At 38.3% G+C, this 72,089-nt stretch overlaps 1 protein-coding gene across 35 annotated transcripts; it reads left to right on the top strand.

Moving 5' to 3' along the window:
• The first annotated feature begins 22,212 nt into the window (after positions 1–22,212).
• CAPRIN2 (caprin family member 2) lies at positions 22,213–71,171 on the top strand. Of its 35 annotated transcripts, none has more exons than XM_021673812.2 (19): positions 22,213–22,414; positions 23,587–23,800; positions 26,028–26,090; positions 37,277–37,363; positions 42,674–42,912; positions 44,174–44,256; positions 46,330–46,497; positions 47,549–47,592; positions 48,469–49,146; positions 51,443–51,565; positions 53,105–53,186; positions 54,235–54,290; positions 57,088–57,192; positions 58,736–58,882; positions 63,228–63,396; positions 64,803–64,925; positions 66,627–66,727; positions 69,091–69,154; positions 70,251–71,171. In XM_021673812.2, exons 2-19 carry the CDS (start codon positions 23,624–23,626, stop codon positions 70,817–70,819), a joined length of 3,078 nt encoding a protein of 1,025 aa, XP_021529487.1. In that variant the 5' UTR covers positions 22,213–22,414; positions 23,587–23,623; the 3' UTR covers positions 70,820–71,171. The 35 variants fall into 35 exon arrangements, with proteins under 35 accessions (XP_021529487.1, XP_021529494.1, XP_064233473.1 ...); XM_021673819.2 differs by having other exon boundaries at positions 70,207–71,171; XM_064377403.1 differs by having other exon boundaries at positions 64,743–64,925.
• The last annotated feature ends 918 nt before the right edge of the window (positions 71,172–72,089 follow it).

Raw genomic sequence — 72,089 nt, 5'->3', positions numbered from 1 at the left:
ATCCGTACCATTACATACTCATTCTCCATTGTCCCCTCCCCTCATTCCCAATTAACCATTAATCTGCTTTTTATTTTTATTTCAGGATTTGCCTATTTTGGATATGTCATACAAAAGGAATCATTCAATATGTGACCCTGTGTCTGGCTTCGTTCACTTAGTGTAATGTTTTTGAGGTTCATCCAAGTCGTAGGATGTATCAGTACTTCATTCTTTTTTGTGGCAAAATTATAGTCCACTGTATATATATATATATACCCAGTTTGTTTATCCATGCATTTGTTGATGGACATTTTGTTGTTTCCAACTTTAGGCTATTATGAGTATGCTGTTATAAACATTTGTGTACAAGTTTCTGTGTGGATGCGTGTTTTCCTTTCTCTTGGGATACATACCTAGGAGTAGAAATGCTGGGTCATAAGATAATTCTATTTTTAACTTTTTGAGGAATCTCTAGCATTGGTTAAGTTAATTAGAAAATAAAGGGAAAAACAAATACTCTCACTGGTTCTTTCTCTTGGTGCCCCAAAGTTTTGGTGCCTTAAAATTTTTTTCCTCATAGTTCATTATAATAAAAAATAGGCCTATAAAGGAAAATATTAAGCTATTTTCAAATGATGTACAAAGGTGAGATTAAAGATATATATTAAAAAACAAATATCAGGCAAATAATAACAGAATAGTACTACTGATGAAAAAGACTAAAAGGGATAAAGAAAAACATTTCATAATGGTAAAAGAAACATTTATCCAAAAAGACCTAACAGTTAAGATCTTATGTGGAACCAACCACAGATTTTCAATATATACAAATCAAAAACAGGTGGAACTATAAGGAGAAATAGACAAATTTATAATTATAGTATAAGATTTAAAATACACTCTCTCTTAGAGACTGACAATATTTACCAAAAGTAAGATTTACTTATTTATTTATTTAGAATTCATGTAATACATTTAATAGGTATCCTTGTAGCTTGCTTCTGGTGGTGCCCTGGCAGAAGGGGCATCCCTCTGCTAGGGCAGCATCTGAGACCCTCAGGGGGCGGAGAGGCAAGACTGGGAGCCTGTAGTAGTTTTCTTTTGTTTTTTGAGACGGAGTTTCGCTCTTGTTACCCAGGCTGGAGTGCAATGGCGCGATCTCGGCTCACCGCAACCTCTGCCTCCTGGGTTCAGGCAATTCTCCTGCCTCAGCCTCCTGAGTAGCTGGGATTACAGGCACGTGCCACCATGCCCAGCTAATTTTTTGTATTTTTAGTAGAGACGGGGTTTCACCATGTTGACCAGGATGGTCTTGATCTCTTGACCTCGTGATCCACCCGCCTTGGCCTCCCAAAGTGCTGGGATTACAGGCGTGAGCCACCGTGCCCGGCCTGTAGTAGTTTTCATGATGGGAAGGTGCAGAGGCGTAGGGCCCAGCTCCATCAGAGCCCTTGGCCACCACCCTGGAGAGAGGACCTGCAGCTGTAGTGACAGTGGAGCAGGAAGTGATGTTGAGAAAGTCCGGGGAAAGAAAGTCAGACGGGCTGCAGAGGCCCCATTCTCCCTGCAGTCTGACTTTCCCAACATCCTCGCCTTACTCTAGGCTTCAGTGGAGCCTGGTGCAGGACACTGTGCTCTTCAGATTTCTTTTGCCAAATGGAACCTTTTGTGCTTGTAATTATTTCCTCCTCTGTTGTACTCTAAGTCTCACAGTCCTGTTTTTCTTGAATATAACTTCCTCCATATAATCCCTTTAGATTCCTAGAAGAAACTTCTGCTGCATCACGTTAGGTGTCCTAGAGGCAAATGAATTCAGAGTCTCAGAAAAGAGTTAAGTCCTAAAGTACACATCTTCTCCTGGTGGTTTAGTGTTGCCTAGAGAACATTTAACTCAATAATACATTACATTCCATATAGAATATTTTTTGCTATATCTGTTAGAACTGCTTTTGCTATTGTACATGTGATATCTGTTGATGGGAGATTCTCCTTCCCTTCTTTGAACTGGGATGCAGAAAACAGTTAACCATATAGAGTTGTAAACCAAAAATTTTCAACAGCCATGGGGGTCCTGATGACATGTGCTCAAGATGGTCAGAGCACAGCTTGGTTTTATACATTTTAGGGAGATACGAGACATCAATCAACATATGTAAAATGAACACTGGTTCGGTCCAGAAAAGCAGGACAACTCGAAGTAAAAGCTGGGCAACTGGAAGCAAGGAGGAGGCTTCAGAGCACAGGTAGGTGAGAGACAAACATTTGCATTCTTTTGAGTTTCTGATTAGCCTTTGCAAAGGAGGCAATCAGATACACATTTATCTCAGTGAGCAAGGGGATGACTCCGAATAGAATGGGAGGCAGGTTTGCCATAACCAGTTCCCAGCTTGAATTTTCCCTTTAGCTTAGTGATTTTGAGGTTCCAAGATATTTTCCTTTTAAATTACCCAACTTTTCTGTTTTAAAATCTTTTGCAGGAAGGATTTTAAAAGAAAACGAGTTTCTTAAGGACATATGAGACATCAATCAACGTATGTAAGATGAACATTAGTTCAGTCTGGAAAGGTGGGAAACTCAAAGTAAAAGGGCAAGTTGAAGCAGAGAGGGGGTTTCCAGGTCACAGGTAGGTGAGAGACAAATGGCTGCATTATTCTGAGTTTCTGATTAGTCTTTCCAAAGGACTTAATCAGATATGCATTTATCTTAGTGAGCAGAGGCATGACTTTGAATAGAATGGGAGGCAGGTTTGCCCTAAGTAGTTCCCAGCTTGAATTTTTTCCCTTTAGCTTAGTGATTTTGGGGTTCCAATATCTTTTTCTTTCACAATTATATGCAGTTAACAATATTGAATGAAAAGTGGCAGGCAAACATAATTGCTTCCGGATGCAGATGTTTATATTTCTTATACCTGGGGTGCTTAGGAATTGGAATTGAAGAGTTAATGTTGAGCAAAATTTATACGTGGTTTAGCCTTGCCACAGGGCTGCATAGGACAAACAGCCCAGGCCCCTTCACTTAAGACACATTTACAGTTTCCCTCTACACTTTCTCCTGTCTTCCCACTGAGTACCCGCCAAGCAACAGATACCACAGTTGTTGTACTGGCCCGAGCATAGAAAGTCAACACCAAGACAAAAGTATGCCAAATTGCAGGGTCTTTATTGCCAGCAGCCACGGAGGACTCGCGTCTCTCCAACCCGTGGCCCCGAAAGGAGAGTGTCAAGACCTTTTATACCATTAAAATCACCTTGGGAGTGAGGGCGAGGGGCAGGGGTGTGGGTGAGTGGCTTCAGACGTTCTGAGGGCTACTGGATTCTGTAAATCACCTCCTGGGCAGAGATGAGGGTGAGGGGCTCTGGACATTCCAGTGGATTCCTGGGCGAAGATGAGGGTGAGGGGCTCTGGACATTCCAAGGGCCAGGGGACTTTTGACATTCTGATTGTTACTTAAGTGGTTCACAAAAGTCAAGATAAGCATTTGTTTACACATTGTCTGAGTAGGGTGGAAATTACTGTCCTTAATTACTTATTCACATTTGGGTTATAGAGAGCAGTTTCAACAGAAAGCCGAGGCATGGTTGAGGTATGCAGTTTTATGGGGCTTTTACCATGTCACACAGTGATTGCTGAGATCTGACAAAGAAAAAGATTACCACTCAATATCTGAAACAAAAAGCTGAATCTAATGCTGCACGGTCTCCTTCAGTAAAGCAAGGAGCTGATTGTCTATAGAAGTTTGTGGAGCATGAAGTTGGGGGATTGGTAGACTTTCAGAGGTGGGAGTGGGTTGGTTGTTTCCAGCTAGGGAAACCTGGTTGTTTAGATGAAATTGCTGTGGATTGGCTGGCTTTCAAAAGCACAGGGCTGTTTCTGGCTAGATTTCAGAAGTGTGTTTACTTAGGTAAGCTGCCATCAATCCACTAGACCAGACTATTTTATTTTATTTTATTTTATTCCTTTTTGTTTTTTTGAGACAGGGTCTCACTCTGTTGCCCAAGCTAGAGTACAGTGTGCAATTATAGCTCACTGCATCCTCAAACCCCTGGGCTCAAGTGAACCTCCTACTTCAGTCTTTCAAAATGCTGCGATTACAGGTGTAATCCACCATACTCAGCCCATTAAACCAGTTTAGAACTGGTTCTGGTTGTTACTTGTTGCCGTAACTACAGCACATTTCATCTTTTTCTAGGAGTGTCAGAATGTTTTTATTTTCAGGTCTCTGCCTTCAAGAAAATCATAGTCTATGTGGGGGATAGCCATGCAAGCTATACATAGAGACAGCGTAACAGAGAAGTTAAAAGCACAGGTTTCTTGCTAAACATGGAAGATTGGATACTTGCATTTCTTTCTGCTTCTTCCTGAATTTTCACCTAGATGACACTAAAGGGATTTTAAAAGGCATAAATCTAAGAGAAAAAACATGAAGAGTGACAACAGGAGGAGGTAGAAGAACAGTTGACAGATGCTAATTAAATTTTGGAAGCCCCCAAATCAGTTTGCAATTGCTAACTAATCTAGCAGACCAGAGAAAGCTGAACTGATACTGCCTGCGGGGAGGGAAGCCAAAAAGAAAAACCCTGCCTTAAAACCCTGGAAAATCTCAGGAATAGGTGATATTAGTCATCTCTGAAGGTAGGGATGGATTGAATATCTGTGAATGAAGCAGTTAGGCCCTTACATCCCTTTCCATACCATAGGCAGACAAGTAACCCAGCCCAGCAGAAAATGAAAAGGTATTGAATTGAGGAACTCAAACTCAGGCATAGGTGAAAGGCAGGAAGCTATGCAGAAGGTAGGGGAAATAAGTGGAAATTAATATATCTCAAAGTAAGACTCTAAAGCCTGCTTCCTTAACATGGCTCTTAGAATGCTGGCATCTACAATGCCTATCCAAGTATGGAACTGGAAGGAGAATTTCTCCTGGGAAAATGGCTGCCCCTAGAAAAAAGACCTAGAGATGCTGACACATTTCTGGGAGTTTCCCCTAGGGAATAGCTGCGGCCCTACCCAATCATTCTGCAGTAAGTCTATAATTTAATACATTGCACTTCTCCACAAAGGTTTTGTTATTAGGTTTTAGTGCCTTATTCTTAGGTATAAATAAATAGGTAAGAATCACCAGACATTTGAGGAAAGTTTCCAGCATGAAGAAACAGAGATAAAACAAATATAAAAGAATTTGGAGGCAACTGAGGCAACAGATGAATCAGAAAAGTTAAGACCTACAAGTTATAGTCTCAGAGAGAAAAAGGAGCTATTGCATTAATGAAGAAAAAATGAGATGGTTTTTTTTTTTTTTTTTTTTAGCATCTCACAGGTCCATTTATTCATGCCAGGAAGTAAACGGCACTCATACAAGTGTACAGTGATGTTCCACGTGCCCCATCTAACACGGCTTGCTCAAATTTACAGGCAGACTGACGTTTTCTTTCACAGGTACTCCAAGTAAGCTGGTTAATGAGGATCATGAGCAGACGCTGCAGCTTTTGCAGCTTTATTTCTTTTATTGGCGGCATGGAGTTTATAAACGATGAAGCCCATCAGCCCCATTCCTACCCAAATCTCCTGGTAAACTTGGGTATAGTAGGGCTTCAAGGGAAGCCACGTATTTTTAATAAAATTTTGAAGCATCTTGGTGCAGGAAAGACAGCTCAAGGAGCACCACAAACCCACACCCAACTGAGAACAATGAGATGTTTTTTAAAAGCCATATGTCAGCAAGCCAGGTTCAGTGTTATGTACTTGTAGTCCCAGCTACTTGGGAGGCTTGCTTGGGCCAGGAGTGTGAGTCCAGCCTGGCAACCTAGTGAGAACCTGTTTCTCTCTCTCTCTCTTTTTTTTTTTTTTTTTTTTAAGGCATATGTAGAGGATAAAAAAATCTCTTGAAAATAAAAGTCATGATAAAAAATTGATAGAAGGAAAAAAATGGAAAAATATTAAATACAGCTTCTCTGTGTTTGAATTTCCTTCCCCCGCTCCCCCAAGACTAGGTCTTGCTATGTTACTCTGGCTGGTCTCAAACTCTTGGGGTTGAGTAAACCTCCTGCCTTAGTCTCCTGAGTAGCTGAGATCACAGGTGCATGCCATTGCCTCCAGTTAATTTCCTTTTCTATAAAATGGGGATGACAGCAGCCACTAGTTTATAGTGTGTCATAAGTATTAAATGATTTAATACATGCAATGGGCACATAGTTCTTGCTACATTATTTTTCACTTGCTATTTTGCCATTTAGAGCAGAATAGGTGTCATTTTCTCTTTAATTTTTGCATATAGTAAGGCTATGTGAGTAAATGCTACTTATTTATTTATTGGTTTAGGAAAAATGAGTCTATGTAAACAACATAAAAAAGCATGTTATATTACTTAAAAGAACTTTTAAAACTGAGTTAGTAGTAATTGTTTCTAAGCACAAGAAGGCAATGGAAAATTTATGAAGCCTGTTGCCAGCTGTTTTGATCTCTACACTTAGAGTGGCAGACTGGGGATTGAAGTTCTTTTTTTTTTTTAAATTCATGCACTCAGCACCTATTTTCATATGTCAGGCATTGTACTAGGTGCTGGCATTTGGTATTTTCATAATTGCACTTTAAGAAATATAAAAATTGCTATCTGAAAAACTTTTTTAAAAATGTAAGATTGTAAATTAATGATAAGGAAATATCTGTCAGAAAGTAGAACAAAAGATAAAAAGATGGTAAACAGGAGGGCAAATATAAGAAAATTAGAAAATCAGCAATCAGCTCAGGAGATACAAAATCTGAATAACAGAATATATATATATATAGAGAGAGAGAGAGAAACAGAGAGAGAGACAGAGAGAGAGAGACAGAGAGAGGAGAAGAGCAAGAGAGAGTGAAAGAAATAGAGGATAGGAAGTTATCCGATAAATAATATTTTTAAAATTCTCAGAATTAAGTTTCTGATTGATAGGACCCACTGAGGTATACCAAGATACCTCATCTTGAAATTTCAGAATCCTGGGGACAAAAAGAGGATCATAAAAGCTTCCCAAGGATTTAGAGTCATAATGGCATTGGCTACTCAAAGGTGACACTGGAAGCTGTGAGACGATAGAACAATGTCTTTAAAATTCTCAGAGAAAAATGATTTCCAACTTGGAATTATAAACAAATCAGATACGAGGATAGGACAAGTTTTAATCTCTAATAGTTCACCCCAATCTTCCTTTTTTCAGAAAGCTACAAAAAAGAAACTAAAGGGATTAACTTAAGATCCAGAAAGTGGGAAATTTATTACAAGAAAAGAGACAAAGGGAACCCCCAGGATGAGGGCGAAGGTAGATCTCAGCCAACAGCTAGGCAACAGCACTAGAGAGCCAGCGGTCCAGATTGGTGCAAGTTAGAATGCTCTGGGAGAGGTAGCTCCAGGAAAATGAAATTCCTACCATACCCAAAGAACTTAAATGTATTGAGATATAGACAACTGGGCTAGAGTTTAGGGATGATAGAGTGATTGAAAATTAAATTTGTCTCCAGAGAAAAAAGTGACACTAATATATTTATTTTGCTTGCTTAGAAAACAAGAAGATTAGATGAGGTTTTGTTTGCCTAGAAAACCAGGCAAACAGAAACATCAGCCATTTTTCAATTCCAGAGCAAAAACAAAGATGTATAAGAAATGTAACATAATTATAGTACACTACATATAATTGGTCCATTGCATGGTTCAGCTGTGCTTGGCACATGGTAAGTCCTTAACAAATTGTAGCTATATAAGATGTATTAAGTGACATAATAGAGAAAATGTAAAGCTGCATAAGAAGACTTTTCAAAGTAGAACTTGACTCTATCAGGAGGAGATGGGAAAGGTTTCATAGAGTGGAAAGCCACAACGGGGTATAGGTGGATGAACAGAGTTTGACAGGTGATGAGTGGGAAGAACATTCTAGTGTAGAGAGGTATATGATGTAACGTAAAAATCTGAAAGATATGTGTTAGCAACGAGAATGTGAACCAAGAATTTATATATTGTGCTTAGTTGGCTTTCAACATAAGGCCTACAGATAAATTGTTATGGACGTTTAGGATCTCAGGGAATATTGCTCCCCTGAACTCTTCCTGAGGAATGTACTAGAAAATTAGCCCCAGCTAAGCAAAATGACCAGAGAGGCATTAACATAAAAAGTGGTAGCACTGGTCATTAATAGGTCTAACATTACAAACAGAGAGAGAAACGTACATTGTGTACATCCTACTGCAAGAGCATGGCACTAGCTGTGAAGCAACAGTGCCAAGAAAATTAAACTTAAGTCTAATCATGATGGAAACCTAAGATGGGTGGGGACTAAACTGAGAGAAAATTTGGAAGCACCCAGACCCTGTGTTCCATAAGAGAGCTAGGGAAGGGTAGGAGTGAAGAATGATGTGAGACTCCCAGTGTAGGTCAACTTCATTTAATCCAACATTTTTTACATTTAAGCTGGTGACACCTTTGGCTATCACCTATGATCTCTGAGTCACACAATGTTGCTTTGCCTTAATTTTGGCTCTCTGATGAAGAAGATTGAATTAATCACACAGCTCAATTCCTAGCACATTATCATCATTAGTCAGAGCAAGTTCCTTCTCTTGTTTTATTTATTCCCTATTAACCCCATTTCCTACTTCCATTTCCTTCCTCTCCTATAGGCAAATATAGGAGAGGAAGGAAATTGCTTATTTGTGTATATAGTTCTTACAAAACAGGTATCTTCATATGCATGTGTATTTTTGTTTACAAAAAAATGTGCATCATATACATCTTAGTCTTGGGCATTATGCTTTAAGTTCAGCCATGTTGTAATGTGCAAATCTGATCTATTTCTAATCTACTCTTCCACTGATGGACACTCAGATTATCTTCTGTTCACTGTAACACAAATATTGCTAAAATGCAAATCTTTGCATATGTACCCTTGGGACATATTTGACCTGAGACTATGGACCTGAGACTATTTGAGCTCGGGAAGGAGCTTAAATACTGCCCAGTATTCCCAAGCACTATTTTAGTTTCTAGGCATATAGTGGGAAACAAGATAGACAAGGTTCTTGCTCTCAAATAGCTCACTTTCTGGCATGAAGAAACAGAATAAAGACAGTTTTTATAGGTAGTAGAAAGTCCTACGCAGAGAATGAAAACACTGTGATGTGCTAGTGTCAGAATGCCTATTTAGATGAGTTAGATAAGAATAAACATTAGAGCTAAGATCTTGAATAACAAAAAAAGTTCAGCTAGGTAAAGAGCTGGGTGAAAAGCCTCCTAGGGAGAGGACATGGTAGTACAATGGCCCTGAGGAGGGAATAGTCTTGACATGGGGAGAGCAGCAAGCAGGTCCAGTGTAGGGATGAGAAGGAGTGCAGTGGAAGAGAAGTGTATTGGTTATCTATTGTTATGTAACAATATTACCAAAAATGTAGCAACCTGGCACAGTTTAGCTGGGTCCTCCGCAAAGCTGCAATCAGGGTATTGGCCAAGGTAGGGTTCCCATGGGAGGCTCATCTGTGAATCTGCTTCCAAGCTCAAGCAGTTGTTGGCAGAATTCAAATTTTTGCAGGCTCTTGACTGGAGGGCCTCAACCTCTTGCTGGCTGTTGTCTGAAAGCTGCCCTCAGTTCCTTGCTGTGGGGGCCTTCCCATCATGGCTACTTGCTTCCTCAACACCAGCATGGGAGAGTTTCCTAGCAAGAGAGGTTACAGTCTCGTGTAGGGTTATCACAGAGGTAATGGCCCATCATCCTAGCTGTATTCTATTCATTAAAAACATGTCCAGGTCCTGCCCACTCAAGGAAAGGGAATTACACAGGCATGGATACCTGGAGGTGGGGATCATGGGAACCATGTTAGAGGCTGTCAGCCACAATGAGGAAAGAGAGGTGGAGGTTGGGGGAGGGTTTATGTAATGAACACCACACCATCTTAAGTACTGTAGTATGAATTTGTTTTTTCCAAGTGAGGTAGAGAATCATTAGGAGACCTGAGCAGGAGATTATATTATATTTTAAATTCTTAACTATCCCTCTGCCTCAGTGTCTAAGAGAAATTTTAGTGGGGCCAGCAGGGAAGCAGTAGTTTGCCCAACTTCACAAACTATCATTGGAAGAGCTAGAATTGGAACTCTGCCTGCCTGGTTCTTAGTCCAGTTCTCTTTCTACAATGCCATTATAGATGCCATGATAGATCCAGTACCTTCTCTCTATATCAACTAACTCTCATTGCCTGCCCTCTACCTCTTACCCTCAAATTTTGCTTTAAACAAATAACCATTGCACAGGCTGCTCTGAAGAAGAGGCATTGTTGCTGCAACTCTAAATAATGTTTTTAGAACTGGTAACATTACCAGTGATAGTGTCAGGTAGTGGTAGCAAAAACAATTATCTTAGAGAAAAGATGCCTACTCCAGCATTGGCAATAAGCCAGTCTGCCCCTCTATGTAGTAACTCCTGTGATGCCCCCTGTACAGATTTATAGAAGTCTGGGTAGCCCAAGCAATGCAAAGCATGGCAAAAGAGGCTATGCTGTCTTCTTGATTTGCAGTGTCCTGAGATGTGGAGTTTTTGTCTTATGAATCCTTTATGCAGTGCGCTACTTCCTTTCCCTAGGCCGTCCTAGTCCTTTCGTGGGATGTATTCTTCCCTGGCTACTTTTAGAGTAGATAATGGCACATGAGTGGAAACTGTTTCTGTAAGAATAATGACCAATTACATATGACAGGCAATGTGCTAAGTACTTTACATCTATTAGCTCATTTAATCATCGAAACACTCCTATGAATTATAATCTCATTTCAGAGGAAATAAAACTAAAGCTCTAAGGAGCTGATTTATTAGCTAGTGGTTTTCTCTCTTTCCTATTGAAAAAAAAATTTGCCTCAATAGTTAAACATTTAACATTTAAGTGAAGTTCCATTTATTCCCCCATCATGTTATTTTACTTATTAGTTGTTAGGTATTTTGAAAACAAATTATGACGCCTTTAAAAGTATACATCTTTTAAAATTTCCTCTGAAAATCAACATGTTGCTTTCCTTTCTTCTCCATGGCCCCAAGATAATTTCAGTGCCAACCTACATGAAGAATATGCATGGTCTGAGGATTCCTGCTGAGATTAAGGGAAGTATTCTTATTTTAAAACTAAGCGATTTGCTGATTTTTTTTCTGGCACAGACATCTGCTTTAAGGCTTTAATTAATGTTGCATGGTTTTAAAGAGATTAGTTTTCACTAGCCCCCAAAATTTCAACATTATGATGAAGATGAAACAGATGTAGGAATATTCAGATCAAATATCAAGAAGGGGCTCAATTATCTTTGGAAGGTAAATGTTGCTTACCCCTACTTTTGCCTGATACTAATTACAAACAAAAGTAATCCTAGGATGGCAATTCAAATTAGTCAGCTGGGAGGGGATACTGGAAAGAGAAGTAGGGAAGTGCCATAGGAAAGATAAGGGAGCCAGTGAAGGTACAGTATTTACCAGCTACCCTGTGGAAAAACCCTACGAGGTAATATAACATACAAACCTGAGAATTAGCCCACTAGAGAGATGATGGAGCTGAAGTCAGGGATAAATGCTGCTCTTTGTGCCTTGTGTGTGTGGCGGAGGGTTGAGGGTACTGGTGTTCATTTTCTGTGCTTCTGACCTTCCTATAATCCCATAAGATGCCTTGTTCAGTTGGGGATGGGACTCTCAGGCACAGAGATGGGATTCTCAGGCACAGAGACTGCACAGATATTGACAGTCTGAAGTCTCAGAAACACACTGAGACTTGTGAATCTGAGAATGTGAGCTGGGCACCGGCAGCAAATGCTGCACATGCTGTGTTAATGATGGGGAGGATAAACAGGTTGCATATGTTGCTGATGGGAGTTTAAATGTGGCTACTTCTATAAAAATCAATTTTGAGGCCGGGTGCGGTGGCTCACGCCTGTAATCCCAGCACTTTGGGAGGCTGAGGCGGGTGGATCACGAGGTCAAGAGATTGAGACCATCCTGGTCAACATGGTGAATCCCTGTCTCTACTAAAAATACAAAAAGTTAGCTGGGCATGGTGGCACGTGTCTGTAATCCCAGCTACTCAGGAGGCTGAGGCAGGAGAATTGCCTGAACCCAGGAGGTGGAGGTTGTGGTGAGCCAAGATCGTGCCATTGCACTCCAGCCTGGGTAACAAGAGCGAAACTCCGTCTCAAAAAAAAATAATAATAATAATCAATTTTGAAACACCTATCAAAAGCATTAATTGACCAGTAATACTGCTTTGAAGGTTTTCTTCTACAGATATATTCATAAATGTGCAAAATGATATGTGAATAAGCTTATTAATTGCATCACTGTTTGTAAGGCAAAAAGTTGGAAATCTCCTTAACATTTGTCACTAGAGGACTGGTTAAATTATGGTAACTTTATTTTTTTGTATAATTTTATGAGCTCCAAGTACAATTTTGTTACATGCATAGATTAACTAGAGATCAAGTCAGGGCTTTCAGGGTATTCATTCCCCTGAATAACTTACATTGTGCCCATTAAGTAATTTATGATACATTTAAATGCAATACTATGCTTGTTTGAAAGAATGAGGAAGCTCCTTGTATAATAATATAGGTTGATTGCAAAGACATATTGTTAGAAGAAAAAAGCAAGGTGCAGCAGTGTTTGTATATGAACATTTGGATAAGAAAATGGTAATGGTGGTGGGAGATTGTATGTATTTGTTATATGTGCATAAAATCTATGGAAGACCCACCAAAGATAGTTAACACTTGTTAACTTGGAGGAAGGGAACTGAGGATAAGAGTGAGGGGATACTTTTCCTTCCACATAGCAACTGTATTCCATCACTTACTCAAAAATAAATGTAAATAATTTACAAAGAACATTTCATCTTGGGGGCAGTTGGGAGTTGCTAAATTTTGTTTTAATTTTTCACTGAATATATGATCAGACCTGCAGGAAGGACAGGCAGTTGCGTGGCATGCAGTTTCAGGGAGCCTAACGGGAGAGAGAATGACTGGATAGAGAAGGAATCAAAGTTTAGTTTCCAGGGCCAAAGCACCAATCAGGGAATAGTATTCAGCTGTTAACTTGTCAGCCAATGTACTTGAGTAGGTAAGGGACTCAGTCTGAAGGTAAATGGTATCGGGCTCTGCTTTAACTGCATTTTCTTAGATTCTATATGTCTGTTTGGTATCCACTAATCACAGGGCCAAACCATAAGTAAATAGGGTAAACCATATTTACCTCTGTCCTGTAAGTCGGCTTGCTGGGAACTTATGTGCAGACCACTTGATCCAAGGCTGTGGCTCTATACACCTTCTTATCTAACTCTCACATACCAAGCCACTGTTTGCCCTGCCCTAAATCATCACAGGGCCAGGTACCAGGCAACTAGATACCACCCCTATAGCCCAATGCCTATTGGAATTATTCAAACTAGCCAATCCTAAACTGTTTTCCCTGCTCTGCCTTGCATTTGCTGCAGAATCTCAATAAGGGCTCTGGCCTGTGCCTTCCCCTCACTCCTGCTTCTGCCTCCTGACCAAAGCCTGGTGCTTCCCATGTGGTCCTGTGTGGTGAGGTGCAGTGTGCCCTTCCTCTTGGGAGATGTAAGTAATAAAAATATTCCTTGAATGGTATCATGAATATTATTTGGGGGCAAATTTTGTGTGTGGAAAAATGCAAAGTGTTTAATACTGTCTTCTAGTCCAGTCTCTTCCCTGGAAATCTGTGTCAGAATCTGTGGCAGGAATCTGAGAATCTGGAATAAACCAAGAAAATAAATGAAGAATAAAAAAGATGGTCTCATCTTGATCACATCTGCAAGACTGTGCTGTGACTCAGTGACAGAATTAAATACAGGTGAGAGAAGGGTTCCTGAGATGAGAAAGAATAAAAGACCTTTTCAGAGGGGAAATGGGAACAACTGATTTATACTTCCAGGCAGCAAAGACAGTTGAATATGTATAAAACATAATGGTGTGCCCCCCAGAAGTCTGCATGAATAGAGTCTCCTTTTTGCCTTCTGCCTTCTAGATTTCCAATGCTCCCCTACCAAGAGAGTATACACATTTCCACTTAAGACAAAAACCCAGAGCTCTTAAAAAACAGCTTTATTAGGATATAATTCACATACCATATTATAGCATATATACTAGTTTTTTTTTTTTTTTTTTTTTTGAGATGGAGTTTCTCTCTTGTTACCCAGGCTGGAGTGCAATGGCGCGATCTCAGCTCACCGCAACCTCCGCCTCCTGGATTCAGGCAATTCTCCTGCCTCAGCCTCCTGAGTAGCTCGGATTACAGGCACGCGCCACCATGCCCAGCTAATTTTTTTTGTATTTTTAGTAGAGATGGGGTTTCACCATGTTGACCGGGATGGTCTCGATCTCTTGACCTCATGATCCACCCAACTCGGCCTCCCAAAGTGCTGGGATTACAGGCGTGAGCCACCGTGCCCGGCTTATATTAGTTTTATAGGGCTACAAATTACCACAAACTGGGTAGATTAAAACCACAGAATTGGGCTGGGCGCGGTGGCTCACACCTATAATCCCAGCACTTTGGGAGGCCGAGGTGGGTGGATCACAAGGTCAAGAGATCGAGACCATCCCGGTCAACATGGTGAAACCCCGTCTCTACTAAAAATACAAAAATTAGCTGGGCATGGTGGCCCATGCCTGTAGTCCCAGCTACTTGGAAGACTGAGGCAGGAGAATTGCTTGAACCCAGGAGGCGGAAGTTGCAGTGAGCCGAGATCGCGCCATTGTACTCCAGTCTGGGTAACAAGAGCGAAACCTCATCTCAAAAACAAAAACAAAAAAAACAGAATTTGTCTTACTGAATATTGTTTTATTAAATATTTACAGAATTTTGTTTTATTTTACATTTATAGAATTTACAGAATATTGTTTTATTTCATTGAAAATACTTATTTTCTCACAGTGCTGGAGACTAGACATCCAAAATCAAGATGTCAGCAGTGGCATGCTCCTGAAGGCTCTGGGGAAGAATGCTTTCCCCCCTTTCTATATTCCAGTGGTTGTCAGAAGTCCTTGGTGTTCCTTGGCTTGTAACTCCATTGTTTCACTCTGTCTCTGTCATCACATGGCATTCTTCCCTGTGTCCCTTCCGTGTCTTCAAATCTCTCTCCTTTTATAAGGGCACCAGTTCTTGGATTTAGGCACCCATCCTAATCCAGTTTGGCCTCATCTTAATTTGATCACATCTGCAAATTTCCCATTTCTAAATAAGGTGACATTCAAGGTACAGAGGGTAGGACTTTAACATACCTTTTTAGTGGACACAAATCAACCTATAACACCACACAACTCACCCACTTAAAGTATACAATTTAATGGTCTTTAGTATACTCACAGAATTGTTTGATCATTATATCAACTTTAGAACATTTTCATCACCCCACAACGAAACCCCGTACGCATTAGCAGTCACTCTCCATTTTCCCACAATACTCCTCCAAGTCCTAGGCAACCACTTCTCTCTGTTCTGTCCCTATAGATTGCCTATTCTGGACATTTCATATAAATGAAATAATATAGTATGTGGCTTTTTATGTCTGGCTTCTTTCACTTAGTATAATGGTTTTGTTTTTGTTTTTGTTTTTTGGTGGTGGTTGTTTTTTTTCAGATGGAGTCTCACTGTCACCCAAGCTGGAGAGCAGTGGCACAATCCTGGCTCACTGCAACCTCCGCTTCCCAGGTTCAAGTGATCATCCTGCCTCAGCCTCTCCCGTAGGTGGGATTACAGGCACCCACCACCATGCCTGGCTAATGTTTGTATTTTAGTAGACATGGGGTTTCACCATGTTGGCCAGGCTGGTCTCCAAGTCTTGACTTCAACTGATCCACCTGCCTTGGCCTCCCAAAGTTCTGGGATTACAAAGTGAGCCACTGTGCCTGGCATTGCTTAGCATAATGTTTCTAATTTCATACATGCTGTATCAGTATTTCATTCCTTTTAATGGCTGAATAATATTCAATTATACAGATATACCACATTTTATTTAAGCATTTATCAGTAGATGGACGTTTGGGTTGTTTCTACTTTTTAGTGATTTGAATAATGCTGCTATGAAAATTTGTGTTCAAGTTTTTGTGTGGATATGTGTTTTCATTTCTCTTAAGAGTATACCTAGGAATGGAATTGGTAGGTCATATGATAACAGTATATTTAGCTATTTGAAGAACCGCCACATCCCCTCCAGCATCTGTTGTCTCCAGATTTTTTAATGATTGCCATTCTAACTGGTATCTCAATACCAGTTGATTTGCATTTCTCTAATGACCAGTGATGATGAGCATTTTTTCATATGTTTGTTGGCTGCATAAATGTTTTCTTTTGAAAAGTGTCTGTTCATATCCTTTGCCCACTTTTGAATGGGTTTGTTTGTTTTTCTTCTTGTAAATCTGTTTTAGTTCTTTGTAGATTCTGGATATTAGCCCTTTGATAGATTACCATTATTAACTTTTTGCTTATATTCTTCTAGGTTTATTTCCAATTAAATAACTATATAATGTTTTACAAAAATGGGAATGTACTAAATATTTTGCAATTCTGCTATTTTGACTTAAAATATAGTGAGCATATTTTTATTAAAATAAATTTTAACTTTGGATTAGCTTTGAGAGTAAATTAGCTCAACCATTGTGGAAGACAGTATGACGATTCCTCAACGACCTCGAAATTAGAAATCCCATTTCACCCAGCAATCCCATTACTGGGTATATACCCAAAGGATTATAAATTGTTCTATTGTAAAGACACATGCACAGGTATGTTCATTGTGGCACTGTTTACAATAGCAAAGACCTGGAACCAACCCAAATGCCCATCAACGATAGACTGGACAAGGAAACTGTGGCACATATATGCCATGGAATACTATGCAGCCATAAAAAACAAATGAGTTTGTGTCCTTTGTAGGGACATGGATGAATCTGGTAACCATCATTCACAGCAAACTGACACAAGAACAGAAAATCAAACACTGCATGTTCTCACTCATAGGTGGGTGTTGAACAGTGAGAACACATGGGCACAGGGAGGGAAGCGTCACACACTGTGGTCTTTTGTGGGATATAAGGGAGGGACAGCAGGGGGTAGGGAAGTTGGGGAGGGATAACATGGGGAGAAATGACAGATATAGGTGACAGGGTATGGAGACAGCAAACAACAGTGCCATGTATGTATCTATGCGACAATCCTGCATGTTCTACACAAGTACCCCAGAACCTAAAGTGAAATAAAATATATATATTTTAAAAAATAATGGTAATCTATGGAGGGGGCAGTTTTCATGTTTTTGGGAAAATACTTTCTTCAGTTTGATATAAAAAATAAAAATATGTTATAAAAATAAAGAGGAAAACATGTTTCAGCCTTTTCCATGGATATTTAAAATGAAATATTTTATAAAATCACCATCTTACTAAATGTTTTATAGCATGCTTTTGTCCCACTCTTTTTTCACTTCATATAATATCATGTCATTGAATATTCTTTGAAAAGATGATTTGTATTACCTGAATTAAAATTCATGGCTTAGAGTCATATTATTTAGCCATTTCTCTATTTTTGAATGTCTATGTTGTTGTTTACAATTTCCCACCACTTAAAAAAATGTGGTGCCTAGCATTTTCATAAATAAATGATTGTTTGCATCTCTGATTATTTTGATAGGGGAGATACTAAAATAAAGGCTACTGGATCAAAAGATGTGACTATTTTAAAATGTCTTCCTGAGTGAATTCTGTTGAAGACACTGTAACACTCAATTACTTATTCTTTTTGGTTTCAATTCTTCAAGTGTAATTGTCTATTTCTGTACGTTATTTACTCCATGGAAGTAGCAAGGGAAACGGATGAAGCAGCCTGGAGTGCACGTTGCACTAGAGGACAGGAGATTTAGATTTTTTAGGTCCTTGGAAAACTCACAAATGTCCAGAAGCTTTATATATTTTATCTTTCAAATAAAAGGGGATTCCTTAGCCATAAATTCCACAGTTCTCTAGTTCTCCTCAGCTACTAGGAGAAATGCTGGGCCTCGTATTGTAGCAAAAGAAGCAAATGCAGATATCTCAGTGGAGGATACGTTTTCATGGCCTATTCTCCAGACACATGCTTTTACAGAAATGAAATCCTTACCAATGCTGTTAATAAGTAATACTGCATTTTTTGTTGTTGTTGTTGTTGTTGTTGTTGTTTTTTTTGAGATGGCACCTTGCTCTGTTGCCCAGACTGGAGTGCAGTGGCCTGATCTCGGGTCACTGCAACCTCCACCTCCCAGAGTTCCAGGCAATTCTCCTGCATCAGCCTCCTGAGTAGTTGGAATTACAGGTGGCTAATTTTTGTATTTTTAGTAGAAACGTGGTTTCACCAGGTTGGCCAGGCTGGTCTTGAACTCCTAACCTCATGATCCACCCACCTTGGCCTCCCAAAGTGCTAGGATTACAGACGTGAGCCACTGCACCCAGCCATGTCTGTTTTATTATCAGCTGTTTTACAGCTGAAAAAACTGAAGCCCAGAGAATTTCAGTAACTTGCCCAAGATCATTCAGCTAGGAAAAGGCAGGAAGAAGAATCCAATCCATGTGTGTCTGGCTTCAAAGCCCATGCTGTTCACACTTTAACAATACTTCAAAGTTGGACAGAAATCATATTTTTATGGGCTTGATATTATTGATTTAATGACACACATTCACAAGTTCTACACTGATTATTCCTCCTCTAAAGAACTTTTATTTCAAAGGGACTTAATGGTATAGCATTATTAATGCATTAATTTCAATATCAGAAAAGCAGTATCAACAAAACCAATAGGAATGTATAATTATGATTTTATGAAAAAATAAGCCTACCAAAATATTAACCTTACAAACTAGATATTTCTCTAAAAATCCTCTAAACTATTATGGCAAGTTTTTTTCCTACCTGACATCTATATTTCTCAGTTCTTTGCTTTTTTTTTAAACAATATTTTTTATTGTACTTTAGCTCTTTACTTTCATATAAAGTTTCTCTTCTCGAATATTTGAATAAACACCCTATGAATCAGCAAGTATGTGAAAGTACTATATATATATATATATATGCATATAATTATATAATTTTTTTTTTTGAGATAGAGTTTTGTTCTCGTTGTCCAGGCTGGGGTGCAGTGGCACAATCTTGGTTCCCTGCAACCTTCACCTCCTAGGTTCAAGTGATTCTGTCTCAGCTTCTGAGTAGCTGGGATTACAGGGGCATACCACCATGCCTGGATGATTTTTGTATTTTTAGTAGAGACAGGGTTTTGCCATATTGGCTAGGCTGGTCTTGAACTCCTGACCTCAGGTGATCTGCCCACTTTGGCCTCCCAAAGTGCTTGGATTACAGGCATAAGCCACCATGCCCAGCCAAAAGTACTATATTTTTAACAACCTTATGTTACTGTTCCCCGTGTTTTTCTTTCTTAGCCTTCTTGCTTTTTTTTCTTGGTCTCTCTTTCTCTCTCTCTCTCTCTCTCTCTTCCCCCCACCCCTCTCCTCCCCTCTCTCTCTCTCTCCCTCTCCCCTACCCTTCCCCTCCCCTCTCTCTCTCTCTCTCTCAGTGACAATTCTATCACCCACAACAAAATAGCTAAGATAATTTCTCCTATCTCTCCTCATATGCTACCAAGTTTCACATCCTTTGGTGGATTTATCTTTCCAGTTTCAACAATATGAAGCTATATCAGTTTTAAGTGACTACAGCATAACCATCTCTGCAGCTGTTGAACATGTGTCAGACAGTGCATATTTAAGACCTTCACATTTTCAAAGGATATAAAGTCTGGCTCTTTTTGTAGAAATCAAACCATTCACGGGCTGGGCGTGGTGGCTCAAGCCTGTAATCCCAGCACTTTGGGAGGCCGAGGTGGGTGGATTATGAGGTTAAGAGATCGAGACCATCCTGGTCAACATGGTGAAACCCCGTCTCTACTAATACAAAAAATTAGCTGGGCATGGTGGTGCGTGCCTGTAATCCCAGCTACTCAGGAGGCTGAGGCAGGAGAATTGCCTGAACCCAGGAGGCGGAGGTTGCGGTGAGCCGAGATCGCACCATTGCACTCCAGCCTGGGTAACAAGAGCGAAACTCCGTCTCAAAAAAAAAAAAAAAAAAAAAAAGAAATCAAACCATTCATTATACAAGTCTTTAGTATTTTTGTCTTTTAGTTTTTTTGTTTGGTTGTTTTTGCCATTTACACCTATAGCTTTTACTGAATTCCAACTCAGCTCCATGAAGGCAGAAGCTGCACTGTCTGAGTCACCATTATAGCCTTATCATCTACTACATAGCAAGTGCTCAGTAACTATCTGTTGAGTGAATGAATGTATTATTCTATCACTGATTTGAAGCAACACTTTTTATCATATTTCAAATATAGTTATTCCTTGCTAAACTTGGAGGTGGCATTCCACAAATACTGCCTCACAGTTGGCAAGACAAATCACGGTGTTATAGAAAATAGGGAGTAGGAGAGGGTAAAATAAACCAAACTCCTGACAAAAGTTTTGGGAACATGTGCTTTCAAAGTAAGCCAGACTTAATGGTTTTAAAGAGCTCCTCTAGCAGAAAAGCTTTTATCTGAATCATCTTTTTAACTTGTTTAGAACACACTGCTTCAACAGTATCTACTGTGATATGTTCTCCTATAAATGTCACACTATACTTACACAGACTGTACCTTACTGGACTTGAAATTTAATTATTTTTGTCTTTCGTGATCCATTTTTATAATCCATGAGACGTAAATCTGTATAGATTTATTCATTTAGGAGAATATCCATTTAGTAGAAAATTCAAAATTTATGGCCAAATCTATATGATCCAAGGGCTCCTTTTTGCCTGACGAATTAGAAGGCAGATATTTCATGATTAATATGACTGAAAATACCATTTTTAGGTTCATCATTAGCTTGGGCTACAACTTAGTCTGTGTTGTAACTTTGTGTCAACTCATTGATTCAACAGTGTGTCCTTCACATTTTTTCTTATTATGGCCACTTTTTTTGTGTGTCATCAAGGGTGAAGGCATAACCTTCCTCTCCTCATGTTCAGCATCTTCTGTTCTTTCTCTGGTTATAAACAATGAAAAAAGGGACACGCTAGTATTTCTCTGATCCTTAAGAACACATAAGGGATTCTGAGATTCAAAGTTAAAATGCAGCATTAAGATACATTATGTCACCAGGGACCGAAAAGAACACAGATAATAGATGGCAAAAAATGTAAGAAGTAATGTAAAAATTAATTTTGTGTGAAGTTGACCAAAGCTTTTAAAACTATACCTTTGCTTCCTTGATTATTCTTCTGAATTTTCTCTGTTCTCTTGCTAGTCTCAGTATTTTTTATCAGAGCATCAGCGGCAGACAGGATCTAAACAACTCTACCTGGTGTAATAACTAAACATATGTTGGGGCAAGGTATTGCTGAGTGTGTTTTGTGTGTGTGTGTTTCTCATTTGGTATCAGAAACATCTTCCTTTCCTTAATAAACTTTTATGTATTTCCAGACTTTTAATTTTTTGTAACCTTAAAAAGATTTTTACCAGCTTTCTCTGCATGCCAGTCAATTAATGTGTTTCACATGAACAAATAATACAGCTTGAATAAACCCAATCCTACTATTGCAGGTTGCAAAGTCACCCACCTACTCCGTTTTTATGGCGATGCTGATTTGGGGCATTCTGCTCTTACAGGCTGAGTCCCCGTGTGAGGAAACGGTGGGTTTTTTTCCCCATCCTACTATGAAAGACTCCATATGAGAGGCAAGGCGCCCCTGCGAGTTTCAGGACTGCCCAGTGGGGCTACGACAGCCTCAAGCTCGGCTTATCTGGCAGTTCCGCGAAGGGCGCGCTGTCCTCCTGGAGCGATTGGAGTCACCTGTTCAAGGTCGTGAACCCACCGGTGCCGCCTGCAATCAGGCAGGTCCAGCGGGGCTGCGCGGTTTCCGGCCTGCCTGCGCTCGGCGTCGCCTCGGCCTCACCAGGTGCCCGGCAATCTGCGCAGTGGCGGGGAGACCGTGCCCTCTCCCGACCTACCGCCAGCCCAAGCTGGGCCCGGAACTAACGCCCCACGGGCACAGGCGGCCGGAGGCGGCCGGGAACGGGCACCGGAAAAAGGCGGTGCCGGGGCGGCAGGGGGCGGGGCGGGCCGCGGGGCGCGGCCTACAAAAGCCACGCGCGGCGCAGAGGGCGGGCCTGGGAGGCGAGCGGCAGAGTCGACGGAGTGTCTCGTGCCACTGAGGCCGCGGGCGAGAACCGGGCGGGGAGAGGGAGGAGACAGGAGGAGGAGACGCGAGTGCGGGGTGGCGCCGGTCCACCTCCGCAGCGCTCCTGCCTCCCGCCGTCTTTGGAAGGCGGGCCCAGGCTGCGGCAGCGGCGGCCTCGGCTGCCGGGGGAGGTGAAGTCGGGCTGCGGCGGCCTCGGTCGGCGCGGTGGAGGGAGGCGGCCGACCCGGCGAGGGTGGGCAGGTCGCGCCGCGGCGAGGTGGAGGGGCGGCTTGGCATCCCCGGGGCGGGGCGGGGCTCCCGGGGGCCGCGGCCGGTGCTTTTTTTCCTCCAGGTCAGCCTCTGCAGGGGCCTTGCAGAAGCCGCCTCCGCGTTCCCGGGGCAGCTGTTGGAAGGGCGGGGGTCGGTGCCTGCGGGGCTCTGCGTGGCCGCTCGGGAGAGGTACTCTTTGCGCAGGCTCTCCCGGAGACTTGAGGCGGGGCGCGCTGGCATGCATGGGGCCTGTTCTGTCCTTGCTTTGGGGATGCTCCTAAGGGGAGAGAGAGGGATACCTTGGGTGCCTGGAGTCTAGGGACGGATACCTACGTGCACAAGGGCTGTTGATTAGGGCAGGGAAGGGCTCGCTAGAATGAGCTCTTAAACTAGTTGGGTGTAAGCGTTTATGGGTTGGTCTAAACCAGACGACCGAGAATCAACGAGGGGTGCCTGCAGGTTGAGAGAGTACCAGACTGCAAATGTCCAGTAGTGATGGATTGCCTTGTAGGCCCCAGAGCAATCAGGGAAGTTAGCATTCTTGTTGAAGAAGCTGCTGGTTCACTTAGCGCTATAAGAATGGTGTGAGTTTGGGATTTTCTTTCAAACGTTCAGGGTTGAGGTTGGAGCTGATGGTGAGGGATCATGTAAAGAGGTTTGAGTGGCTGCCTTAGGTCCTGGGGTGGAAAGCTTATTTTGGTGTCATCACGTGTCTATGGGAATTATTCAGAATGTGGTGTACCCTCATGAGAAGAGCTCTGAAGCCATTGCTGTTCTTCCTCCCTATGTGGAAAATCGAATTTCTGGAAACATCCTCTATGTTGGAGATTTTGCATATGTAAAGGCTATCCTTATTGGCTAGTGGCACAAATTACTTTAAAAGTAGGATGGAAGTACAGTAGTATCTGAAGCATTATTCGGTTTCGAGCTCAATTCTGTGGAAAAGAATTTTAAGGCAGTGGTCTAGACTTTCCAGGGAAGTTACTGCTTGGCTGTGTCCCTCCAGTCCTAATTTTATACTTAACTTTCCCCACCTCCTTCAGCTTCATCTGTTTCAATGGTGCAACTCTCTTCATCCCCTTTTGGTTACCAGTCACCTTCAGGCCATTCAGAGGAGGAAAGAGGGGAATATGAAGTCGGCCAAGCCCCAAGTGAACCACAGTCAGCACGGGGAAAGCCAGCGGGCCTTGAGCCCCCTGCAGTCTACTCTGAGTTCTGCTGCATCTCCTTCCCAAGCATATGAGACCTATATTGAAAATGGACTCATATGCCTTAAACACAAAATTAGAAACATCGAGAAAAAGAAGGTAACTTTTTTTTCTTCCAGCCCTGTATATGCGCGTGATCTTAAACAAAGATTAAGGAGCTGACATTTTTCTTTCGAAGCTCATAGATATTCTTTACTAAAGATTTGACCTTAGGATTTAACTGTCTTAAACAAGAAGGCTACATGTTGGAAGTATTAAACGTTTTCTGTTTCATTTGTCAAAACAACTGAATAAAAATGTTCTTCATAGTAAAATTATTATGCATACTGCTGTTGAAATACTTTAAGAGCTAGCTATTTGAGGTCAGATTAATTCCTTATGTAGTATGTTTCTTTTCAGAGATGTGTTAATAACTGATTTTTTAGCTCATTTTCCTTGTGACTTTCTGCAGCAGTTGATACTGCAGTATAACTGCTGCAGTCGTTGGATGATTTAACCATGGTAGAACTAGAAAGTGTTTTACCACTTACTTTTGTGTAGTTAGGTGAGGATTAAGATTGCTAGGTGAAAGCGTTGTAGTCAGTCTTATAAAGAGACCCAGAAGTTATAATCAGCCTAGTTACAGTAAATGCTGATGTAAAGATCTAAATCTTTCCTCATTTCCTGAGTCATGTAGCTTGTGAAACAGACTGCACGTTGCTTTGTTGTGTTATGATTCTCTTCTGCTTTTGGACAGGTGAGATTGCCTGACTGTCTGGACCTATGTGTTCTTAAATGCTTTTGTGCCAAGACCTAGTTAAACCTTAAAGCTGCTTTTAATGGAGGGGTGAGAACAGACTCTTTAGAGTCTGGTTGACTCTGTTTCTTTTCTTTCTTTTTTTCTTTTTTAAAGCTAAGAAAGTGGTAAAGAAGGGCAAGTTGCTAGTAGCTTCCCTGTAGCTCTCCCCATTTATCTTTTTAAGGCATGCAGTTGATCACAAGTGTGATAAGGTGAGTGTGCCAGGTCAGCGCAAATTCCCCATCACTATGATAAATGATCAAAGCAGAATCGATTGAGGAAGCCTCCCTCAGGTGGAGGAACTACATACATGTATACTTATGCTCTCTAGCTTACCTATAGTGCCTCTTTAATTTTGAATACCTATCTGATGGTACCAGTAGTTTTGTTTCAACCTTCTGGGGAGGAATTTTGCAACTAAAGCCAATACAGGAGGGTCCTAAAAAATGCTTTTAGAATACCACAGTGGGACCGGGTGCGGTGGCTTATGCCTGTAATCCCTGCACCTTGGGAGGCTGAGGCAGGTTGAATCATCTGAGGTCAGGAGTTCAAGGCCAGCCTGGCCAACATGATGAAACCCTGTCTCTACTAAAATTACAAAAAAAAAAATTAGCCCAGGCATGGTAGCGGGCACCTGTAATTCCACCTACTAAGGAGGCTCAGGCAGGAGAATCACTTGAACCGGGGATGCAGAGGTTGCAGTGAGCTGAGAATGTGCCACTGCACTCCAGCCTGGGCAACAGAGTGAGAGACTGTCTCGAAGGAAAAAAAAAACAAAACAAGAATATCATAGTGGGTTTATGTCATTATTATGGGGCCAATAGATTCAATTTGTTTTTCATAATTTCCTCAAGTATAAAATATAATATGAAAAATAACTTCAAGATGAGCCTACTCTAATGATAGAAAAGAATTCTTTTATGTTTCTGTACTTCCAATAGGAGTTTCCTTTTGGGAAAATGCCACATAATTCAACGAGTAACTGAACTAATAGTTTAAGCATGACACTAGAGTAGGACTTCTCAACCTCTACACCATTGACATTCTGTACTAGATAATTCTTTGTTGTAAAGGGCTGTCCTGTGCATTTTAAGATGTTTAGCAGCATCCCTGGCCTCTAATCACAAGAATACCTCTCTTCCCCCTCCCAAGTTGTGATAACCAAAAATATCCCCAGACATTGCCATGTATCTTTAGGGGACAAAAGTGCCCTTGTTGAGAAGCTACTGTGTTGAGGACATGTGATTTACTAGGTAAGTGCACAAGGGTTAAGTAATCTAGTTTGTTATTAATAGAGTCCATTAAGAGAAAATAGTTTTATTACTGTTTAACTTTCGTGATTCCAGACTCATGTGATTCCATGTATTTTTTTCTCCCCTGACTGGAACTCATCTACAGTTGCTGTATGCCTTATAGTAAAATGATAGTCTTGCAGATTGATAGCTTACTTCAAGGACTTTGTTTTCCTAGAGACAAGGTCTGGCATTTAGTTTATTTGCATCTGAATTTTATATTGGACTATAGTAGATACAAGTTTCTCTTTTGTAGCTCAAACTGGAAGATTATAAGGATCGCCTGAAAAATGGAGAGCAACTTAATCCAGACCAGTTGGTAAGTGGCTTATGATGTCTTGGTCAGACTTACTGGTTTTCTTTTCTTAATAAAACTCTACATGGACTTAATGAGACCAGAGACTTGATAGTGCGCACGCGCACACACACACAGGCACACAAACTTAAAATCTGTTTCAAAAGCTTTTGTTGTCTGTCCCTGTTAGATCTCAGATATGACTTTTTTTCTGTTGTCTAGAAGATGGTATGGATGGGGGTGTAGATTGTTAAACAGGAGTGGAAGTGTAGACTATCACTAAGAGTTAACATATAGTTTAAATTAAACTTATGCCAAGATGGACTGAAGGAGAAGAGAAGGGCATACTCTAGCTTTCAGCAATTCACTGGTATATTCTAAACTTGACATCGTTCTGCTCTAAAACATGAAAGAATATTTGCTGTAGCTTACTTCAGTTTTCTCCCGCTGCCTCACTTTAATTCCTTTCATGGTCTCTTCCTACTTTTCTATCCTGGGTTGTCGTGTCCCCTCTCAGGAGGCATGTAATCTGATAGATATCCAGTCTTAAAAAAAACTTATTATATACATTAGGCTACTTGTATTTTTTCCATTGGTTAACTTACCAATGATATACCTTGTAATTGCAAATTTTATGTAATTTGTGAAGGAGAGTTTTTGCAATGTGGAAAGAAAACAGTGCTTTTTGGATGTTTACCATTTTGTCTTGATCATGTCTCCTGGCTAAGAAGGGACACATTTATTTGAAAATTATTTTATCTTGTTTGTGGGTCTCTTGTCTTTGTTTTTCAACTAAAATTTTTGGTTATACATCATAGATACTGCCATTCAAGGACTTTCCCTATTCCATAGTGACTCTTCTTCACTGACCCAGAATTTTTGTGATGTAGTAAGTTATAATTTTGCTGAGGCACAGAGTTGAATTGTGTGAGCTCTGTGAATGGTGTGCTCACTTAGCTGGGCAGAGGACTTAGCTGGACGTGCAGCATTTCAACACGGCTTTGTTTTAAAGTCATGGTGTGTTCAATAACTCTTAAAATGATAAAACTTTTTTTGTGTGTAAATATTCTTGAATAAAGTGCCCTGTTAGAATTGTGCTCTTTATTGTTGAGAAACATCTGGAGAAGGGGTTGGAGATTGATAGTTCCAATGGTAGCTTTCTAAGAAATGGTACAGACATGCTATATTCATTGCCCCAGCCAGGCAAACTTCATTCTCAATATTTCATTACTGTCTTTATAACCACATGTTGCTTCTATAATAAATGTATGAACTTTGATATCTGGATTAATACAGTGACAACTACCCAATTTATATTGCCAGCAGATCAGTCCTCTGAACTCAATATTTCTTTGTCCAGGTGCCTGTCTGACACTTTCTAATTTTTCCCTGTTCCCCAAAACCTGCTCCTCCTCTAATCTTAGATGTGTCAGTTAATGGCTTAATCAACTAGAAGGAGTTGCCAAAAATCTTGGAGAATTTATTTCCTTTCTCCTCATACCTCACATCCAGCTCATCAGCAAGTCTTCTCAGTTCTCCCTTTAAGGTAAATCAAGAAACTGAACCATTTCTGCAATCTTCATCCAGGCTGTATCATCTTTCATCTGCATTATTTATTATAGTAGTAATTACTCCATCCTCACAGGTTTTTCTATTTCTGCCCTTTCCAAGTCTGTTCTCAATGTAGTAACTTCAGTGATCCTGTTCTCATGCAAGTCAGATGATTATTCCTCTACTCAGAAGTCCCGATTAGTTCTCATCTTGTAGTAAGGTGTCCTTACTGTGTCTACAGAGCCCTACAGAATATCCTCTCCACTTCCTTTGACATCTTTACTCCATTTCCTGCTCTTCTTTCCCTCACAAGCTCCATTCTTCCTACCTTAATGTTACTTCTTCCTCAAACATCCCAGGCACACTTCTGCCAGTGCTTTTTGCACGTGATGTTCCTACTGATCAGGATGGTCTTTCTCCAGATGTTTAAATGGCTCAATTCCCACCCCTTCAGCATGTTACTTGAAGGTACCCACAGTGAGATCTGTTCTCACCTTACTATACCCCCAATTCCCCATTCACACAGCTTAGCTCTTTTCCTTGCTTAATTTTTCTTAATAGAAGTTAGCACTTCTCTGACAAGGTATGAAATTTTATTTTGTCTCTTTCCTACCCTTACAATGTAAGTTCCATGAAAGTAGGATTTTGTCTGTTCTTTACTGTATTTCTAGTGCATAGAATAGAGTATAGCATGTAGTAGCTATATAAAAATATTTATTACATACAGATTTACTAAGTATAAAATGAATGTAAGGTCTTTAGGTGTAACTAAGCATGTAGTTTGTGGTACTTTTGAGAAATCACACCTCATACAAGCAATATATAAGGTAGAAGATTTAGAACATGTAGGTAAGTCAGAAGAAAAAAAAATAGCTATACCTCACAGATATTGTGGGTACTGTTTCAGACCACCATGATAAAGTGAATATTGCAGTAAAGCAAGTCACACACATTTTTTGGTTTCCCAGTGCATATAAAAGCTATGTTTGTCCTGTACTGTAGTCCTGTACTGTAAGTGTGCAGTAGCACTGTCAAAAAGAAGGTACATACCTTGATTAAAAATTACTTTATTGCTAAAAAGTGCTAATGATCATCTGAGCCTTCACTGAGTTGTAATCTTTTTGCTGGTTGAGAAGGATCTTGCCTCAGTGTTGATTACTGCTGATGGATCAGAATGGTGGTTGCTGAAGGTTTGAGTAGCTGTGGCAATTTCTTAAAAATAACATAGCAGTAAAATCAGCCACATCAATGAACTCTTTCTTTCATGAAAGATGTCTCTGTAGTATGTGATGCTGTTAGATAGGATTTTACCCACAGTAGGACTTTTTTCAAAATTGGAGTCAGTCTTTCAAACCCTGCTGCTGCTTTATCAACTATAAGTTTATGTGAAATTCTAAAGGCTTTGTTGTCATTTCAACAATGTTTATAATATCATTACCAGTAGATTCTATCAAGAAACCACTTTCTTTGCTCATTCATAAGAAGCAGCTCCTCATCTGTTAAAGGTTTATCCTGAGATTGCAGCAATTTAGTCATATCTTCAGGCTCTACTTCTAGTTCTCTTGCTATTTCCACCACATCTGCAGTTACTTTCTCCACTGAAATTCTGAACCCCTTCAGAGTCATCCATGAGTGTTAGTCAGTTTTTTCCAAAGTCCTCTTCATGCTGATATTTTGACATCCTCCCATGAATCACAAATGTTCTTAATGACATCTAGAATGTGAGGAATCATTTCCAGAAACTTTTTGATTTACTTTGCCTAGATCTATTAGACGAATTACTACCTATGGCAGCTATAGCCTTATCAAAATGTATTTTTTTTTTTTTTTTTTTGAGACTGAGTTTCGCTCTTGTTACCCAGGCTGGAGTGCAATGGCGCGATCTCGGCTCACTGCAACCTCCGCCTCCTGGGTTCAGGCAATTCTCCTGCCTCAGCCTCCTGAGTAGCTGGGATTACAGGCAAGCGCCATCATGCCCAGCTAATTTTTTGTATTTTTAGTAGCTACGGGGTTTCACCATGTTGACCAGGATGGTCTCGATCTCTTGACCTCGTGATCCACCCGCCTCGGCCTCCCAAAGTGCTGGGATTACAGGCGTGAGCCACCGCGCCCGGCCATCAAAATGTATTTCTTAAACAAGAAGACATGAAAGTAAAAATTACTCATTGATCCATCGGCTGCAGAATGTATGTTATGTTATCAGGCATGAAAACAACATTGCTTTCTTTGTATATCTCCATTACAGCTCTCGGGTGACAAGGTGCCTTGTCATTGAGCAGTAACATTTTTAAAGGTATCTTTTTTTCTGAGCTATAGGTCTCAACAATGGCCTTAAAATATTAGTAAACACTGCTATAAAAAGGTATGCTATCATCCAGGCTTTGTTATTTTGTTTATAAACACAGAGTGGATTTAGCATAATTCTTAAGAGTCCTAGGATTTTCAGAATTGTAAATGAGTATTGGCCTTAACTTAAAGTCTTAAGTGGCGTTAGACCCTAACAAGAGAGTCAGCATGTCTTATGAAGCTTTGAAGCTGGATTGACTTATCATCTCTAGTTATGAAAGTCCTAGATGGCACCTTCTTCCAATAGAATACTTTTTCGTCTGCGTTGAAAATCTGTTGTTTAGTGTAGCCAGCTTCTCAATTATCTTAGCTAGATCTTCTGGCTAACTTGGTGCAGCTTCTACATCAGCACTTGTTGCTACATCTTGTACTTTTATGTTATGGACATGGCTTCTTTCCTTAAACCTCATGAACCAGCTTCTGCTAGCTTCCAATTTTTCTTCTACAGCTTCCTCACTCTCTCAGCCTTCACAAAATAGAGTTAGGGTCTAAGTTGTTTGTTTGTTTTTTTTTTTTGAGGTGGAGTCTCGCTCTGTCACTCGGGCTGGAGTGCAGTGGTGTGATCTTGACTCACTGCAACCTCCGCCTCAGGTGATTCTCCTGCCTCAGCCTCCCAAGTAGCTGGGATTATAGGCACACATCACTTTGCCTGGCTAATTTTTTTGTATTTTAGTAGAGATGGGGTTTCACCGTGTTGCCTAGGCTGGTTGCCAACTCCTGAGCTCAGGCAGTCTGCCCGCCTTGGCCTCCCAAAGTGCTGGAATTACAGGCGTGAGCCACTGTGCTGGGCCTGCATTAGGTTTTGACTTAAGGGAATGTTTTGGCTTGTTGATCTTTTATCCAGACAACTCAAATCTTGTGCACATCAGCAATAGGATTTGTTTTCTTCTTATTCATGCATTCACTGGAGTAGCACTTTCACCCCACACAAGCTCAGCCTCTTTCACTGTTAATGTCTCTCATCAGAGAAATTCATTTTTTACTTTTTTTTTGAGGTGGAGTCTCACTCTGTCACCCAGGCTGGAGTGCAGTGGCGCAGTGACTCACTGCAACCTCTGCCTCACGGGTTAAAGTGATTCTCCTGCCTCAGCCTCCTGAGTAGGTGAGATTACAGGCGCGTGGCACCATGCCTGGCTAATTTTTGTATTGTTTTAGTAGAGATGGGGTTTCACCATGTTGGTCAGGCTGGTCTCGAACTCCTGACCTCATGATCCACCTGCTTTGGCCTCCCAAGTGCTGGGATTATAGGCGTGAGCCACTGCACCTAGCCACATTTTTTTTACTTTCTATGACCCTACATTGACACATCATCATCTCCCAAAGTTCGTAGTTTAGAGTTTATGTTAGCATTCACTCTTAGTGCTGTACATTCTATGGTTTTTGTTGGGGTGTGTGTGTGTTTGTTTTTAAGAGACAGGGTCTCTCTCTCTGTCTCACCAGGCTGAAGTGCAGTGCCACAATCTCATAGCTCACTGCAGCCTTGAACTCTTGGGCCCAAGCAATCTTCCCACCTCAGCCTCCTGAGTAGCTGAGATTATAGTTGTGAGTCACAGCACCCAGCTTTATGGGTTTTGTTAAATGCAAATGTATCCACCATTGTAATATCATACAGAATGGTTTCACTGCCCTAAAAATTCTCTGTGCTCCATCTACTTATTAACCAATTCTTTTGTTGTTGTTGTTTTTAATATTGTGGCCGTGTTTCTACAATACATGGTCTTTAAAGTTTGGTTGAATCATTGTGTGAAACTCTCTGTGCCTGGTTCTCTTTGAGGTGGAAACTCTTTGAAAATATTTTCCATTTTTTTCCTTGGAAATTGATTTTGTTTAGATTTCTTTTGGCATCAGTTTTTAAAAGCTTTCCATTGAAAATCACCATTTCATTCAGTTTTAAAAATTTGTTTGCATAGATTAGGGCCAAGTAGTTTTTAATAAAAGTTTAATATAGCCTGTGTCTGTTGTTACTTTCTAATTTTCTGTGGTTTTATTTCCTCAGTTTACTCTTAAATTATCTAGGGGTATATTTCACCCACCCCCCTTCCTCCCCACCTAAAAGCAGCTTGGGACTTACTTTATTGTATTTTTTTTTTTTTTATCAGCTTTTGTGTTTTTTGGTTATTTACTTTTTCAAATGGTGAAAATTTTCTAAAATTTCTTGAAGACTGAATTTTCCTTCAAGCACTGCTTCAGTTGTATTTGATTTGATACTGTATTTTCAATATTATTTGTGATCAGTTTTATATTTTTAGTTTTTCTTCTTTAACCCAACAGATACTTATAATATCGTAAATAAAACTTGTAATGCTCTATGTGGTTCTTGCAGCCTCTTTGAAGTAGTAACTCTTAAGGAATCTGTCAAGGCTAAGCTACATAAGATTTATGTTAAATTGGTAACATAGATTTCTCCTTTCAAATGGTAAAAAGAATGCCTAATGAAGTTGTTTTTGTAGTCACTTTAACTTGTAACAATTTAATGTAACTTTATAATTTAAAGGATTTAAATTGTTTATAACTTTAGTATGTTTGGTTCAGATCTGGATTTGAAATGGACTGCTGAGATTCAAGGGAGTTCTCAAGCAATAGGCAAGGGGCACTTGCTGTCTTTGGCTCTGTCGAAGTTTTTGTTGTTAAAGAATTAGAGTTTGGTATCCATTTTTTGCTGCTAAACTGTGATCCTGTGTTATATTTAATACATCTATAGTAAACTCAATAAATAATATAGAATCTTTCCTCTTTTGTAATTCCACTGCTATTGGCCTAGTCAAGGCAAGCCACCTAAACTTTATATAAGCTTCCTGGTTGATATCTTTGTCTTGAGATCTTACCTTCAACTCACCAGTCCTATTGTCTGTAGCTTCCTTTTCTTGAAACAGCTCTCAATATATGATTTCTTCCAAAAGTTTTAAATTGTTCAGAATCTTGAGTATATTTGATACTCTCTAAGATCATCTGAACTATCTTTTATTCATTCAACAAGATATATTAAGTATCTACTCTAGGAGGTGCTGTACTTACTGTTAGGATTATAATATCTAGGGGGCAAATGTGATCCTTAGATATCACATTTGTCCCCTACTGACATCTAGGAGGAAGAGTGGGAAGTAAGCAAATACAGATATGATGGATGTTAAGAAGGTGAAGTACAGGATGATAAGGGATTGTAATATAGGATCCTACCTAGTCTACAGAGTTAAGGCCAACTTCCCTAAGAAAGGAAGAACTTCAGTTAAGACCTAAAAGATGAATGAGACTTAGCCAGTGAAAGCCGGGAGGGAGGAAGAAGAGCAGAAGGCTAGGGAAATGCTTGCGTGTGTAAAGGCCCTGAGAAGGAACAGATTTTTGGCTTTTTCCAAAGAGCCTTTTTCAGAAACTGGAAAGAAGGTCATGTGGATGGGCGATGAAACTCGAGGATATAGGTTGTTGTATACCATTTGAAAATTGCTTTTTCCCAAAGGCATCAGAAATGGTACAGAATGTTAAAGCAGGGAACAACTACAGATTTTTACTTAAAAAAATCACTTTGATTGCAGTGTGAAGTATGGTTTGGAGGTGGTTTATGGATGTAAGGAAATTAGAAATGAGTTGCCTGTAGTCTAGGTGAATGATTATGGGAGCCCTACTAAGACAATGGCAGAGGGACTTGAATATAGTAGCTGGATTTGAGAGGTAAAATCACCATGGCTTGGTAACTGGATGTAGGAGTAGAGGGTAGAGCTGAGAGTGGTTTCAGGTTTCTTGCTTGAACAGTGGATGGATGGCAAAACCATTTATTAAACTTGGGAGCACGGGGAGCAGAAGGAGGTTTTGGGAGAGTGGAGTAGGATAAAGACTCAATTTTGTACTATTGATTTTATTGTGCCTGTGAGACATCAATGTCTGGTACCAGGTGTGTAGGTAAATGGGTCTGGAATGTGGAGAAGTTTAGCTGATAGAAATATCACATGTATGACTGCTACTTGAAATCATTAGAGAAGATAAGACTGTCTTGGGTGAGAGTATAGAAAGCAGAGTAAGGCCGGGCGCGGTGGCTGAAGCCTGTAATCCCAGCACTTTGGGAGGCCGAGGCAGGTGGATCACGAGGTCAAGAGATCGAGACCATCCTGGTCAACATGGTGAAACCCCGTCTCTACTAAAAATACAAAAAATTAGCTGGGCACGGTGGCGCATGCCTATAATCCCAGCTACTCAGGAGGCTGAGGCAGGAGACTTGCCTGAGCCCAGGAGGCGGAGGTTGCAGTGAGCCGAGATCGCGCCATTGCACTCCAGCCCGGGTAACAAGAGCGAAACTCCGTCTCCAAAAAAAAAAAAAAAAAAAAAAAAAAAGAAAGCAGAGTAGAGATGCTTAGGACAGAATCCTGAGGAATTCTGACATTTAATGTTTGAACAATAATGGCTAAAAATACAGAGTGCTTATTAGGGTCAGTCATCATTCTGAGTGCTTTATACATATGCAATCATTTAAATTATACAGCATCTGTGAGGTAGATTCTATTACTCCTATTTTACAGGCGCTAAAAACAGGTGAGAGAAGTTAATGGAAAATTTGCTAGTAAATTAGCAGCTGGAGAGATGGAAGTTTAGTGTTAGGAAAAACAAGAATGTTTGTAGAGCAGAAATGTGCCTTTATGTTGAAGGCTGCTGATAAGTCAACCAAAATGAGAGCTGTAGAAGATCCATAGCTTTAAAGGATGGCATTGACAGTTGTTAACTTCAGCTAAAACAGTTCTGGTGCAATAGTAGAAATGGAGTTCAGGTTGATGAGATCTGAAGAACTGGAAACTGAAAACACTTGAAATTTGTCTAAGACTGGAGGGAAGTAGTTGTCACAGAAGAACTTTTAATTTTTCCTATTTAGATTGGGGATGACTTAAACTTGTAAAATGCCGATATCAGCATCAATAGAGAGGGAGCAGCTCTCTCTGCTAAAAGACGTTAAAGAGAGAATCATAAGGTTTTGTATGAAGGCAGAATTCAGTAGGATCTGGGGCACAGGTAGAAGGGGAATACCTTCTTCACTTAGTAAAAAAGGAAGAATGAAAGGATAGGTCTACATTAGGTGATGGAAAGTTGTGGTAGTTCCCAGCTGATGCTGCTTTTCTTGAGTCAAAGTTAATACCATTCAGGAGTGGGTATGGAGGAGTATTTCTTTATAGTTTTACATCCCTCTGAGGACTGTGTATCCTTGTTATCTACTCATTCTTGTTTCTGTAGCAGGACAATCTCTAAACCTTTTTATTATAAAATATGTGGCTGAAACAATATATTCCATATTAACACATAATAAAGCAAGCACCAGAACCCAACTCTCAAACAGTATGTTTCCAACAGTGTCGAGACTCCTTTCTGGTGTGGTACTTTGTCTTTCCTGTAACCATGACCCTGAACTTTTCCCTTGCTTTTAAAAGCATTTTTTTTTCTACTGCCCTTAAATCTGTTGGAGTTGCTTTTTTGTACCTTATAATAAGTGGTATCATATCATGCTATATATTCTGCAGTTGCCTTTTTCACTCATTATATTTAGTATTTTTGTATCAATACAAATGCCTGTATTTTATTTGGTTCTCTCATTTAGTTTTAGTCTGTAAATAAATGGATGCTTGAGGGATTTTTTTTTTTTTTTTTTTTGGTCACTATGAAGAATTTTACTTTGAGGAATCTTACAGGTGTTACTGACAAACCGGAGTAACATTTTTTTTTTTTCAGGATATATGTCTCTTATTAGACTGTTGGGTGTGCCCAGAATTAACTTCATAGTTAAAAATGCTGAACTGTTTTCCAAAATTATTGTACCAATTTATACTAATACTGGTGTTACATAGGAGTTCCTATTGTTCCATACCTTTATAAATATATTATCAGTCTATTTTTTAACATTATTGAAAAAAATATACTTAACACAAAGTAAACCCACTCTAACTGTACATTTCAGTGTTTATAGTAAATTGTAGAGTTACCAAACTGTTACCATAATCTCATTTTAGAGTATTCCTATAATCCTCTTTTTTTGTCCCCTGATTGACTTTCTATCCTTTTTTTTTTTTTTTTTTTTTTGGAGACGGAGTTTCGCTCTTGTTACCCAGGCTGGAGTGCAATGGCGCGATCTCGGCTCACCGCAACCTCCGCCTCCTGGGTTCAAGCAATTCTCCTGCCTCAGCCTCCTGAGTAGCTGGGATTACAAGCACACACCACCATGCCCAGCTAATTTTTGTATTTTTAGTAGAGACGAGGTTTCACCCTGTTGACCACAATGGTCTTGATCTCTTGACCTCGTGATCCACCCGCCTCAGCCTCCCAAAGTGCTGGGATTATAGGTGTGAGCCACCACGCCCGGCCGACTTTCTATCTTTATAAATTTGTCTTTTCTGACATTTCACATAAAATGGTCTTCTGGATCTGGCTTATTTACTTAGCATAATAATTTTTAGGTTTATCCCTGTTATAGCATGTATCAGTATTTCTTTTGTTTCTATTGCTGACTAATATTCCATTGTATGAGTGTACCACATTTTGTTTATCCACTTACCAGTTGCTGGATATTTGGATTGTTTTTGTTTTAGGCCATTATGCTGCTGTATGCATTTGCATACAAGTCTTTATGTGGACATGTTTTCATTTCTTTTGGGCAGATACCTTGGAGTGGAATACTTTACTATTTTAATTGCTGAGGCTTTATAATATGTATTTATCTGGTTGTGCAGGTTCTCCATCTTCTGTTTCAGATTGGTCTTTTCTCTTTTCCATAGAGATTTGAGTTAAAGTCCCATGAAATGCTTCTCTCTTTTCTGTCAATTTTGTTCATCTGGGAAATCTTTAAAAAAAAAAAATTTTTGCTCCTTTAAATTTCCTGTAGGACATTGCATATTGTTTGTTAGAATACTTATTTATTTTTGTCTGTTATAGGTAATTATTCTAAGTCTTTTCTACCATATTATAAATGTCTTGAAGTTTCTTGTTCATCTGTTTGATACCATGCTACTGTGTAATACGTTTGGGTAGTGAATGACTGTTAACAGAGAAATCCTATTGGCTCAGTACTATTAAAACCAACAGGCTTCTCTGATCTTAGACTTTACAGATAGGGTAAAATTAGGGTAAAATTGAATTTCTGGCATTAGAATTGAATTTTTAAATACAACTTAATATAACTTGTATTAATACTCTCTCCTTTTTCTTTAGGCAAGTGCTTTCTTGTGTACGTATAGTAAATAGCTATAAGGTCTTAAATCTCTTCTACTGTATTTAAGAAACACTTATTTTCACATATTTGTATTTAAACAGTCACAAAATTGATGTTTTCTTATCCTATTTGGTAGGAAGCAGTAGAGAAATATGAAGAAGTGCTACATAATTTGGAATTTGCCAAGGAGCTTCAGAAAACCTTTTCTGGGTTGAGCCTAGATGTGAGTATGTTTTCTTTGCTTTTCCTGAAACCAGTTTTAACCACTGACCTTGGAGAAAATGTCAGTGTGTCAGTGTCTAATAATGGTGTTTGATTACCATTCATCTAATTTCTGCTGATATTTTATTGGGATGGAGGGTTGAGGGTAACTCTTGGAGAACTAGTTTTTTCATATTTCCATAGTCTCAAGGGGGAACACAAATGGCATGAATATGAGACATTGTGAATAAAACATTAGTTATCTAATGTATGTTATTTAATTATAGAATTAAATCATTGAGAAAGGGAATCAAAACTTTTGACAACGTATATTTATTAAAGGTATTTTAGAATATAGGCTTGTAAATTTGTATAAGATAGGCTTCTTTCACATTATTTAACATATGAGACAACAGAATCGGTAGTCTTTTTGAAAGCATGAAAATTATTAACAGGAAAATTAATGACTCATGTTAAATAGAGTTAAATCTGGCCTTACTACTTGTTAGGTTCTCTGTGTTGGCAGTCCAAACTTTATCTCTGATAAATTTAATCAGTAATTAATAAGAAATTTTAAATACTTTTTAATGAAGTATTCTTTACTTTTTCAGGATCTTAGCATTAGAAGTTCCTTTAAAGGTCATGTTCCAACAATTGAGGACATTTTTAAATAAATTCATTCCTAGGGTGGAGAGCATGCCTCATAAGATAATCTCTTCTATTTTTTGGATATTTTAATTTTTAAAAATTATTTTTAGAGACAAAGTCTTGCTCTCTGACCCAGCCTGGAGTGCAGTGGTGTGATCATAGTTCACTGCAGGCTTATAATCCTGGGCTGAAGGGATCTTCCTGCCTTGACCTTCCAAAGTACTGGGATTATAGATGTGAGCAATCGCTCTGGCCTATTTTCTTTATAGTTAACTAGAATTCTCTCCTCCATTCCTCTGGTATCAGAAAAATTTTTCTAGGCTGGAGACATTTACCATCTTAATTCTTGGCTAAGAAGGATTACAAGAAAGATTAGAAGTGTACTTTTATAATGTTTAAAATTTTCTGTTTCTGTCTTTACTCAGAGTTACCCAGTAACAATTTAGTTTTTCATTCAGGTTTATATTTTTTTAATACATGGTATTCTTTTCTTATTTTTAGATTTAAAAAGTTAGAAAAATGCCTACCTTGTGCCAGGCACCTATGCAGTTCCACTTGGTTTTTACAATAGTCTGAGAAGTTGCTATAAATAGTCCCATTTTACGGATCAGGAATCTGAGACTCAGAGCAAAAGTAACATTCTTTTTTAAGAAAACTTTTAGGTTTAGGAGTATATGTATGCAAGTTTGCTATATAGGTAAACTCATGTCATGGGGATTTGTTGTATAGATTATTTTGTCACCCAGATACTAAGCCTGGGGCCTAATAGTTATTTTTTCTAATCCTATCTCTCCTCCCACCTCCACCCTCAAGTGGCTCCAATGTGTATTGTTCTCCTCTACGTGTTGATGTGTTCTCATCATTTAGCCCCCACTTGTAAGTGAGAACATGTGGTATTTGGTTTCTGTTCCTGTGTTAGTTTGCAAAGAATAATGGCCTCCAGCTCCATTCATGTTCTGGCAAAGGACATGATCTTGTTCTTTTTTTTATGGCTGCATGGTATTCCATGGTGTATATATACCACATTTTCTTTATCTAGTCTGTCATGGATGGGCATTTAGATTGATTCCATGTCTTTGCTATTGTGAATAATACTGTAATGAACATACACACACATGTGTCTTTATGATAGAACGATTTATATTCCTTTGGATATATATCTAGCAGTGGGATTGCTGGGTCAAATGGTAGTTCTGGTTTTAGCTCTTTGAAGAATCACCACACTGCTTTCCACAATTGTTTGATTAATTTACACTCTCATCAACAGTGTGTAAGCATTCCTTTTCTCTGCAACCTTGCCAGCGTCTGTCATTTTTTTATTTTTTAGTGATACCCATTCTGACTGGTGTGAGATGGCATCTCATTGTGATCTTCATTTACATTTCTCTAATGATCAATGATGATGCTTTTTGGCCCCATATATGTCTTGAAAAGTGTCCATTCATGTCCTTTGCCCATTTTTTAATGTTTATTTTTCTTGTAAATTTATTTAAGTTCCTTATAGATACTGGATATTAGTTTTTTTGTCAGATGCAGTTTGCCAAAGTTTTCTCCCATTCTGTAGGTTGTCTGTTTACTCTGTTAATGGTTTCTTTTGCTATATAGACGGTCTTAAGTTTAATTAGTCTAACTTGTCAGTTTTTTTTGTTGTTGTGATTACTTTTGGCATATTTGTTTTGAAATTTGAAATCTTAGCCAGTTCTTATATTCAGAATGGTATTTCATAGGTTATCTTCCAGGGTTTTTATAGTTTTGCGTTTTACGTTTAAGTAAAAGGAACTAATTCAAAGTCATGTGGCCAGTAAGTGGTAGAGCCAAGATATAGCCCTAGGTACTTTTTCTCTATACCATGAATATAGTGTCTTTTCTATTTTTTTTCTTTGCTGCTGTAGTCTATAGATAGCTCCCAACTCACCAAATTTTGTTAATATCCATGAAACTAATTTTTCTTGCCTGTGTTTAAGATTTACTTTCATTTTAGGTGACATGATAAAGTACTTTGGAGGTTGCTTGACTGAATCAAGACCTAAAAGGTGCTTGGCAGTACCTTTGAGGTTTTTTTTTTTTCTGGTAATTTTTTGTGAGTTCCTCTTTTAAATTTTTATTTTCTCAAACATGTCCTATAATAGCCAGTTTTGCAGTTTGTGGAACATTTTCTTTTTTTCCCTTCAAAGTAAAGTCGGAAGTCTTTCTTTTCGACCTTGTCACATTCTGCTTTGTCTTCATGAGATGAGCTCTGTCTCCTGGTAGGGATTCATCATTCTTGATTAAGAAAACCAATACTATCATTCAGTACTACTGATTGTGAATGGTTTACTTCTTAGGTTTTACTTTCCAAACTGGTCCTCAGCTGGAAAAAGAGAACAATGTAACCCACCTTTCTAATTTCCATCTAAAGGAGAAATTGGCTGTCATCCATGGCTTTTCATGACATCTGATCATGATCTGGGAGACTTCCTTGATACTTAATTTTATTCAACAAAAATTTGAGGCCCTGTTATGTGTCAGGCTCTGTGCTGAGCATTAGTGAATATTGGTGAACAGTAGATGTAGTCCCTGTCATCATGGATGCAGATAAAGAAAAAATAGCCAGGCATAGTGGCTTACATCTATAACCCTAGCCCTTTGGGAGGGGGATCACTTGGGTTCAGGAGTTCGAGACCAGCCTGGGCAACACAGGGAGACTTCATCTCTATAAAAATAAAAAATAAAAAAATAATTAGGCATGGTGGCATGTACTTGTGGTTCCAGCTATTCAGGAGGCTGAGGTGGGAGGATTGCTTGCGTACAGGAGGTTGAAGCTGCAGTGAACCTTGATTGTGCCACTGCACCCCAGCCTGGATGGCGTAATGGCACTGTGTCTCAAAAACAAACATGAAACCCAAAATTGCTTTGATAGGGGAAGTTCAAGGTAGCATAAGCCTATACGACCACCCAGTCCAACCTTGGAAGACTGGGTGAAGATAAATCTGAGATAATCAAGTGGTATAATTGTCTGAAGATGCCTTGTGAATCAGTTGCTTTTCCCTATACCATGATGAAACTCTGTCCAAGAGAAACCCAGTGTCTTGGAGAGCTAGGAGTGCCACCTCCATCCTCTTTTCTTCTCTCAAGCAGGATCAAAGAATCCTATAGTTTTGGTGTTATTGATACAGTCTATATGGAGTTCTTGGAAAAAGCCTTACTGAGCCTTTCCCATCAGAGGAAATGTGCTTGCCCATGCAACCTTCAACCAGTCTATTTCTCATTCTCAAAGTTCTATCTCTACTCATTATCTTTCTGTCCCTAGCAGTAGCACAAATCAAATTTGCTATGTTCCTTCCACATCCCCTAGAAAGGGATTAATTATGCTACAGTGAATGTTTTTCCTGAGGTTTTCCCCCCTAATTTTAATCTGTTAGGATTTATGAACATCTCTTTTATATAATTTAAAATATTGATGCTATATCAAAGTACTTTGACCCATCGGTAGGAAAAATCTTAATGTTTGTTTATTTTTGTATTCTAATCTTCATACCTTGCGAAATATCCAATATGATGGAAATGTTACAATCAGAAAAACTATGAGGGGAAAGACCTTTTAGGTTTCTTCACGGAAAGATAACACTTTTTAGTTAAATGGCAAGCCACTTCTGGGACCCATGAATATTATGTCAGACTTTTAAGGTATTATAGTTCTGAGCTTTAGAGTAGATCCAAGGTTGCTCAATCTACATACACAAATTTTTGGAGGGAAAACTTTTTTTTTTTTTTTTTTTTTTTGAGACAGGATCTCATTCTGTTGCCCAGGCTGGAGTGTAGTGGCACTCTCACCACTCACTGCAGGCTTGACCTCCCAGGACCAAGCGATCTGTCTCCCACAACCTCCTGAGTAGCTGGAACTATAGACACACACACCATGCCCAGCTAATTTTTGTAATTTTTGTAGAGAGAGGGTTTTGCCATGTTGCCCAGGCTGGTTTTGAGTTCCTGGGTTCAAGTGATCCACCCTCATCGGACTCCCAAAGGGCTGAGATTACAGGTGTGCACCACTGTGCTAGGGCTGAAGAAAAACCTAAGTTCCATTAATTTTCTGTATCTACAATCAGCTAAATATTGGAGGATATAGCTCCATCCAGACTGACGGAGCAAATTATTATTTAAAAAATGTTTAATTTTACTTCTTAAAAAAAGTAACACATTTGCTCTGGCTGGTTTTTGGCATTACATTTGGAAGACATTTTATATCTGTTAGCTTTTCAATTCCTTATGCTTTCTTTGGTTGATTCAAAACTGACCATTTTAGTTTGAATATTTTTTCCCTTGGAATATGAGATTAAAAAAAAAACCTAAAAGGCCCAAAAAGGATTGATATATATAAATGTGGAAGAGTAAAATGTTGAAATGAATATGGTTATCAGTGATTCGGACTTTGCTTTCATCATGGTGATCTCAGAGGTACTAGACATTCTGGATTTGGGAGTCAGATATTTGGACACCCTTGGCTCTGGTTACCTGCGACAAACCAGTTTATTACTCAGTGACTTATTTAGCTCAAAAAGGAGACAGACTAAACTGGTGGTGTGACAGTCATGTAATTTATCATCTAATCTCAGCACTTTTGGATTTAGACTTTGTAGAACATGTATTGCTTATATGGGATGGTAGAGAATTGTTAACCTTAATTAGCCATTTGTTTTAACAGCTACTAAAATCTCAGAAGAAGGCCCAGAGAAGGGAGCACATGCTGAAACTTGAGGCTGAGAAGAAAAAGCTTCGAACTATACTTCAAGTTCAGTATGTATTACAGAATTTGACACAGGAACACGTACAAAAAGACTTCAAAGGGGGTTTGAATGGTGCAGTGTATTTGCCTTCAAAAGAACTTGACTACCTCATTAAGTTTTCAAAACTGACCTGCCCTGAAAGAAATGAAAGTCTGAGGTAAGCTAATGAAAAGACTTTCCTGAAATGGAACACTTGACACTTTAGCTTTTTAGGGGTGTGTGTTTGTGCGTGTGTGTATGAGAGAGAGAGAGAGTGTGTGTGTGTGTGTTAGAGAGGGCGGGAGAGAGAGAGAGAGAAATTAAGAAAGCAATAATTTGATTCAGCATGGGAAACCTTGGCTGGCCCAGACTCTGACAGGGTTGACAGATTGTCTGGAAGGAAAATAAATTTGAATGGTCTCATTAACATGCTTCTTTATTGTAATGCTGATTTTTAAAAAAATCATGTCTGAGCATCAAATTTTAATCCTGTACAAGTATAATATTGTATCTATTTCTAAAACTTTTAAAATAATTTTCTCAGAGTAGCCTTTTTACTCCTGCTATACTTAAGTAAAGGTAAATAAGATTTAACTTGGCCAGTATCATTAAACTTTCAAAGTAAAAATTATTTGGTGTTCTTATTATGCTGTGAATAACTACTGAGAAATACATTTAATAGCTTAAAATACAAAACCTGCAAATTGGGGCTGTCTGATTTTTTTTTCCCTCACAGTGATCCATTGCTCTTCTTGTTTTGATGGAGTAAATCAGCTAGGGGACAGACGCTGTGCTCTTGCTTTGTTAGATGCAGGCTGTTCCAGCTTCATATTTATCAGCCATGCTAAAGTAGAGTCATTTCAATGGTTGCTAGAAATCGGTCTCTAATCAGAAAGAAGCCTAATAGAACTCTTAAATTACCTATATATAGCCATATATTTTTTAATTCTCATGCTGATAGTCACTCCATCTTCATTATCTATACATTGCTTCCTTCACTTTTGTGGGTTCAGGGAATGTAGCTTCACTTTAATATATGAAATGTGAGCAAAATGTAATTTTCTAAATAAACTGCTTTCTTTAAAGTCAAATGCGGCTCTTAATGTTTCCATTTCACTGTTCTTTTATTTAGGGAATGCACCTAATAACTAATGATACTGCATTGGCAGCTTTAAATACTTTTTGGTCTATTCTTTAATAGTTTTATTTGGCAAAATCCGTATTTTAGTTGTTTTAAGGAAAAATTCTTACATTTGAAATCCTTCAACAGGCATTTAGTCACCTTGTATACATTTCAATTTTTTATTTCCAAAGAACAAAAAGACAAAATTAACATTTGAATGTCTTGTCTGTTAATGGGTTATATTGCATAAATTGTACTGCTCCATATATATGTACTTCTAAAGCCACTTTGTTCTGCTGCTGCTTTTCCTTGTCAGTGTTGAAGACCAGATGGAGCAGTCATCCTTGTACTTTTGGGACCTTTTGGAAGGTAGTGAGAAAGCAGTGGTAGGAACGACATGTGAGTTTTCTCTACTTCTGGACTTATGCAGTAAATACTAAACTTTATGTCTAGAAGTTTAGAATGATATTGAGGGTCTAAACTGTGTCAGTCCATCAGAACTTACATGTCTGACAATATTATATTCATTGGGAGAATGATCCCTTTGTTTAGTTCTGTTAAAAGCAGCTATTGTATAACCCTATTCACTAAAATGGAATTCAGGGAGAGTTTCGAAGTGGCAAGTCAATATGATTTGGAAAGAGAGCTAAGTGCTGGCTTCAACACTAGCTTGATCATTTTGGGGTTCCATTTTCTATTCTGTGTGGTAGTACCTGTTCTATTTAAGAATTTTAAATTCATACATTGTTAACATTAAGGCTTATCTACCACATCAGCCTAAGAATATATGAATGATTTTATAGTGTATTGAAACATTGTTGTCTATTGATCTGGAAGTGGTCTATGGAAAGAGAGTTCTTTTGGCTTCCTAAATAGACTTTGGCCAATGACTAAATACAGATGACTGGACATAAAGCACATATCTTTGTGTACTAGCTTAGAATAATGAAGACTCATTAAATGGTAGCAAATATTTTTATCAGTGATTGCTTCCTTTTTAAAAAAAAATCCAAGTATCTATAACTACCTTATGATTTCTAAGTTCTTTCAAGCTTAAATCAAAATTAAAAATGTATTTCTTGGTTAGAATGCAAAATGAGTTTAGAAAATAGTTTGGCAGTATGTTAATAAAATGAAGCATACACTTATTAATGCTAAGCAATTGGTCTTCTAGTACCTAAGATAAATGAAGACATGTTCATATAAGTACTTGTACACAAATGTTCATACAAGCTTTATTCAGCTGATAAACTGATAAAATGTGGTATATCCATACAGTGGAATCTATTCACCAATAAAAAAGGGACAGAACTATTGATACACGTAACAACATGGATGAATCTCAAAATAATTATGCTGAGTGAAAGAAGCCAGACATAAAATGAGTACCTATTGTACGATATCATTTATATGAAATTCTAGAAATGGCATTATGGAATGATAGCGGGTTACTGGTTTTTCGAGGGGTCGGGAGGAGATTAATTGGAAAATGGGTAGTAAGAACTTTTTGGGTTAATGAAAATGCCTACATCATGGTTCTGGTGGTAACACAACTAAATATCTGTTAAAACTGTACAGTTAAAGTAGGTGAATTTTGCCTGTAAATTATATCTGAAAGCTGATATTTTTTAAAAAAGAAAAATTTATGTCATAGTACTCCCATGAAGGGAATAATAAGACTGAAATGAAGTACAGAAGTTCTACTTAGCTTGGGATTATGTTTCTAATGGATATTTAAAATAAAATAACTTTAGACCTATTTGTAGTGTAGTGACCTTAACATCATTTTAAGGTATTTCTTGATTATCAAATGGTCAGGTGGTAGGAATGACAAACGGCATAATTCGAGTAAAATCTTCATGATGGAATTTTGTAGTTTAAAAATATTTCAGAGTTTGTACAAGATAGGGTTTTCTAATAGATTAATAATATTAGTAATCTAATAGAGATTGTCCAATATAGGATTTTTTTAACCCTATCTAATAGATAGATTTTGAGGAACTGACTTTTACTCCTCTAAAACCTTAATTACTTGGGAAAGATAGAGTGGTTGCTAGTTGTGATGTCTTGGGAGCAGATAGGAAAAATGACTTATTTCTCATCTCAGGGAATAGATGTGTGCTTTTGTGACATTTGATGAGGATATCTGATTTTTAGTCATTTTTCAAATGGTGGAAATGGAGGTCCAGAGAAACTTAAGTGACTTGCTAAACTTTTGAGATTCCGATCTTGTTAAAATCATATTGATTCAGCATAAAGATGGACTGCATATTTACTCTTCATGGTACTGACAAGTTCTCCAGTCAGTACCATGACAATGTGAACTGTTGTAAACTATTGTAACAACATACTGGGTACATCAGTGTAAACTATTGCAATGATGTACTGCATCTAGGACGAAATTAGGATTTCTATTCCCAGTAATTTTCAGTGAGGGCATGTGATAACTAAGTCTTAATCACTCTTTCTTAGACAAACACATGAAAGATCTACTGTCTAAATTGCTGAACTCAGGCTATTTTGAAAGTATCCCAGTTCCCAAAAATGCCAAGGAAAAAGAAGTACCACTGGAGGAAGAAATGCTAACACAGTCAGAAAAAAATCCACAATTATCGAAGGCTGAATCTGTCAAAGAGCCAGGTTTGTTGTGACCTCTGAAAATCCTTATAGTGGTTACATTTTTTTAATACCCCAAATGAGTCACATATTGTGCAGTGATTGCCTTATTTTAATTGGTTAGGTTCTACATGCATGGAAATCTTTACTTACTGCAGGATAAACCTAGGTTTATAAAACATCTCTAGGCTTTATCACCATGATTTATAGAGTGACCCTTATTAGAAATATTAGTTTATACTTTGTCCCAAAAGAATACATTGATTAAGAGGAGGGCATTTATGGAATTTGAATAAACTTCTCTGTTAAACTACTAGTAGGATAATTCTGTTTAAAATTGTTTACAATGGAAGATATAGTAGAATCCAATACTGTAGCAGAATGAGGATATAATTAACCTAAGTTTGAAATATCAATTTGGGGAAAAAAGTGCTAAAGTCAGTAGAGAAAATATACTTTTTAGATTACCATTTGCCTGGGGAAAAATATTTTGAGCAGATGGCATTTTTGCTTTCGTTTGCTGAAGCTGGATTTATTAAATATCTCTTCTAAGGAGGTAATCTAGGCACGGTTCTGGTAGCCATAAGCAAGAGTCAAACCATTTTCCATGTTTATTTCCCGTTAGTTTTTAATACTAATTCCAGTGCTTCAGTATCTCCACTCTGTTATCCCCTCCTAACCTTAAACTGGCTTGTAAGAGATTTTTCAGGGCTCTGTTTCAAGCTGAGATGACCAATTTTTACCCCATGAGACATGAGCTATAATGCTAATTTGAAAAAAGCTGTGTTTTAGGGTAAGAGGAAATAAGTCTTATTTTTAATCAGAAATCAGTTTTTAACTGAAACTTGACTTTTGTCTTACGTAAGAAGAGCTACTGGTTTGAAGTAGCCTCAGACCACATGCTTTTTGGACTAACAAGCAATAGAATTCTTCTTGCCATTAACATACTTGATTGTATTACCTTTTTTCTGTTATGAATCTTCTGGAATATGTTGCTAGAATGAATTATAGTTGTCATCTGTCTAAAAACTTAGAGTTCACCTAGTATTTATTCGAATTCATTTTATCATCCCAGAGTCTCTAATGGAATTTGCACAGCCAGAGATACAACCACAAGAGGTAAGATACTGAAAGACAATTGGCTCATGTTGATTTTTCAGCCTTTTGTATAGAGTTGTGGTTAGAAGCTAAGGCTCTGGAGCTTGAATCCTGGTTCTGCAGTTTACTAGCTTAGGGACTTTGGGCAAGAAACCTGGTCCAGCTGTGTCTGTTATCCTCATATGTAAAATAGGATAATGATAATGACTACTTAATGGGGTTATTGTGATGATTAAAGAGGTTGATCTAATTTTGAAATGTATTTAGATTTCACCTGGCACACTAACTGCCCAAGTGTTAGCTATTTTTGCCTCCTGTGTTAGAGGAACTTTAAGATGCACAGGACTTTGCTCTCTCCAGAATTCACTCACGTTGGTAGCAGAAAAGGGTGTTTGTTCTCTTTCTGAAGTGACATTGAAATTCATGGTAAGCTGAAAAGAACAGGATATTCAAAAACAGTATAATTGATGTATAAAGGAAGTAAAACACTGGTAACTTAGGAAATGTAAGGTTTAAGGTTACACAGTTTAACTTTGAAATTGAACTATCCTCTGCCTTTTAATGTTTGAGGGAGTCAACTGGGGAGAGGGGTCCTAAGGCTGGCAAATGTGGAACAGCATTCATTGGTAAAGAGTCTGAATCAAGCAAACCTTGCTAGTCTTAGGCAAGTCAAACAGAAATTGCTACTTTTAAAGTATCGAAGTCTGTATTTCTGTTAATTGAGGAAAAAGGAATGGACAGAGAAGTAGGAAAGTCTTTTCAAGTAGAATAAGGACAGAAATTTCATATTAGCACAACAGCTTAGATCAATGGACATAGCAATACTAATAGAGTTGAATATTCCCTTCAAGGTCTTCTATGAATTTTGTGACTTAATTGCGTTGTTTCTCTCTCTAGTTTCTTAACAGACGTTATATGACAGAAGTAGATTATTCAAACAAACAAGGTGAAGAGCAACCTTGGGAAGCAGATTATGCTAGAAAACCAAATCTCCCCAAACGTTGGGATATGCTTACTGAACCAGATAGTCAGGAAAAGAAACAGGAATCCTTCAAATCCTGGGAGTCTCCTGGTAAGCACCAGGAGGTATCCAAGCCTGCAGTTTCCTTAGAACAGAGAAAACAAGACACCTCAAAACTCAGGTCTACTCTGCCAGAAGAGCAGAAGAAGCAGGAGATCTCCAAATCTAAGCCATCTCCTAGCCAGTGGAAGCAAGAAACTCCTAAATCCAAAGCAGGATATGTTCAAGAGGAACAAAAGAAGCAGGAGACACCAAAGCCATGGCCGGTTCAGCTGCAGAAAGAACTAGATCCAAAGAAGCAAACTCCAAAGTCTTGGACACCTTCTGTGCAGAGTGAACAGAACACCACCAAGTCATGGACCACTCCCATGTGTGAAGAACAGGATTCAAAACAGCCAGAGACTCCAAAATCCTGGGAAAACAATGTTGAGAGTCAAAAACACTCTTTAACATCACAGTCACAGATTTCTCCAAAGTCCTGGGGAGTAGCTACAGCAAGCCTCATACCAAATGACCAGCTCCTGCCCAGGAAGTTTAACACAGAACCCAAAGATGTGAGTTGATCTGTATCATTCTGCTTCTGTCAGTGTAGGCATAAATAAGGTGTTGTGGTAATATCTTTTTAGTTCTCTTTAAAAAACAGCAAAACCCGTGTGAAGTTAATGTATAAAGTATTTCACCCTCTTTAGTGGGTAGATTTATTGTTTTCCTTCGAAAACTGAGAGTTAATCTAGTCTGTCTTTGAGCCTAATCTGAGATGAAATTTCTACAATTATAAAATGTTTTAATGCCAGAATTTTAACAACATAATATGACACCAAAATAGTGCATAGTTTAGACAAGATCATTATGCAAACAAGTGAGTAATGTAAATGCTTGTCACAGGATGGGAGATACTGTATTTCATTTGTTGTCATCTACCTGCTATATGAATAACTTTTTCTGACAAGTTAAAATTTTCTATATTCTCTTGCTTCTCTTCTACTCATTTATGGTCACTCAATTTAGCCTAGGTCTTTATGAAGAAGGTTTAAGGTTGCAGATATTTCAGTATTGGGGGAAGGGATTTGAATTAGTTCTCTATTTCCATTTCAAAATGAGAATTTTTCCAAAGATAGGAAAACTGTTGGCATTAAATATTTTGTAGCTAGGTTTTAGAGTACAAGATTAGTTAAAATATAAGGCCACATTCTTTTAAGGATAAATAACCTATTTCAGGTAGTAACACTTATATTGAATAATTCTTGGGTACAATGCTATGTTAGGGTTGCTTTTTATTAAATTATAAATTAGTTATTTACCACTATTTATAATGCAAACTTGTTGCCACCTCATTTGCTGAGATATATGAACTTCTGCTTCTGGTGTTCTCTATCTCTATGGAGTAGTCTTTCTTGCACTTTTGTGCCATTTTAGCTAAAGGCTTTCTGATAAACTGTTCACCCTCTAATATAATAATGTGAAAACATATTTTGCTTGGGGAAAGCAAAACTTTGCATTTTATAAGTAAATTACCCTTGGCTTAATTCTGGTGTATGGGAAAAGAATTTTAGAGTTATTTGGCTGCTTTTTCTCTCCTTTCTCTCTCTTTTCAAGTTGCTAATATTAATTTTAGCTTCTTCCTTACCCTACAGAAGATTGGCAACTTTATTTTATTAACCAAATATCAAACAACAGTAACTGTAATATAACTATTTTTGAAAAATATTTAAAAAGCCAATTTAATATCTCAATAAAGCTACTTTTAAAAACCTGGTTTAAAATTCCATTAGGTATAGCAATGAAGAACCTTTATCATACCAGAATATTATCATGCTGTTTGTTGAATTGCATTTAAAATCAGGGTTGCATATTTCAAAAGATCAAAACTCATATTTAATTTGCTTTTCTAGCACAGATAGCATTATATTGAAATTGTAGTGTTTTTTCAGTGATTGAGAGGATACTTCTGTGTGTAATATAGTATTTTTCTGTCTTGGAATTTGAGCTGTCTAGAACACTGACTAAGTACAGTCAAATGCAGAATAGAGTTCAAAACCAAAAGACTAAACATGAGATTAATCACTGATGTTCATACTTTCCTTCTAAAAGAGTCCTGTATGAATTCACTTACGGTCTCTTAACTCTTTATTTTATCTGGTACCTTTGACAAACTTAGCTGTGTATCTTTGTGAATTAGAAGGTGGAGAAGAGGAGCTAATGGAGACTGGCATGCTCACAGCTTTAAAAAGTAACCATAAATTGGTCTAATTCAGGATGTGTGCAATTTTAAACAATTTAGGATGAAGATTAACCACCTTGTAAACATAAGTAGCCCCCGAGAGTGTACTTACTTTATAACAAAATATAGTGTATCCCCTTCAATTTTAGGGTATGTGTGTATGTACTTACATATGTATTTACACGTTGATTTCTAAAATCAGATACATCTTAAAAATGAGATATTTAATGTGATAGTAATTTTTGCCCTGTGGAAAAAGAATCATTGGTAAGTCTCATAATCAGTGGCATCTTATCCTAGAGGACATTTGGTAACTCGTGTCCATAATGGAAACACTCTTAACAAGGAAGTTCTGCTGGATCTTTTCTTTAAAAACAATATTCTGTATTTAGAAAGAGTTCCATGAAAATTGTGAAGGGGAAAAATCTGTTTAAAGTTTGCTTATTTAGAAAAGGTATTTATGAGGAAATTCTTTACCTATGTTAAATGAACATTGCTGTTTTGTCTTTTCCTTTAAGGTGTAGTGATAAGCTGTTTCCTAGATTAGCTGTTTCCTAGATTAGGGTCTTAGCTGTTTCCTAGATTCGAATTTGAATTTCACCGTTACACATTATGGGTTTATCTTGTAGGTGCCTAAGCCTATGCATCAGCCTGTAGGTTCTTCCTCTACCCTTCCGAAGGATCCAGTATTGAGGAAAGAAAAACTGCAGGATCTGATGACTCAGATTCAAGGAACTTGTAACTTTATGCAAGTATGAGTCATTTACAAAATCTTAAATGATATTTATGGGGGTTCTGATTGGAAACATTACAGTGAAATTATTGTTAAGAGCATAGATTATTTTGTCAAGTCCTGGCTCTGCTGCCTCCTAGCTCTCCTAGCCTGGAGTTTAGGCAAATTACTTGATTCTGCCTCAGTTTCTTTATTTGAAAAATGAGCATTATTGTTTCTACTTCCTAAGTTTGTTAGAACAACAACAACAAAAAGAATTAAATGTGTGAAAAGGTTAACTTGCTCTAGTATCGTTACTGCTATAGATCATCAATAGTGAGAACTCTGAGAACCCACTGTAAGAACCTGCTGTATGCTTGGTATTGTTAGGTACCATTACATTATAGAAAGAGAAAATAAGACATTCATTGCCTTCTATGGATTTATATTCCAGTTGTAGAAGATTGTAAATTTGTGTTAAATCAATAGTTAAATGATAAATTGTGTTATACAGTATGTTTAATTAAGTTGTGAGATACAGACACTTACAGAATTTGAGAATGGTATGAGATTACTGAGGACTGAAGTAGTCAAATAAGTATTTTTGTTTAGTGAAAGATCCTGAACTTTGAATATAGGCCTGGATTTAAATTCCAGTTCTGTTACCAGCTGTTTATTTAACCTCCCACACTTATTTGCAAAATGTAGGAATTGCCTATACCATCAGATTACTTGAAGATAAAAGAACTGAAATGCTCCCTGCAAGGGTGTAGTTTAAGTATGCAAAATACTGGAAAGTTTTTTGGGAGAATCAAGATAGGCAGATAAAGGAGAATGGTTTCTCATCATGAAAGTGTTTTAACAGCATGAGTTAGTAAATGGTTGAAATAAACAGGTGCTCCTTGGCTGGGTGTAATAAAAATGAGGGTTCTGATTAGACTAGGACTGATGACTTGTTTAGGGCCTTAGTAAGGTTAAGAGTTTCTTTTCCGACTTAGGCTTTAGAATTACTATTGTAGTGTTTTTGTTGTGTTGTGTTTTTTTAAAGACATGATCTAGCTCTGCTGGCTGAGGCTGGGGCACAGTGACGTGATCATAGCTCACTGTAGCCTCAAACTCCTGGACTCAAGTTATCCTCCGGTCTCAGCCTCCTGAGTATCTGGGACTACAGGCACATACCACCATGCCTAGCTAATTCTTAAAAAAATTTTTAGTAGCAACAAAGTCTTACTTTTTTGCCCATGCTGGTCTTGAACTCCTGAGCTCAAGCCATCCTCCTACCTCAGCCTCCTAAAGCTGGGATTACAGGTGTGAGCTATAGGGCATGGCCTACACTTGTAGTTTTAACATTCTACACGCCTTAAGGGTTGGCAGTTACTTTAGATTTTACTTTCAATTCTTAATTTCTTTTTCAATGAAGACTGTTTTTGACATCTTGAGATAGTGATTAGCTAGATACTTATGACTTTAGCTAGATATCTGTAGCTAATAGTCTATAGGCAGCATCATGAGTAATTTAATGGTAATAGCTTTTAAATGAGTCATCTTTGTTTTTTACTCCTTAAAATCGTGTCTTTAGGAGTCTGTTCTGGACTTTGACAAACCTTCAAGTGCAATTCCATCGTCACAACCGCCTTCAGCTACTCCAGGTAGCCCCGTAGGTATGTAATCATTCTAAAGACTTGGAGCAAACGTCTTGAGCTTCCAGCTGTTTGTTGTTGTTGTTGTCTTTTCAAATGATTTTATTTTAGATGTCCTAATATGTTGGTGTATTTATTCTAACTATCCATCTGTTAACAGTTATAAGTGGGTAAATGACCATTAGGACATTAGTGTACTTAACTGACTTGTTTTCATGTTTTGGAGAAAGGCTCTGGATAGGTGAATGTAAATACTCAATAGCTTTTTTATAATTTATGTTGTTGGAGTGAATTCTAACTAGAACTTGCTTGACTCCTTTGGACTCTAAATCTAGTATTGAGGCTTTTGGGTTTTAACTACGGGTGAGATTACCACAATGAAGTGTAGAACAGTGATTAACACAGTAACTAATGAAGGAGGCTACATTTGAATCTGGCCCGATGCTTCAGTGCTTAGGCCTTTTGTTCCATGTTTGTTTCTCTCCAGAGAGGAGTGACATAAAGCTAGTCCAGCTGTAGTGAGCAGTATACACCAGCTTGATGATTGGTGTAGCAATTCCTGGGTGAAGTAACGAGAGTAAATAGAGAGTAATTAATAAAAGTGATGGATATTAACAAGAAAAAACAAACTATATAATTGAAAAGTCTGTTAATATATGTAATCAGAAAAAAAAAACTGAACAGATGATCCAGATAAGATTGACTTTGAAATTTGTGAAACTTAAGTTTATCAGTTAATTGCTATGCCTGGTAGCTTAGGTCTTACCTTCCAAATCACTATTATCAGTTATTTTTAAATGTCTTAGTTCTTTTTTTTTTGAAAGTCTTAAAGTGCTACTTTTGCCCATTCAACCTTAAAACATCGCTCTGTGTCACAGTGGAACTAGTATTTTCCATTCTTCTACAGTTCTCTTTTTAAAACTCTAATAGAAAGTGCATGGTAAACTTGAGACCTAGTCCTTCCAGCTAATGCCTTTTTCTGTGAAGTGTAAACTTTAGTTTCCTCCTAGTTGATATGCATAAACTTTTGTCTTCCCTTAGTAGTTACTGTTTATTTTACTCCTTGCAGCATCTAAAGAACAAAATTTGTCCAGTCAAAGTGATTTTCTTCAAGAGCCATTACAGGTAACTTTCCAAATTAATCTTTTATTCTTCTTTGCTACTGAAGGAAGAAGCTCTTACTTTGGAAAGAATAATCAGACTTACTGATTCTAATGTACCTAATGAAATTATTAAAAGTGTTCTAAGCATATCTTGTTTTGTAGACTAAATACAACTTGTCCTAAAATGATTACCTGATGACTATGCTGAAAACATCTATTGTAATACAGGTTTGCTGACTTTAGTAAGGAGAGAGCAAGCCTGAAGAAATCAGAGGGTGTCTTGTCTAAGAATATTATGTTCTCTTGAGCTATTTAAGTTGTTTAATTTATTAGCATAGTAAAGGGTCTGTAGAAAGAAATTGTGTTTAATTCATTGTTAACCAGTCCCCTACCCCCTACAGTAGTTCACATTCTGTGGAACTTATTTTTACAGAATGAACTTAGAGATACAAATGGACCAGATCACTGACATTGCTAAATGAATGCCAGTTCCATTTCCATCAATAGTAAGAAGGTTCACTTGTTTTCTGGTCATTACCTTTGAACAAAAATTTCTCTGTCCTTCTGAAAAGCTTATGGCAGTTCTCTTGACAGTAGCTGCTTTGACTGTAAGTTAACATTTTGACAAGGTTGTTCAACAGTTGCAGCCTTTTATTCCTAAAGCTTTGGAGTAAATAACATTTGTTTACAGTGGTTTGTATATATTTTGGTGAGGTGGTGGTTCAATTTTTTTTTTTCCGTAAGAGAGATGGGTCTCGCTATGTTGCCTAGGCTGGTCTCAAACTCCTGGGCTCAAGCAGTCATCCACTACAGTCTCCCAAAGTGTTGGGGTTACAGATGTGAGGCACTGCACCCAGCTCTTAATTTTCAAACTGTATTTGTTGAGCAGGGTATTTTAGGGTTTTTTCTACTTTCCTCCAGTTCACTCCTTTTACTGAAGCAGTTAAATTTTATCTGTTCTAGCTGTTTAGGATTATGCATAAGGCTTTCAATTGACAAGTTAAAGTTTTTATAAGCTCTGGTCTAGGTTAGTAGTTCTCTGGTGCAGGCTGTGGGATGGCTGCATCAGAAGCCCCTGGTCACTTTAATAAGATATACATTTCTAGATAAGAACTTAGACCTGTTGGCGCACAATTTTCTAGGGTGTTACCTATATTTTTAAAAGCCTCCTGGGCTGGGCATGGTGGCTTATGCTTTTAATCTCAGCAGTTTGGGAAACCGAGACAGGCAGATCATAAGGTCAGGAGATCAAGACCATCTTGGCTAACACTGTGAAACCCTGTCTCTACTGAAAGTATAAAAAATTAGCCGGTCATGGTGGCACACGTCTATAGTCCCAGCTACTCGGGAGGCTGAGGCAGGAGAATCACTTGAACCCAGGAGACAGAGGTTACACTGAGCCGAGATTGTGCCACTACACTCCAGCCTGGTGATGAAGCAAGACAACGTCTCAAAAAAACAAAAGCTTTCTGGATAAATCTTCATACCCATTTTTTGGAGCATTAGTTTCAAACATCATGTTTATTCACCATCATCCCACCTCCAACTGGTCTACTTAAAGAGCGGTAATTTGGAAGGAAGAACTGCCATCACTTCTAAATAAATACTAATGTAAATGTCTTTGTTATTAAATGAACCTTTTAACTGAAATTCAAGCCATTTAAAGATTATCAAATGGCCTAAGATGCCTTAACTTAGCATCTGTGGAATTTCCCTTAGCAGTAGAGTTATTTCCCCACAGCAGCCAGTTCTGCTTTTCTTGGGCTCTTGTCTCATTAATGACAGAGCCAAAAGAAAGACCTAGTTTTAGAAACACTCTAATCTCATAATGATTCTAATATTTTGGCCAGATCTAAGTTATGCCTATTTATTTGGTTATATAAAATGTTCAAAAGGGTTTCAGACATTTTTTTCCCCGTAAGATCTTAAGACTTAATCCCCATTCTCCTTCCTAAAAAGCAACATACCATAATGGTTCCTTCAAGAAGGTCACAGAAACATAGTTTCTCTTTTTTGTTACCTTTCGTTAGTTTCCAGTTCACCTATTTTATTACTTGGGCTTCTGAGAACCACATAGAAGCATTGAGATAAAAGGAGTGGATTTACTGACACTTTGGATCTTGCTATTGCCAGATTTTTATGGGTGTCTCTGCTGTATTTGAATACCTGTTGTGCCGTAGAAGTCTTTCCTAGCTACTCTTTTCATTTTCTGTTGGCTACAGTTGTCACAACTTTAGTTCCTAATGTGCTTTCTCCCAATTTTTATTTTACACATACTGTCAACTTTAATTTTTCACTAGAATTTTCATTCTGATTTATGTAGCGCTTATTCGTCCTGTTTATACTTCAGCCTGCCTCTTTAGGATGCTGATAGTACTTAGCGTGAAAGCATACTTATTACGATCTCTGGCAGGGCTGTACCTACAGTGTTAAAGGTGCCCAGCACTCACCTTCCTGTGAATGATATCTAGCACAGGGCCAAGAATCAGTGAAAATGGGATGAGAGGTGTAGTTTTGTGACCAGGCCTGGAAAGGCAGTGTAGCAGTCTGCCTGGGTTTGAATCTCAGCTCTGCCAGTTAATTGTAGTATGATCTTGGGCAAATTTCTTAACCTTTCTTTGCCACTGCTTAATTGTCAATAAAATGAGAATAGTATCTACCTCACAGATTACTGTTAGGATTACATATATTAACATGTGTAAAGTGTGTTTAGCAGGGTGCTTGGCACATGTGGCTCTTCAGTTAGAGTAACTTATTAGGAAGGCCAGGGCCCAAGAAATATAAAGTGAACAAAATGTGCCTTTTTTTCCTGTGTCTAGGCTACTTCTTCTCCAGTTACTTGTAGCTCAAATGCTTGCTTGGTTACTACCGATCAGGCTGCTTCTGGATCTGAAACAGAGTTTATGACCTCAGAGACTCCTGAGGTAAAAGACCAGTTGTCTTAATTTCTTTTGTGTCTTAAAGAATAGCAGAACCAGTTTATCTTATGAATTACAGGCATGATTAGTTGAATGATGTAACATTTATACTTTATTAATGTATTGCTTTCTATAGATGTTGTGATCTTGGAACTTATACAGGTAACTTTATTGTGGCTTTGCCACATAAATAGATTTAATATCGTATTGCCTTATCTAGTGCAATAAATGTCAATTTTAACATAAAAAAGTATAGGTAGCATTGTCAAGTTTTATACTGAAGGACTTTTAGGAGAAAAGTCTCTTATTTGTATAACTAAAAGCTCAATAACTTTATATTGTTAATATTAGCACTTACTGAGTTGAAATGAATTACAGTTTTGTTTTGGCTTTGACAAGTATTTTGGGTTGGGTACAGTGGCTCATGCCTGTAATCCCAGCATTTTGGGGAGGCTGAGGCAGGTGGATCACTTGAGGTCAGGAGTTCAAGACCAGCCTGGCCAACATGGTGAAGCCCCGTCTAGACTAAAAATACAAAAATTAGCTGGGTGTGGTGACATGTGCCTCTAGTCCCAGATACTCAGGAGGCTGAGGCCCGAGAATTGCTTGAACCCAGGAGGTGGAGGTTGCAGTGAACTGAGATTGCACCACTGCACTTTAGCCTGGGTGACAGAGTAAGACTCCATCTTAAAAAAAAAAAAAAAGCAGTTTGCAGTATTATGTTTGTGCTTTCAATTCTGAGTTATAGTTTTTGCTAAGTTTGAGTAAATCTTTGAGATGGACATAGTAAAATGAATTTTGAGGAGTAATTTAGCAACTATCGATATATTTTCTTAACTATTAAGGATATGTATGCATTATAGAATATAAGAAAATATAGCTAATCCTTAGTTTCTATGGTGCTGATATGATCTAAATTTAAATTATGTCATTCCTCATTTTAAGAAGAAGAAGAAGTGATTGTTACCAAGTAACTCACAGCTATCTGCTTCACAATCTAGTTGAGATTGGTTTTTGGTATTTTTTTAAGCCTTCGGATTTATAATCTGTTATGTCAATAACTTGTGGCTTCCTTAGGTAAGGATTACTTAAATTGGATTAGAGTTGTTTTCTGTTTTAGGTGGCTGACTTAGAAACCCACTAATAAGTGTTTAAAATAGAGAAAAATTAACACTAGACAACTAACCCAAGGTTTTTCTTAAATCCAATTCTACTGTATACATTTTGAATAATACTAGGTTCTTAACTGGAAAGTACCATTTCAGGATTTGAAAAGGACTAGGTGCCTATAAAGAGTTCAGCCCCTCATCTGTTAGACTGATTATTGGTAAGACTCTTTGACTTAGTCAGCAAGCTGTGCAAAGCAAATACTGGTGTGCATCCTCAGCAATTGAGATTTGAAATTGTAAGCAAAAGCTATTCTTTTGCATTCCTGTGTCCAAATGTCATCCTAAAGAACTTGCTGACTTATGCCAGTTTGGGTTTTAGAGTAAGTTAACTGCTTGTTATATGGCAGGTGATTGGCTGATACTGCATTTCTCCTCCCCAGGCAGCAATTCCCCCAGGCAAGAAACCATCTTCACTAACTTCTGCAAATCCTTCCATGGCAAAGGGCTCTGAACAGGGCTTCCAGTCACCTCCAGCAAGTAGTAGTTCAGTAACCATTAACACAGCACCCTTTCAAGCCATGCAGACAGTGAGTATGAAACATGAATGATGATTGCAGTTCATTATTCCTGTTCAAAAGCCATTGTTTCTCTTACATAATTATTGGGTACTGTGTGAAAAGTTTGCCTTTTGTAAAACTTATTTGGGTTGGTAGAATTATATTTGGACAATGGCAATACTGTTTGTGGCAGAAGAGTAGAAAATCCACAGCCTCTAGAATTTTGAATGGGTGTTTTATCAGAGCACAATTCCCTCTTTCAGAATTAGTAACAGGCAAAGCTGAGGACCCCTATTAAACAAACAAAATGTGTGGGTAAGAAACAGGGGGTTCTACTAACAGCTTAATAATACTAATTATTAATGTAGCCTTGTAGTATAGTTTGAAATCAGGTGGCGTGATGCCTCCCGCTTTGTTCCTTTTGCTTAGGATTGTCTTGGCTATGTGGGCTCTCTTTTGGTTCCATATGAAGTTTAAGGTGGTTTTTTCCAGTTCTGTGAAGAAGGTCATTGGTAGCTTGATGGGGATAGCATTGAATCTATAAATTACTTTGGGCAGTATGGCCATTTTCATGATACTAATTCTTCCTAACCATGAGCATGGAATGTTTCTCCATCTGTTTGTGTCGTCTCTTACTTCCTTGAGCAGTGATTTGTAGTTCTCCTTGAAGAGGTCCTTTACATTCTTTGTTAGTTGTATTCCTAGGTATTTTAGTCTTTTTATAGCAATTGTGAATGGCAGTTGGCTCATGATTTGGCTCTCTGTTAGTCTGTTATTGGTGTATAGGAATGCTTGTGATTTTTGCACATTGATTTTGTATCCTGAGACTTTGCTGAAGTTGCTTATCAGTTTCAGGAGATTTGGAGCTGAGATGATAGGGTCTTCTAAATATACAATCATGTTGTCTGCAAATAGAGACAATTTGACTTCCTCCTTTCCTAATTGAATACCCTTTATTTTTTATTCTTGCCTAATTGCTCTGGCTAGAACTTCCAGTACTATATTGAATAGGAGTGGTGAGAGAGGGCATCCTTGTCTAGTGGCGGATTTCAAAGGGAATGCTTCCAGTTTTTGCCCATTCAGTATTGGCTGTAGGTTTGTCATAAATAGCATTTATTGTTTTGAGATATATTCCTTTGACACCTAATTTATTGAGAGTTTTTAGCATAAAGGGCTGTTGAATTTTGTTGAAGGCCTTCTCTGCATCTATTGAGATAATCATGTGGTTTTTGTCTTTGGTTCTGTTTATGTGGTGGATTACGTTTATCAACTTGTGTATGTTGAACCAGCCTTGCATCCCTGGAATGAAGCCTTCTTGATCGTGGTGGATAAGCTTTTTGATGTGCTGTCGCAATCGGTTTGCCATTATTTTATTGAAGATTTTTGCATCTATGTTCATCATGGATATTGGCCTGAGGTTTTCTTTTTTTGTTGAGTTTCTGCCGGGTTTTGCTATCAGGATGATGTCAGTCTCATAAAATGGCCAACAAAAACATGAAAAAATGCTCATCATCACTGATTATTAAAGAAATGCAAATCAAAACCACATTGAGGTACCATCTCACACCAGTTAACATGGCGATCATTAAGAAATCTGGAGACAACAGATGCTGGAGAGGATGTGGAGAAATAGGAACACTTTTACACTGTTGGTGGGAGTGTACATTAGTTCAACCATTGTAGAAGACAGTGTGGCACTTCCTCAAGGACCTAGAAATACGATTTGACCCAGCAATCCCATTACTGGGTATATACCCAAAGGATTATAAACCATTCTATTATAAAGACACATGCACATGTATGTTCATAGCTGCACTGTTTACAATAGCAAAGACCTGGAACCAACCCAAATGCCCATCAGCGATAGACTGGACAAGGAAAATGTGGCACATACAACACCATGGAATACTATGGAGCCATAAAAAATGATGAGTTTGTGTCCTTTGTTGGGACATGGATGAACCTGGAAACGGCCATTCTCAGCAAACTGACACAAGAACAGAAAATCAAACACTGCATGTTCTCACTCATATGCGGGTGTTGAACAATGAGAACACATGGACACAGGGAGGGGAGCATCACACACTGGGGTCTGTTGGGGGGTGCCAAGGGAGGGACAGCAGGGGGATGGGGAGGTCGGGAAGGGATAACATGTGGAGAAATGCCAGATGTAGGTGACGGGAGGATGGAGGCAGCAAACCACATTGCCATGTATGTACCTATGCAGCAATCCCACATGATCTGCACTTGTACCCCAGAACCTAAAGTACTATAAAAATAAATAAGTAATTTAATAAAATAACAATACTAATATCAGTACTAGTGTTATTCCCTAACATCAGTAACCTGAAATACCAGACACATACATGGGTGTTCTGTCATTGCAGAAACTTGCATTTAATTTTATCCTGGTCTCAAGATGGTTTTGGGAGATTTGTTCAGATTTGTGTGGTGTTTTGAATTATGCCTTTTTTTTTTTTTTTTTTTGGTAATATTACAGCTAGTTTGGTATGTTTATTCTCTAAACACAGACTAGTATGAAACAGTTCTTCGTGGTGGGGGAAGCCTTAGTGAGCCAGTAAATACTGTTCCTGTTGGTATCCGACACTAAGCACTTTGTGTCCTACTCCAAGCACTTTGGAATGATGGTGGTAGTGGGGCCAGTGGAGTAATGGTGGAATGCAGCCTGAGAAGTCAGCTGGTGAATCCAGACAGCTGAATTCATTCACCTGATCACTTAGAATATCTTAGTTCTAGATAGATACCTTGATTTCCTTGCTTTCACTCTTTTCCTGTCAGTTCATCCTGCATAGTATAGCCACATTGGTTTTACTTTTTCTTTTGTCTAATTAAAAGCAAGCAGTGTTCCATTACAGAATGAAATTGAGTCCTCGGCCTGACACTCACTACCTTTTTACATCTGTTAACCTGCCACACTTAGTCCCCTGAGCTTGCCTTATACATTCTTGTCACAATACCTTTTGCTCATGCCAATCTGTTTTCTTTGCCTGTTTGAATCCCACCCAGTTCACATTGGTTCTTACTGATTTATTGATTATATAATAGTTACAAAACCAGGCACTGTTCTTAATCACTGAGGTTGTAGCAGTGAGAAAAAGAAAAGTAGGCTCGGGAAACTCGACATTTTATTATGGAGGTAGGAGGGCTAGGGAGACAAATACCAGTATATCAGGTGCTGTGTGATATAAGGAAAAATGGAGCAGAATTGGGGAGGTAGAGAGTCATAGAAGGAGAGATCATTGGTTGCCACATGGTAAAGATTCAGTAAATGGTAAAATATTTCATTCATCTTTAGTTTTTGAAAAAAGACTCCTTTCCCTTATATAGCTTTTATTCTCAGTAAGCATTATTATGATAGCATAATAGCAGGAAGATTAACTTTTGCTCTTCAGTGTAAATTCTGTCAGGAATCAAGTAGGAGTGTTGTTTTGTTTTGATTTTTTTACCGTGGTAAAATATGTAACACAGAATTTATCATTTTAACCTTTTTAAAGTATGCAATTCGTGACATTAAATACATTCATAATGTGCAGTCATCATCACTATTTCCAGAACTTTTTCATTATTCTAAACAGAAACTTAGTACCCATTAAGCAACAACTTCCTATTTGTAACCCCCTCCACAGCTCTGGTAACTTCTATTCACTTTGTTTCTGTGAATTTACCTATTCTATCTAAGTGGTATCCTGTATCATTTTTCCTTTTATATCTGGATTTTTGCACTTTGCATAGTGTTTTCGGAGTTCATTCATGTTATAGAGTGTATCAGAATTCCATTTTTGTACTGCTGAATAAGACACCATTTCATGTATGTACTTCCTTTTGCTTCTCCATTCAACTGTTGGGTATTTGAGTTGTTTGTACCTTTTGGCTATTCTGACAATGCTGCTATGAACGTGGGTATATAAATATCTATTTGAGTCCCTATTTTCAATTATTTTGGGTATATACCTAGAAATGGAATTAGTGTGTCATATATTCTGTACATTTTGAGAAGGCAGTATACTATTTTCCATAGTCGTGGCTGGACCATTTTGCATGCATACCGGCAATGCATGAGGGTTTCAGTTCTCCGCATCCTTGCCAACACTTATTTTCTGTCTTGTTGAAAGTAGTCCTACTAATGGGATAAAACTGTATTGCATTATGGTTTTGATTTACATGTTCCTAATGATTAATGATAGTGAGCATGTTTTCATGTGCTTATTTGCCATTTATCTTCTTTGGAGAGATGTCTGTTCAAGTCCTTTGCCTGCAAAATAGAAGTTTTTGATTGTAGAATTTTGCTGGACGTCACCCTTAAGCATTTTCTTTGAAACTTCCCAGATGACTCAGTGTGTCCTTGTCTTTTAAGGTATTTAATGTTAATGCACCTCTGCCTCCACGAAAAGAACAAGAAATAAAAGAATCCCCTTATTCACCTGGCTACAATCAAAGTTTTACTACAGCAAGTACACAGACACCACCCCAGTGCCAACTGCCAGCTATACATGTAGAACAAACTGTCCTTTCTCAAGAGACTGGTAAGATCTTTGCATATGATATTTGGAAGACTTAGGTGGATAGCCAGTTAAATAGAAAGCAAGTCTATCAAGTCTATAGTGACACTTCAGAAGTATTTTCCTGACTAGTAAGCATTATTTCTTCACATGTTCCTCCAATGTTGAGAAAAACCTAATGCCTTTTCCTGTATTAAGTTTACCTATTAATTTAAATTTTTGTAGAGATGGAACTGAGATGGCTGATTTAACCTTGAACTGGTTTGTATTTTTAAATCTATTTGCTTTGATTACCACAGACAGTGATTGAGGTAAATGGGCACTATCTGGCTGCTTATATGAAGGTTTTGAAACCATTCTGTTAACCCTTTTAGCACAGATGGTTATCTGTCCTTTTTTATCTTACAAAAAAAAGACTGAAGACTGAAGATATAACTTAGTATGCTCATTGTATCATTTGCTTAGAAATGGGAGGCTATTTTGATCTTTCGTGCTGTTGTAAATCATGAAAGAATAGGTAACTTTGTCTTAATTTAAGAAGCACTTGCAGATTTTTCATATCGGTATTTCAGATTCCTATTGAATTTTTTAACTGAAAGTGGAGCAAATGAATTGAGCGTTCTGAGTACTTGGCTAATCAAGTGTTGAAGAGGTAGTAATATAACTCCTGGGACCTAGGCACAAATGACCTGATTCTCTGCTCCCCTGTACTGTTGAAAGACAGGGCAGGTGATGTACGCAAATGTGCCTTCTCAGATATAGTACTAATTAGAATCAGTTTTCTTTTACTCCCTCATTTGGAATATTTAGCCTGCTTTTAAAAAATTGTTGTAAAATAGACATAACATAAAAATTACCAGTTTAATCATTTTTAACCGTATAATTCTGTGGCATTAAGTACATGCAAATTGTTGTGTAATTATTACCACTGTCCACCTCCAGAACTTTTTCATCTTCCCCCAACTGAAACTTTGTAATCATTTAATTCTAACTCCTCCTCCTCCTCTCCCCCCAGCCCCTGGCAACCACCATCCTACTTTCTGATTCTGAAAATGACTGCTCTAGGTACCTCATATAAGTGGTATACAATATTTGTGCTTTTGAAACTGGCTTATTTTACTTGGCATGTCTTAAGGGCTCATTCATGTTACAGCATGAGTAAAAATTTTCTTCCTTTTTTAGGCTGAATAATCCATTATGTATATGAATTATGTATTTGAGATATGTAGATGAATTATATATATGAATGTATATCCTATTTATTTTTAAAGGGAGCAAATTGTATTAATGATTTTGATATATATTGGCTTTTAAGTATAAAGACTATTACCATTTAACTCTTAGACTCTAAAACCATTTTTCTTAAGCAGCAAATTATCATCCTGATGGAACTATTCAAGTAAGCAATGGTAGCCTTGCCTTTTACCCAGCACAGACGAATGTATTTCCCAGACCTACTCAGCCATTTGTCAATAGCCGGGGATCTGTTAGAGGATGTACTCGTGGTGGGAGATTAATAACCAATTCCTATCGGTCCCCTGGTGGTTATAAAGGTATGCCCTGAATAAAATTTAATTCTACTGAATTATTTCGTCTGTATGTTTACTTGACTCGAACCATTTTTACCTAACCTTGCTCCCTTTTGTCATTTACAATGTAGTAGAGAATTTTCTGTTTGTGGATAGTGGAGTATTTTTAATATACGTATTCTCTGTAACAGGGGAACTAACTTTCTGAATGAAAAGCAGATTGAATTTGTGACTTACTGAAGTGGAAAAGTTTCACCATCTTGTTTTACAAAGGATGAGTTTTCATATTTTAATAATGTGTTTCTTTTGTAAGTCAACAAAATTTAAGTCAAACTCTGCTAAAAGTATGTCGTATTTACAAAATGCCCATTTTCTAGTTATTTGTTAGATTATGTCACAAAGAATATAGAATTTGAGACTATAATAGTGATATTCTCTTAAATTTTTGTTATGGTTCCAAGTATCCTAGTCACTACTTATTATTAACAAAAATACTCTAAACAGGCTGAGCGCAGTGGCTTACGCCTGTCATCCCATTACTTTAGGATGCCAAGGTAGGAAGATGATTGAGGCTGGGAGTTTGAGACCAGCCTGGGCAACGTAGTGAGACCCTCTCTTTACAAAGAATTTAAAAAGTTATCTGGGCATTGTGATGTGCACCTGTAGTCCCAGCTACCTGGGAGACTGAACTGGAAAGAATGCTTGAGTCCAAGAATTTGAGGTTACACTGAGCTGTGATCTCACTACTATGTTCCAGCCTGAGTAACAGAGCGGGACACTGCATATAAAAAAACAAACAACAGGGGCCAGGCGCGGTGGCTCACGCCTGTAATCCCAGCACTTTGGGAGGCCAAGGCGGGTGGATCACGAGGTCAAGAGATCAAGACCATCCTGGTCAACATGGTAAAACCCCGTCTCTACTAAAAGTACAAAAAATTAGCTGGGCATGGTGACGCGTGCCTGTAATCCCAGCTACTTAGGAGGCTGAGGCAAGAGAATTGCCTGAACCCAGGAGGCGGAGGTAACGGTGAGCTGAGATCGTGCCATTGCACTCCAGCCTGGGTAACAAGAGCGAAACTCCATCTCAAAAACAAACAAACAAACAACAAAAAAACAACTCTAGACAGAGGTCCTAAGTAGCTAACTGCCCTACCACCACCCTTTCCCAACCACAACCTGCATTCTAGCAGTGGTAAATGTCTAAACCTGGCTTCTTTGAAGACAGCAATGTTTTATAAATGTATGTTTTACTGTGGAAGCAATATTAGTAGAGGTTGCTTAAAGAAGGCATAAGTCTAATGATGGCGTTATATAATCAATTTAACTTTTAAAGCATATAAAATTAGACTGTTCAAAAGTTTAATATGCCCAGGTACGGTAGCTCGTGCTTGTAATCCCAGCACTTTGGGAGGCTAAAGTGGGTGGACACAAGGTCAAGAATTTGAGACCATCCTGGCCAACGTGGTGAAACCCTGTCTCTACTAAAAATACAAAAAATAGCCGAGTGTGGTGGTGTGCACCTCTAATCCCAGCTACTTGGGAGACTGAGGCAGGAGAATCGCTTGAACCTGGGAGATGGTGGTTGCAGTGAGCTGAGATCGTGCCACTGCACTCCAGCCTGGGCAGCACAGTGAGACTCCAGCTAAAAAACAAAACCAAAAAAAAAACAAAAAAAGTTTAATATGATTTTGTCCATAATCTTATCTAAGCTTGTTTATTTATTAGGTTTTGATACTTATAGAGGACTCCCTTCCATTTCCAACGGAAATTATAGCCAGCTGCAGTTCCAAGCTAGAGAGTATTCTGGATCACCTTATTCCCAAAGGGTAAGTAAGAATAGTTGTCACAGTTGAATTAGTGGTACAGTTGTTGATGTTAAGTTGGTGATTCAAGTATATAGCAGAGTCATACTACTTGTAAGTCTTATGGAGAATTGAGTTGGAAGCTTTTTCTAATTACCCAAGGAAGAAAAATAACTGCTTGATATATGAAACTTAGAAGGTATTAAGAACATTATGAATCATGTTGTTTGCACTAATTCATTATTTTATAGGAGAAACTGGGGTTCAGAGGTTAAGGTCACTCATCAAAGAAATTGTAAACGACGATTAGAATGTGACTTTCTTACTCTAGAGCCCATGATTTTAACGTTACTAAAAAGCAAATATAGCAAAGCCCTTTTTCATAAGGTTTTTTGTTGTTGTTGTTTATTCTTATTTGAAGAACCCAGCATATTTTCTTTACTACATATGATAAAAGACTCATAAGAGTATGTTAGAAATTCCACTTTAACAAACCTTGGGAATTGATGGATTCGAATCTATACACATGAGCATTTTTAGTTTTGAAGTTTTATAAGACTTTTGAGTATGTATATGGTTCCATACTGAATTCTGTTGGCAATATGTAAACATACCTAAGCTTGAAGAGCTTACAGTTACATGAGGTAGGATGGATATCTACACAGAGGCAGTATTGAAAAGGGTGAAGGCCGGGCGCAGTGGCTCACACTTGTAATCCTAGCACTTTGGTAGGCCGTGGCGGGTGGATCACTGGAGGTCAGGAGTTTGAGACCAGCTTGACCAATATGGTGAAACTCTATCTCTACTAAAAATACAAAATTAGCCAGATGTGCTGGCACATGCCTATAATCTCAATTACTCAGGAGGCTGAGGCAGAAGAATTGCTTGAACCTGGGAAGCAGAGGTTGCAGTGAGCCGAGATCATGCCATTGTACTTCAGCCCGGGCAAAAAGAGCAAAACTCCATCTCAAAAAAAGAAAAAAAAAAAAGAAAAGTGTGAATAACACCTTGGATCTAAATGCCTTGGGTTTGACCCCTCATTTATCAATTCTCTTGCCTTGTGACTTTGGATATGTTAGTGAAACTTTTTGAGCTCTAGTTCCTCATCTGTTTTTCATCTAATGCTGAGGGGTAGTGAGGTTTTCTCCATGAGATATTCTGAGAATTAAATGAACTAAAGCACTTAAGTGCTTAGCACTACAGAGCCAGCTGTGTATATCAGCCATGCAAATATTAGATGTTATTACATGATCCTCAGGGAATGTATGTGAGGGGAGGATGTTGATTAATACAGACTTCAGTAAAAGAACTGTCTCTTCTTAATACCACTATTATAGTATTTTTGTGTGCTCTTTTACATTTCTTCCTGAGGAACAAGAAATTGATAATGCTGGTTGCTGTTGCAAAGCGGGGACTGGGAGTATGGAATAAGAGGCTTTATTATTTTTACTGTGTACCTTCTTGTCCTGCTTCAATTTTTTATTGCATATAATAATTGTACCACTAATTATTCTTTTCATGGATTGTATGGAGGTTGGCTTCCTTTATACTTGGGGAGTTTGTTTGAAGTACTGCCCCGGAACATTTTTTTCTTAATATATTAGGTTATATTTCTAGGCAATAAATATATTTATACAATATAATTTTTTATGAATTCCTTAAAAAAAAATTCCCAAACTCCAACATAGTTGGTATCACTCTTCCCAGTTTTGTGTATACATAGAACAAGGTTGAAAAAGATCTGTGTTCTTGCTTTATGATGTCCTTTTATATTGAGATGAGGGACAGAGGACCATGCCACATTTAAAAATGTGTCTTATTACCTAGCATTGTATCTTTTTTTTTTTTTTTTTTTTTGAGACGGAGTTTCGCTCTTGTTACCCAGGCTGGAGTGCAATGGCGCGATCTCGGCTCACTGCAACCTCCGCCTCCTGGGTTCAGGCAATTCTCCTGCCTCAGCCTCCCAAGTAGCTGGGACTACAGGCCACGCCACCATGCCCAGCTAATTTTTGTATTTTTAGTAGGGATGGGGTTTCACCATGTTGACGAGGATGGTCTCAATCTCTTGACCTCGTGATCCACCCGCCTCGGCCTCCTAGCATTGTATCTTTTACATAGTATTCTCCAAGTGCTTTATTGTTTGTGGAGCATTAACATATCTAATTGGTCAGGTTAATTAACAAATGAAGCAAGTAATGCCACTGTTGCTCTTGCCTTGTTTTTCTTGGTGTTTGGAAACATCTGACTTCTTTGGTTGCTGGAGAAGGCCACATAAAGCACTAAGGGGACTTTAATCTTACAGATTGACAGCCAGTAGTCCTGTCCTGTGTAATAACCAATTATAGTCCTGCATTTTTAATGCCTAGATAAATATATGTTTACTTTAGGATAATTTCCAGCAGTGCTATAAGCGAGGAGGGACATCTGGTGGTCCACGAGCAAATTCAAGAGGTAAGGATAATTAGCTGAACAGTTTATTTACCCAAAACATGTCTCTAGTTCTTTCTGCGTCCTCAACCAAGTTCTTCCCAAAGCACATTGCTTTTCAGTATTTATCTTGTTGAGCTTTTCAATTTGCTTGAATGTAATACTAAAGTACTAAGGGAGATATTAGACTCCTGAAAAGGCTATGGAAACCACTGCAAACTGAATTAAAAGGGCAGGTATTTTTTAAAAAATCTGCTCGACACCAGAGCGTATTTAACCTTATATGTACTATGCTGATTTCAAATAGTTCATGTGATGGTTCAGGATGGTGGTTTTTGTAATAATGGGTACATCTACTTACTCTAGTGTCACTGCATTAATAGAGTCAAATAAGCAACAATTAAGACACAGTGACTTGAAACAAAAGCAGCATACTTATAACACTTTTTAAAATGTGAAGGAACTATTAAAAGTTTGGTATAATGGAGAAAAAAAGATCACTGAAGATTAAATTTGTTAGAGGAAAGCATTCTTTTCCTTCTGAAAACAAAACAAAACTAATATTCAATTTGCCTTTGCCTTAGTCTGAGCAGTATTTTTGTATGGCACTTAAAACATTAAAAGTGTATGATGTCACATTAACTTGGGAATTAAAAGAAAAAACAAGTATTCATCATGGGGCTTAGTTCCCTAGTGGCTAGTCGTTCTAAAAATTGGTGTTTTATGTAATCTCCCATTTTCTTAAGACCTTCTACATTAGCTGCTTTGTAGAGTGATCTCTAAGAAATTAAGAATTATGGGAGAAAGATTAAGTAAAAAGTGTTCAGACCTGAGTTTTAGACTTTGCTAAGTTATCTTGCCTTTTGAGGGGCACATTTTCTTAATCTTAGAAAAGGATCAATTAAACAAGATTATCTTGGACCTTTCTGGCTTTAGAAGAGTATTATAAAAACCTATTGCCAGAAAAATCTAGAAAAGTACAATCTAGCTATATATTGCTTTTGTTTTGGAATTTACTATAAAATGTATCTTTGTCTGTTTCAGTAGCCGACTAATGTTAAATATTGTGTTCAAAGCTAACTGCTTCATTATGAGAAACTCACTGTTGCTAATAAAACAGCAGGGTGGAGTGATTCTTCTCAGGTGAGCAGCCCAGAAAGAGACAACGAAACCTTTAACAGTGGTGACTCTGGACAAGGAGACTCCCGTAGCATGACCCCTGTGGATGTGCCAGTGTCAAATCCAGCAGCCACCATACTGCCAGTACACGTCTACCCCCTGCCTCAGCAGATGCGAGTTGCCTTCTCAGCAGCCAGAACCTCTAATCTGGCCCCTGGAACTTTAGACCAACCTATTGTGTTTGATCTTCTTCTGAACAACTTAGGAGAAACTTTTGATCTTCAGCTTGGTAGATTTAATTGCCCGGTGAATGGCACTTATGTTTTCATTTTTCACATGCTAAAGCTGGCAGTGAATGTGCCACTGTATGTCAACCTCATGAAGAATGAAGAGGTCTTGGTATCAGCCTATGCCAATGATGGTGCTCCAGACCATGAAACTGCTAGCAATCATGCAATTCTTCAGCTCTTCCAGGGAGACCAGATATGGTTACGTCTGCACAGGGGAGCAATTTATGGAAGTAGCTGGAAATACTCTACGTTTTCAGGCTATCTTCTTTATCAAGATTGAGAGTCAGTACAGTATTGACAATAAAAGGATGGTGTTCTAATTAGTGGGATTGAAGGAAAAGTAGTCCTTGTTCTCATGACCGATTGGTTTAGGAAAATGTTTTCATTCCTAGAGGAAGGAGGAGGTCCTTACTTTTTTGTTTTCCTTCCTAAGGTGAAAAATCAAGCTGAATGACAATTAGCACTAATCTGGCACTTTATAAATTGTGATGTAGCCTCGCTAGTCAAGCTGTGAATGTATATTGTTTGCACTTAATCCTTAACTGTATTAACGTTCAGCTTACTAAACTGACTGCCTCAAGTCCAGGCAAGTTACAATGCCTTGTTGTGCCTCAATAAAAAAGTTAATGCGCCTTCAGTATTCCTATTTGATTAAACATTTAGTTGAGAGGTAAAATGTCTGTCTTTTAATATTCATCACTGATAACTCTTGAATGATTATTACTTCATGGGTTCATGCTATTATTTTAAAATAAGACATATATAACAGTTTCTTCTAGGGTTACTTTTCTCTATTATTATACATGACATTCATTAAAACATTTGATCTGTTTTCCATGGGCCAAATCATACATTCTTCTTGAAGGTATCCTACTATTTTGCAGTAGGGCATGGGCTTCCTTTAGTTAGCTATCTTTGGGTTGCTACCACACATGTAGTACTATATAATAGGAGATACACAGGTAATACTACTGGCCCATCCATCAATAAGACTTACACTTTCTAGTATAAGAATTGAGAATCTAGTGGATTTTCAATTTAATTTGAGTAGGCAAAATGCTAAGACATTAAAAAGCATAGGCTCTATGGTCAGGCAATGCTGTGTTTTAGAGTCCTAATTCTGCCACGTAGTAGCTGATCTTAGAGAAGTTATGTTGCCTCTAAGTACTTGCGTGCGCTCTCTCTCTCTCTCTCTCTGTCTCTCTGTCTCTATCTCTCTCTTTTAAATACTGTTTCACAAATGTAAAATGTGAACGATGATCATTAGGACAATTGTGAAGTTTAAGAATATGTCTAAAAGACAACACGTGCCTGGTACATACGCATTTAAGAAATGCAGTAAAGTTTAGTGTTCATTTTAGCCACATAATACTTTCTCACATTTAAAGCTTGTATGTCTTCTTCAGTAATGACTTTTTTATTTCTAAGTTAAAGAATGATTTTTAAAAGCATTTTGCCTGCATTTTCAGGACTATGTTAAGGGTTGGAGAATCTGAGGCAGAAAATAATTGTTTTGATCCTCCTCTCTGAGATGTTGAGTAATCTTAGGA

The sequence above is a fragment of the Aotus nancymaae genome, unplaced genomic scaffold (assembly GCF_030222135.1).
Source record: "Aotus nancymaae isolate 86718 unplaced genomic scaffold, 86718_ANA_hifiasm-v0.15.2.pri h1tg000016l, whole genome shotgun sequence".
NCBI lineage: Eukaryota > Metazoa > Chordata > Mammalia > Primates > Aotidae > Aotus > Aotus nancymaae.
The sequence above is the reverse complement of the archived record's forward strand: the minus strand, read 5'-3'. Positions and strand labels throughout refer to the sequence as shown.

Bases quoted from the DNA above. Each gene is read 5' to 3' on its own strand.
- CAPRIN2 (XM_012458434.2), top strand. From the start codon at position 23,624: ATGAAGTCGGCCAAGCCCCAAGTGAACCACAGTCAGCACGGGGAAAGC. The intron at 26,091-37,276 runs GTAAGTGGCTTA...CCTATTTGGTAG, and splicing joins AACTTAATCCAGACCAGTTG to GAAGCAGTAGAGAAATATGA. The intron at 37,364-42,673 runs GTGAGTATGTTT...TTGTTTTAACAG, and splicing joins TTTCTGGGTTGAGCCTAGAT to CTACTAAAATCTCAGAAGAA.